Below are 72,089 nucleotides of genomic sequence, written 5' to 3'. Positions count from 1 at the left end.
CAACAAGCAGAGGCTGCTTTGGTTCTCCATACAATGCGTTGGGCATCCCAACAAGGTATCCAATGTCTCCTCTTGCAAATCGATTGCCTGGTTTTGGTGCAAAACTTCTGCATACCTCTAATCAACATAGTGATTGGCAACTTCACTCTCTATTGAGTGATATTTTGTTATGCTCTAAAAAATTTGTACATGTTGTCCTAGAAAAAGTAGACAGAGCCGAGGTACACTCTGCTCATTCTCTTGCAACTTCTGTAAGAATTGCTTTTGATAATTAATGCAATCTCTAAGCTGCTTTAGTCCTAAAAAAAAAAAAAAAAAAAAAAAAAAAAAAAACTACATACATTATTTATATATATATATATATATTTTTGGCACTTCTTTTTGTAACGTGACTAATTAGTAATTAATGCATGCATCCATTCACAAACTAAATAGATTTTTTTTTCTTTTTTATTTTTTTTTTCACTTTTTCTGCAATACAACTAATTTAATTGAAAAATGCTATAGAACCTAAATAAATTATTAAATTTTCTATCAAATCTCTCACATGGATATGAAATCCACACAAATCACATATATGTAAATCACACACCTATATAAAAAATTTAATAATTTATTTAAAATTCCTAACAAAACTCAATTTAATTTGATCCCCAACTCAATTCCACTCAACAACTATCCCTAGCAATTAATGCATACAACCATTCGCAAATCACCCTCTTTTTTTTTTCTTTTTTTTTTTTCTGAGAACATTCACAAATTACTTAACCAACTAGAACATTCACAAATTATTTTTTTATGAAAAAATATTAACCAACTAGATTAGCCCGTTGGCCGAAGCTAGAGGGGCGCATCGACCAACTTGCCCAACCAATCCACGCAGCATAGCCTCACTTTTTTAGGATTTCACAATAGTATTTTATATTAAAATGAAAAAAAATTTGGAGGCAAATAGGGTACCATATGGCATGTTATATAGTATCTTCAATCAATCACAAACACTATGGCCTCTTATGCTGTCTTTCTATCACTTAACACATAAACGTAGTCCCCACTCTTTCAACCAATGAGAGTAAAGAAAGGTACCACATGGCACCTACCCTATCTGCACCTAAAAATTTCTCAAAAAAATGATATATACAAGTTCACCTTCTAAATTTATTTTTTAAAGTCAATTATGTATAAATAATATGATTGGTGGATGATTAGAAATGATATGAAAGAGTGTTGTTTTTAACGCTGTGTTTAGTTAGGAGATTTAAGAACAGATTTGAAAAAAAAAAAAAAAGATGTGTGAAATTAGATAAAATGTAAATATATTTTATTTACATTTCATCTATCTTTTTTATTTTTCTTTTTAAGTTCATCCTTAAATTTCTCAACCAAACACAATATTAATATATTAATTGATTGACACATCACTATACTTCAAAATTAGGTCCAATAATAGTAATGCTCTGTAATCTCACTACAAGAATTAACACTTTTGGCAACAAAAAAATTGGTCGCTAAAAGTCAATTTTTGGTCGCCAAAAGTTATCCGCGACCAATTTTTTTGGTCGCTACTTTGGTCGCCAATTGAGGGTCGGCAAAAGTAATTCGCAACCAAAATTTTAGTTGGTCGGCAAAAGTTGGATTTGCCGATTAAATTTTTGGTCGCTAAATATTTAATTACCGCGACTAATTTATTTTGTCGCTAAAACACTTTGGTCGCGAAAAGTGATATTTTTCCGACCAAATTTCTCAGTCGCCAATTGTCACATTTCGCGACTAAAAAGTTTGGTCGCCAATTATCACATTTCGCGACCAATTTTTTTAGTCGCCAATTATCACTTTTCGCGACCAAAAAATTTGGTCGCAATTTGTTACTTTTCGCGACCAAAACTTTTGGTCGGCAAAAGTGAGATTCCACGACCAAATTTGTTTTGGTCGGCAATAGATGTATTTTTTGCGACCAAAACTCTTGGTCGGCAATTGCCATTTTTTGCGAAAAAAAATTATTTATTTGTCGCGACTAATAAATTGGTCGCCAAAGCAGGAAAACAATACACCTGTAATTCCTAATAATTCATTCAATCCATAATAAACCTATAATTTTAAAACATCATTCAAATTAACTGAATCATTAACATTCGACACAATATTACTATTCTAAGTTTTCATTCACAAGTCACATCCATCTCGCATAACAATTTGAAACAATACATAATTCAGATTTACAGCATCAGGAAAATTGCTTAATCCACTAAGTTTCCTTGATAGCCAATCAAAAAGATCCTTGCGGCCTTCCGTGCCAAGCTTCGCATCCATCAAAGCAGTAGTGATGTAAGGCACCTAATAAAGAAACAGAATTGAAAAATTTATCAGAGAAGCATGATAAATATATAAAATTAATTAAAAAATAAACGAAATAGAGAAATTGGAACCCAATAGTCGAGGCAATGCTCTTTACGTATGTGAATGTATTATAAATTTCTCACCTTTATTGGTTTTTCAAAACAATAGTCGAGGCAAGTTTTCTGGTACAGTACAGAACTCTCTGTGTCCATTTGGACTACCAGATGAGGTTCTACTGGTTCTGATCGATTCCCCTCTCCACCTTGATCAACAAAAGAGAGATAATACCGGGAGTTGTTTGGTCTCACACAACCTTTTTTAACTTCTCTGCAGCAACTCTTAAAGACTTCCACGGGTGGACAATACCGCTGACCAGGAACCTGTTTAAAATGAATGTGAGGAAACTCCAATCAAATTACATAAACCAAAGTAGATAACCAAGCTTAAATTCAAAAATATTATGATTGACTCATGAACACTATTAAATGATCTCAGGTATCACACGACAATTCAAACTATCCCACTTGAAATTAATAAGAAAATGGCAAGAGCACAAAAGTTGTGCCACTTTTAGTATAATGCATTTTCCAAGTCAATTTTTACAATATAGAAAACCATCAATAAAGAGCTGAAAACCCAAGCCATGGTTAACTCTCAATAAAAAATTAGAAAATCTGGAGAATCAACACCCATCTGGTTCACATGGTTCTTTCTTATCCATATAAGCACCATAACATAATATAAGGGAAAGAACTGCTAGTGACAACCAATGCATTCATAGCAGAAGGCAAAAAAAAAGTGCAGTAGCAATTGCTTAATGCTATTTTCATATGTCAATAAATCAGTAACTGGCTAACAAAAAAGTTGGAAAAAGCAATTGCTTACTGCTATTTTATGTCGGTCCAATACAACCAAGTGCAACAGAACCACTAGTGAATCACGCATGCTTTTGTAAACACATATGGTTGCTAAAATCAGGATCCTATGTCAGATTGATAAGTTCAGGGTCTCGTGGATCAGATCAAATATTGTGTGTGTGTGTGTGTGTGTGTGTGTGTGTGTGTGAGAGAGAGAGAGAGAGAGAGAGAGAGAGAGAGAGAGAGAGAGACCGTTAAACATGATGTATATTAAAATAATAAAGGGAAAAAAAAAATCATTGGCTCAATGATTCTACAAGATTCTACACTATCCTACTTGCAATTTTGCTATAATACTGATTTTATGCTAATTTGGATGTTATTCAGATCATGATTTTAATAAAAATGGTGCCATCCCAGTTATTGACCATGCAAAATTTAGGAAGGCTGTATCAGAAAATCAAGCAGAAATTCCAATATTAACTACATCATTAATATAATAAATTGAAAAACAGAGGAATAATAAGAACGGGAAAAAATACATACCTAACATCCAATACACATCAAAAAATTTTTTAGCAATAACCAAAGCAATGGTTCTAGGTATGTTAAAAAAGAATATAGGCCACAAGATCAGTACTGGTGATGATAATGAAGAACTAAACAGTTCGATATCGTATTATGTAGCATCCAATAATTAAGAACTCATCCACTACCAAATAAAATACTCACTAACATGTAGAGCCAAAGATAAACTTTCATTGCAAGGGTGATTTTGTACTATGTCTACTGCTTCCTGATTGCTAAGGTGCTCCCATAATCCATCAGTAGCAAATATGAGAAATCGATCATCTGGTTGGAGTTCATGCACACAAATTGATGGTTCAGCGCTTAATATTGGCCTTCTAAAAGGTTCACGGAAGCGAAACTTAGCATACAAAGGCTCCTTGTTGAATTCAGCCTTTTTTGGATAAACATCACCAATTGATCTAGAAATCTGCAAGATGAAAACCCCCAAATAAGAAAAATCATGTCCAGCAATGCGGAAATGGAAATGCCAAATAAATTCATTGTTATGTCTGTTGTCCAACAAAATTTTCTTTTTTCACAAATCAGCTGTCACTCTATGGAACTGCTACCAAACTAATACTAACTGTGTTTCCAAGCATATCCTCTTACTTAAGCATACACTTAATACTGACTGGGAAAGTCGACATCATTCATGTTAACAATTCATTTTCATCAGTTTCTACCTACTCACCTGATCCCTTCTAGGTCTTTGTAACAAGTTTCTAGTTCAACCGATCAATATGGACAGAAACACAGCCAACATGTTTTAGTTTAAGAAAATGTTTGAGCCCTAAGATAATTAACCACTAAGGAAGAACATACAAGCCAAATAAGAGTATTATACCTTCAAAGATAGCCGAAGAGTAATTATTTCTTTTAGTTATTATGATAATATCATGTCTCTCTCTCTTCCTCTCTTGTCAATGCAACTTATCCAAGTAGTTCATGTGGGAATTTATTTCCTCTAACAACCCTCCATGCATGCTATAGTTGCTCCAGGCTCAATTTAAAGCTATTCTCTTCCAATCAGTTGTCACAATTATGGTTGGTGCCTAATTGATTTAAATGCGTAATGATAACATCTTAATAACATCTTACACCTAATCTGGTGGCTCACCTTCTCCAAGTAACTGGTAATAGATTATAGGCCCAAAACATGACACTAGTATGACTGTTGGGCTGTGGAATTTCAGGGTTTTGTAGCTCAAGGCAAATCTGACTTGCCTGTTCTGTTTTGGTGCTTGAAGGGATGCTCTGATATCTTATCTGTTTTGATCTGTTATGCTGCTGTGTTGGTTTTAACAAACTTGGGGATTGGTTTGGATGAAGGGCTGCTACAGGTCAAGGCATTGTGTTTGGTCTGACTGTTGGGCTGTTGTAATTCAGGGCAATGTAGCTCAAGGAAAATCTGATCTGTCTGTTCTGTTTGGTGCCAATAAGAGTGCTGTTTTGCCTGCTGTTTTTTGCCTTTTTTTTTTCTGCAAACCCATTAATTTTCCAAGTACATATTCACCAAACACTAAGCAAACTATTCGAGCTTCCATGTGCGTGAATGTGGATTCGGTTTATATCCAATTTAACCTTCCTAAGCTCCCAGCACCCTCGATTATTGAGAACCAACACTCGGGACAAGTAGAATTCAAATTATTTTGCAAAATATTTAAAGAATAAGTGCCTGTCATTTCAGTTTAGAACCTTTCCTCCTAATTTTTCCCCTAGGTTTGCTCATCTAACAAAACAGATTAAGAACAAACACAATAACTTCTAACTGCACATAGAATGAAGAATATACCTTTATAAAAAGTTGTCAAAATTTCATAAGTACCAAAGCGAGCGCCAGCACCTAAAATCCTTCCCAACATTAACCACCCAAAACCACTGTACAAACCTACAATGTTCATTGAAGAGAATATTCATTTAACTAGCAGTAATAAACCAGAATCATAAATAACTTAAGCTCACATGTAGCTGTTAACCTTATCTACATGACTCATTGCACTAATGGAAGCTCAAGCAAGACAATAAGTTAATCGAATTACCTGCATGTCCTGATAAAGTTTTAACTCTATCAAGAACCTGAGCTGTAGTCAGCTGTTTATTAGAAACTGACCCTACCTGTTATTTTCTCCACCACAACAAATAAGCATCAATATTAGAAACAGATAGTCATATGCTAACAAACAGTTCCAAAATCAACACCAACATGCATACGCACACACATATGAGCATACAAATACAGACAGAGGTTGGTTTCAAACTTCGAACCTGTATAAGGACTTTGATAGTATCAAGAGGGTAAGTAAGGGCAGTGCCCAATGTGACTGAACCTGCAGCAGTAACTGCATGTGTAGCAAACATCTGGTTCTTCATCAGTTCTTCCATCTGAAAGATTTGCACAAATGTCAAAAACAACTAGGCAGTCCACAACCTGAAACTGAAGTTCTGAAGAGTCTTTATATCAGATTCAAACAGTTTTTTGGAGATCCAATTTCTGCTATCTTCATATGGTTACAGAAAAGTACCCTCAAACCTCAATGCATACATTGAGCACTCACAATATGTAAAGACAGAAAAAAATATATTAATCATAATTCTCAATGTGTGTGCATCCAACATGCTTCTAACTACATATGCTTAAAATTTAGCTCTATATGAATTTGCAATTACATGGTAAATATGAAGAGATACCGGGTCTGACCAGATTTTATAAAAGACGGAATATAGGAAATTACAGCTGTGCAAGTGAACCACACTGAAAATAGATTTGGAGCTTAAATTCTATAGTTGGGATTTGGTGTAGTTTTCAACAGTTGGTAATTGCTAAAAACAAAGAGAATCAAACTACCAATCATGTCAAAATGATGTGGCAACATCATGAAAAGCCCGAAACAGATTATACCTGTGATATATCTCTAGTTTCAATATAGTCATGTAGCTTCAATTTTACCAATTTCATCCATTAATTTATTACATTGGGTCAATTTAGTCCAATTTATAACCTATATTAAGAAATTGGATAGATATCAAACAAAAAATGGCCCATTCAAAAGGGACTGGATCATTTCAAATTGGACATAAATCCCAGTTCACTTTGAAAGGGTGAATGAACTATTTTACTCCTTTGTTTCAGTCTAAAATTCAAGGGATTGTTATTAATTGCATTTTGAACTATAATTTCCTTTGAAGGCTCAATTTTCCATCAGAAGGGTAGAAGCACGAGGGTGCCCAAAAATGTTAGGAAAGATGATGTACTTAGTAACAAGGATTAAAAACCTTTGGTGAGACTACATACCAAGCACAAGTTTAAAAAAAAATAAAAAAAATATATCTCAACGTCATATACTCGAATACCACTTAAAAGCTTGTGTTTGGTATCTAAAGCAAACTACAATTCATATACTCGTCATATACTTGTATAGGGGACAATCAGACCAACATAATAATTTCTATTAATAATCTCCTCATGCAAAGCAATCTACATAGCCTACTTCAGTTAAAAGCACCATAAGGCCTTAGATCAAAAAACTATATGTAGATTGTTCAATGCATTAACTACCCAATTTAGATACCAAAAATTTTATGTCTATACAAAACCTATGAAGAGGGAGTTCAATACCTGTTCAATGATAGCAAAATAATGTGAATTAGCCTGCAAAAAGTTGTCTCAAATTTAGTAAGTCAAGCTTGTTCAATATACAATTGCCCAACAATCCTGAGAGAACAAATGAAAGATCAGTTCCTTTAGCCCTTAGCATAAGTCTAAGATTATGTAAATAACTTCATTCAATCTTAGTATTATGATTTTCAGATGTATAATTCCAGTCAGAGACAAAGACATTGAATAAAGTTTTCATAAATTGCAGTCAGAGCACTAGGAGTTAGTACATTAGAGAAAGAACATAGCACAATAGTGGAAATTTTTTAGTGCCCCACAAGCATGGCAATGCACATTCTCTGATTGATTTGAAGATGGTGATGAATTAGCTTGCACAAAACAATAGCCAATAGAACTGCATTTCATGAAATTGCATTCAAACCCACACCCTAAATAAATTTATAAGGAAGCCCAGAGGTGAAACACGCAAGTTCAAACTATCCACATGTTTGCGAATTTTACCTCATCATTCATCACCCACCCACCTCCAACAATTTCTAACTGTGCATTCTTCACTAGATTGATGAAAGATTCTTTTTTAGTTTCTGAGGCATCCTTCCACCATCTCTCCAAATAAGACATCTCCTCCCATATAAATTTGCAGCGAAGATCCTGCAAATCCAAGTTCAAAGAATGTTAATTAGTATAGCATTCAACATTAATAACTTTTTGCCATAGACTAGGCAAAGATAATATCAATAAACTAGCAATCCAACCCCAATTAAGTTCAAGGCAATTGACACACACCATAATTGAGAGAGAGAGAGAGAGAGAGAGAGAGAGAGAGAAAACCTGTTAGTGAGCGTTTCACTTCTTAGGTTCATTAGTAGTTTTCAAAGCCAACAAGTATGCATATTTTCTCATCTAATAAACTAAATGCTTGAGTCCCCAAAAAACCATTTGTTAAACTACTAGATTGAACATTCTTGAGAGAGAGAGCATTTGGTAACGGAAAGCTGCTAGTGAGCCTCTCACTTTTTAGTTCCATTAGTAGTTTTCAAAGCCAACAAGTTTGCATATATTTTCTCATCCAATAAACTAAATGCCTGAGTATCTAAAAAATCATTTGTGAAATTACTCTACTATATATTACAGACTTTTTTTTCATCACTTACATCCAATTCACTTGGTCCAATAATTGATGAAATATATAATTTGTCAAAATTCAACCAAAAATGTGAATTTGTGTGGAAGTATCTTATTTCGTAATGAAGATCATTAGATTCTTTTGCATGAAGTATAATTTTTTTCTCAGTAAGTTTACCGGCACTATAGTTAAGCTAGATCGAAAGCAGAATCATTGTTCATCAATAATCAAGATCAGTAAAACCCAACAAAATTAAGATCAAGCAACTACTGCTAACTAATTAAACTCTCAGTTCACAAACAGAACCCAACTGAATTCAGATCAATAAAGAACATTTCAAACCCAAAATTAAACCCAGATCACCTTTGAAATCAGTAAAACCCAACAAAATTAAGATCAAGCAACTAGTACTAACTAATTAAACTCAGTTTACAAACAGAACCCAACTGAATTCAGATCGAGGAACAACATTTCAAACCCCAAAATTAAACCCAGATCACCTTCGAAAGAGCCTCGACGATGGTATCAAGAATATGCCTCGACTGTCGATCATAATACTCCTCAACAGTGAGCTTCCAACCCGGATCATTATGCGAATGAGGGACCACAAAAACCTTCAAGGTCTCCGAATCCCACTCGTTCCCTTCGTATCTCACCCTCCAACCCTGCTTCCACGGCCCAGAAATGAGGAGTCCATTAGACAGAGGGCGATGTGCGACGGACGTGAGCAATGGTGGTAAGGGACTTCGGTGAGCTAGAGAAAGTGGGCACCGATTGAGAGAGAGAACACAGAAAGAGGGAGGGGCGGGCCAACATAGAGAGACACCGATTAGGGCTTTTTTTAGATAGAGACAAGGGAGATCAGGCTTTAATTTTTTTTCTGTCGAGCACCAAATGGGCAATGTCAGATGGGACGATTTCTTCTTCGGAGAGGCGGGTTTCGAGGGTGCCTTGCCATTGATTGTGGTGGTGGGTTTTGAGGATGTCACAGAGTTCGTTGACGAGTCGCTTGATGTGGGGTTTGAAGGAGAAGGAAGGGGAAGAACTGGGTTTGGGGTTGTGACGAGCTTTGATGTGGGAGAGAAGGGTTTTCGACATGAGAGAAAAAATGAGGTTTGGAGAGTCATCTGCTACTTCGAAAGTCTTGTTCCTTTCATTGTTCCACACTTGCAAGTTGCAACAGTAGTACATGGATACAACTAATGAGGAGTGGGGCGGTGGTTCAAATTTCATTTCCCCCCTTCATCTTTCAAATTTTCCCCCAAATTTTTGGCGACCAAAAGATCAAATTAGTCGCAAAAATAGGTTCTTTCGCCGACAAATTTTTTTGGTCGCCAAATCTCAATCAACGGCGACTAAAATATTAGTCGCTAAAAGTACTAATTTGGCGACTAATTTTTTTTGATTGCTGAAAATAAGTTTTTCGCGACCAAATTTTTGGTCGCCAAAAAATATGTGACCTTCCGCCACCAAATTTGTAATTGGTCGGCAAAAGTATACCACTTTCTGCGACCAACATATTTTTTGGTTGCCAAAATATAACCTTCTGCGACCAATAATATTTGGTTGCCAAAAATAATGATCATTCGCGACTAATTAATATTTGGTCGCCAAATGTCATTTTTTTGCGACTAAAATTTTTTTGGTCGGCAAAAGTGGTCGCAAAATGTGTAAATTCTTGTAGTGTCTATAGGGTTGTGCTAGACTAATTTTTTAGGACTCATCAATAAATGAGTTGGACTTGATATTCACATTTGTAGCCTAGCCCAACCCTGCCCAATCCATTAATAAGGCGTTGTTTGGGATGATCTAAATAAATATATTTTGTCTTTTTATAAAAAAATGTGTAAAAAAATAGAGAGGTGATGTGATGAAAAAAAGATAAAAAGATAAATTATTTTAGAATTGTCAAACTTGGCCTTCGTCATTAATATATTGGAAAATAACCAACAAAGACAATCTTTTTGGAAAGGCTGTGTCCATAAAAGAAAATAATCAACAAACGTTATCTTTTTGCTCCATCCTCCTTAATTTGAAAGGAAAAATAAATTATGAAAGGTAAAAAAATCTTAATTGAATGTTTCGGTAAAAAGCCTTGGATCAGGATCTCCCAAATTGTTGAAAGACATTTGAGCTTTATTTATTTTAATGTATGTTTAGATTATTATTATTATTATTATTTTTTGACACCCCATATCTATAGAGGCCAAATGGACAGACTTGGGAATCATATATACTTTAAGACTGAGATAGGGCTAGTCATAGAGCCAAATGTTTGGATTGGGTCCTTTACTAGGATTGTTAGTGCAATGTTAACCTAACCAACCGACGGACAATCCTAACTAGAATTTTTATATTTCACTAGAAGGTTAATAATTTGAATATCTCAATTTGTGTGCAAGTCTTATACCCTTTGATATTTTTCTCTCTTATTAGGAAAATTATTAATTAGTCTCGGAGTATTATATGACATTATTTACATAATATTCCTGAATAAATAAAGAATTAAAAACACGTGATAGTATTTTAACTGTGCGAACAAAACATAAAAATTAATTGATAAAAAATATCTTATGTTTTTTAATTTTAATTTTATTTTTGTCATGCTCATGACACACTTATAGGAAGATGTATCATTGTTAAATTTGAAAAAACTTAACATATATACAACAAAGAGAACGCACTTATTAACAAGATTCTTTAAAATACCCTTGTCAAAACTAAAGAATTTTTTTTAAAATTTTTTATTATAAGTAAAAATAAGACAATTTTATTGATATGCATCAGTCAAAATAACACAAAACAAAGTGAAGAGCGACTACATCAATAAACTAGAATCCGAGGGACAAAGTATAGCATATATTTACAATTTATTGCAGCTTTATATTTACAATTTATTGGTTGCGATGATATACACATGTCGATTTCATTGTCTTTGTGTTTAATGGTAACAATATAATTAAGAAATTTACTTATGTATAGTATTTTTTTGATACTTAATTTCTTCATTTTTCTTTCCTTTTTCCATCCAACAATTTCTTTGTTTCTTTTCTAAATGCCTAGCACGGGAACAAGAAAAGCTAGTTGATTCCCAAAAGAAGTGATCAAGACAAATACATAGTTGGGAAGACAAAATTGGCATATCATATAAATTTTTTTAAAAAGAGAAGAGGGAATTATGAGATTCTTGCATTATATTAATTGATCAAAAGAAAAAGAGAGAAGAGTCATTAAGGAAAATCAACTCTGAATTCTCAATTGTACTCCAAACAAATATAATAGTGTTTAAAATTTTAGATAAATTACATTGACACCCCTTAAAGTTTGTCTTTAATACTAGTTCATTCACGTTCTGAAAATTGCATTTTCTTCCCTTAAAGTTTAAACGTACATTATAATTTAATCATTTCATTAGTCAACCATTAAGTCAACTAACGGAAAAAACTAATATAATAAATTAATTTGTTAAAATGCCTATTTTACTCTTATTAAAAAAAGCCTTTTAAAAAAAAATACTAATGAAATGATTAAATTATGATGGAAGTTTATAATTTATTTAATAATAATACATATATTATTTAATAATAATATAAAAAAATTTATTATTATACTATCAAACATTTAAGTAATGCTATGGTACATAACTAAACATTTAAGTAAAGAAAATCTGTAAGGAATTACAAAATAATAATAATACATATATTATTATACTATTAAACATTTAAGTAATACTATGGTACATAAGCTTTTGTGGTGGTAATTATCACTAATATTATAATTAGATCATTTTCAATCACAACTAAAAAAAATAGTTACAATTAAACACCGCAGAAGGCATAACTAAATATCTTTTGAATCATGATCAAAATAATGTTATAAATAATAGTTATAACTAACACCATAATAGGTCATAACTAAAAACCACAACTGGGGCATATAAAATTTTCTTAAACGGTAAATTATTTGTCAATTTTATGTATGCAAATAAGGATAAAATAGGCATTTTAAAAATTAATTTCTTATATAAGTTTTTTCGGTTAGTTGACTTAACGGTTAAGTAACGGAAAGATTAAATTATAATAGAGGTTTAAATCTTAAAGAGGAAAATATAATTTCTACAATATGAATAAATACTTGTACTAAAGACAAATCTCAAATGGTGTCAATATAATTTACCCTCAAATTTTATATTATGCACCATCCATGTTCATCCTCTATCTCTCTCTCTCACACACGCGCACACACACACTTCTTATAACTCTAAAATAAACATAACTTGAGGCCTGTACAACAGAAACTTGCACATCAATAGAATTTTCTTTTGCCAAAAAAATAAAAAATGAAGAGCCTGTTTTGCTGTAGGAATGCCACGGCACTGGCTCTTGATGAAGTGATGATCTTCCGCTTGAATGTATTCCCTAATTCGACAAAAAATTAAAAAATAAAATAAAATAAAATAAAATAAAATAAGAAAAAAGAAAATATTAAGGGGTTTGTAACATATGTACCTTATAATTAAATAAGAAAATGACATAACCCTATACTTTATGAGTCATAACTAAAAAAAATGTCATAATTAATAAGAAAATTGATCATAACTAAAATAAAAAAAATATAGTATAATTAGGGGCGCATATGTTACACCCTTTTACGAGGTGTGTATATTAGAATTTTCCAAAAAGAAATTATAAGCCTTCAACTTTGTTAGTTGCTGTGAATCATGTTACAAATGAAATTACTGTATATACATACCATTTTGCTTGACTTCAAAAAAATGAAAATATTATAGTGATAACTTAAATTGCCCCACCGAGAGAGAGAGAGAGAGGGGTTAGTGTTAGGAAATTAAGGAGTTCACAGGCGTATAACAATATTGGCTCAATCTATTAGGGAGAAATTTTAGAATCCACAAATATCATATCAAGACAAAACATACATTATTTAAAACTCATATTTACTTAAAACCTTAAGCCCATCTTCTTTTACTCTTTATTTGACGTGGAACTCTATATTCACAAATGCTCCAACAATCTCCCCTCATGTGTGAACCAAACATCGGGCCTCTTCATGCTCTCTCTCAAATCATGATCTATCATTCGCAAGTTCATTGTAGATCATTACACGCTCCTCCTTAATCGTGATCTATAACTCTCTAACATCGAGTCTAATCTAGTCACCCGCACACACTCAATTGTGAGCCACCATACTCTATTGAAAGGGAGACACTTTGCTGCGGTCCAACCTCCACGTACACTAAGAATTTTTTTTTTGCTCCATCAAGAGTCACCATGGAATTTTCTTGCTTCATCAAGAGTTTTTGGTGCAAGCCCAAGCCCACCAACATCAATACTCCAGGAGAGTCTGTCCATAGATCGTCTGTCTTCGGCTCTCCATGCAAACCTAAGGCCAACAACATCAATGCCTATCTCCTTTTACTCTTTATCCAACGTGAAACTCTACCTTCACACATACTCTAATAATTAGCTCAACTGTAAAGAATATATGACTCATCAAATGGTATGTTTTTGATCTTTTTTCAATAATTCCTTACCAATAATTCTAGGGATCATGAAAAAAATATAATAAAATTTTTCATGAAAATTTTTCATCATTTGATTAGTTATAGTGTTTTATTGTATTTATAATCTAAGAGTAGAGAATTTTTCATAATCATTTTCATGATATTTTTTTCATGATCCCTATCATTATTCATTCCTTACTAGAATGATTTTATACCAGTATAATTATATGGCAACATATTAATTATTTTTTGTTAAATCTTTCCTTAATAATTATGTTCACTAAAAAAATCCAAAAATGTGATGATAAAACAGTGACATATAACGTTTTTGTATTAGCTAATGCATAAAGAGAAAATCTATTCTCTCACTCTATACATGTATTCTATATATATATATATATATATATGCATAGAATTAAATGATTAAAAACAGAAAAGCAAACTACACGCACCATGATAATAATAAGCAAACTACACGCACCATGATAATAATGAAAGGTATAAATAATCAAGAACTGGTATTTTTACCATTTTACCCATATAAAGAGGTCGCCTGAGTCTCACGTACACAATTTCTGTTAAAATAGTACGGAGGGTTTTTGATTGGATCATATAGAAACAATGTTAAACACTTATTAATGGACAAAATTAATACAGAAGGCAAACTACAAGAACAAGTATCTAATATACCAAATAATGATAAATATTCATACAGAATAATATGATATAATAAGGATCTTTCATTTTAAAAGAAAACACTCATACAGATGAATTTATTTATAAAATTTTTTTGTATAATTTTATTTATGAATAGAGTTTTTCTTAATATGCCCAATAAATCATATACACACCCAACCCATGCAGATTACATACACGTAAATACCCAACACTTCTACATGCATACAAAAAAAGAAAAAAGAAACTAAAAAAAAAAAAAAAAACAGAAAAGAAAAAGTTGGTTACACAACAATCACAAGACCAAGCCCGAAAATGTGTGGGTCTTACAAGAAAACTCACTTCTTATCGTGTTTTGTTCTGTGATTAATTTATGTATATATAAACAAAAATATATATACATAGAGAGAGAGCGAGAGAGAGAGAGAGAGAGAGAGAGAGAGAGTAGTTAGAAGGACATAGGAGCTCCCTTCACTCCAATCATAAAAGATCAAGGCAACCTCATCTCCAAGTTCATGCCCACCCTTAGCCTGCGCCAATATTCATCAAACCACATTTTCTCTTCTTTTATTTGCTATCCTGCGCAGCCATGGGTATTCATGAACTAGCAGTTGTGGAGTACCCTCATTTCCTTCTGATTTGGAGTATCAGAGAGCCCCATTAGCCTCTCACCTATACCCTAACAAAACCACACACACACTACATATACGTAGACATATATGTATCAGTGAACTCTCAGTGACAACGCTTGTGTGTGGGACAAGAGGGTTGATGAGGAGGGGCTTATATAGGCTCACAGATCCCACATGAAATCTGGACCATTGAAAGTGAAAGATGTGAAAATTAATACAGAATCCCATGGGATTTTCTTTCCATGTAGTATAATATATGCAAAATACTTTATTTGACAAGGCTGAATTTAAGTGCTAATAAGAATCTCACTAATCTCTCATTCCTTTTTAGGATTATTTTATTTATTGGTTAGTAGGATTATTCTATTTATTGGTCAGTAGGAATATTTACAATATAGATAATTATAATTGAACAAGTCATAATTCAACATATATATATATATATATAAATCCAACAAATAAAGCCTATAATGAGAAAAAAATCACTAGCTCAATTGTAACACCTTCAAAATAAACCCATGATTTCATACATTCAAGATACTGAAAGGAGATATTATATTACAAAAATCAGAATATTCATTATAAATTGTATTAAATGTTGACAACAAAAGTAAATGCTCTATAGGCTTACAACTTTCAAAGTCAACACTTGGTTACAAAAAGAGAGTATTAACTCTACACAAAAGAAGCCCTTGACTTGATATACATGTAATATAAAAATATAATCACAAAAAAAGATGTCCCAGCCACTAAGCCTCTCAAGTTACGCCCTTGGAGGTGGCATGCTACCTGTACTTGAAAATGATGTCCCATATAGGGTAAGCCAATGCCCAGTAGAGATATGCTAAACATAATATGAGCAATAACTAAAATATTAGCACTTGATAAATGTCTAACTCAACGAAACTCAACTTAAAAAGTATGGCTCAGAACCTGGCCAAATAACTAAAGGGAGACTACATCTAATGCCAAATAATACTACAAACAGCCATTTTACAGAAATTGCGTCCGCGAGATTCGGCACCCATGTACTTTCATTCTCTTATGGCCATTTTACGGATATTTCATCCGCGAGACTCGACATCCATGTATAGATATATTCTGATTGCCATTTTACGAAAATTGCGTCCGCGGGATTCGGCATCCATGTATAGATATTCAGATGGCCATTTTACGAAAATTTCATCCGCGGAATTCAGCACCCATGTATTCAAATACACAACTTGATTAGTTTCAATTTACCTAATCATCATGCAGTGTCTACAACAATCAAGACTATCATCCACCGATAGCTCAAAGCAGTTATTTCTAAACCAGATAATAAATGCCTCAACAGATATATAATTGACATTTTCAAAAGTGAGCGATTTATAAATTCAACTGCACTATTCTATTTCATAATGAGCAAATTTCATTATATTCGACTCAATTTCATAAACACATAACTTTCTTAAATTAATTATACTAATTAATTTATACACAAATTAGGGCTTTCTCCCCCATCTCTCAATATTAGCCCAATGGTTCAAATATCAACAACCAACAACAATAACATCATTTTGAGTCCCAAAAATACATCTTTACAAATCAAAATAACAAAACCCCTTTTTATACCTTTTGAAACCCTAAGTCCCAAAATCAAACCATTTAAACAACATGCTAAAAATCTAGGTCAAAGCCCATAAAAGTGAGTAAGAATCCTTACCTCAAAAGATGAAACCCAACGAAGGAGATGAAGAAAACAAAGATGTTCCAAATCCCAAAATTCTCGAATCAAAATGTAGCTCTCGACGATCAACACACTTTTTACAAAGGCCAAAGGTTGAGAGATTACTCTAACTAGATCAAACCTTAGAGAGAAGTGGAGGTTTTAGTAAGAGAAGCTCTCCAATGGCTGTTTTGAAAAGGAAGAGAGAGAAATGGAATTGAAAAAGTGATCCAACAAGCTAAATCTCGGAGTGATATACACGACTCTCCGCTCGAGCGTGGAACTCCCCGCTCGAGTGTCAGGCACGCTCGAGCGTCAGACACAGACTCTCGCTCGAGCGTCCAAACCCCCACTCGAACGCTGGATACACGCTTCCAGAACTTTTGCAGAACCAGGTTCCCGCTCGAGCGTCACACACAAACTCACGCTTGAGCGTCGAAACTCCCGCTCGAGCGTCGACACTGCAGACGAAAATACTGGGAGATGGAAAATTATGCTCAAACGTCAAAACTCCTGCTCGAGTGGTGAAGCAACAATAAAAGGGCCCGCTCGAGCGTTAAAGTCCCTGCTCGAGCGTGAATGCCAAAATCTAGACAACTACTTTTGGTTTCAAAGTACAACCAACATGTTTCAAACCTGCCCAACACAACCCAAGACTCAAAAACGAAGAGTAAAGAATGGAAATGAGAATGAGACAACAACACATCCACGGAACCGAGTCCGGAATACAATAAATAAAGAGAGGCAAAACCAGGATCACTATAACCTCCCCCCTTAAAGAATTTCGTCCCCGAAATTAAGTACAGGTTTTTCAAAAACATGTTTTCTCAATTACCAACATTATTACAATGTAAAATTCAACAACTTGACCCATTACCGGTCATTCCATCTCTATTCAAGAGGCAAACTTCCAACATAATCTCCAACATGCATTATCAACATGCATTACATAACAAATTCAATGCCAAAATTATATTTGCATTTCTACAACAGAGTTAACATATGCAGTGTTAAAATAAACTTCCGTTATAAGGCAAGTTCCACAATATTCCCTTGAACCAAAACATTCACAATGTTTTACAACTTAAGACATATTTAATGTTCTTAAAGTTCATCAATATTACAAAGTCCCAATACATGGTTAAACATTTACAAACAAGTCCGGATATTTTTCACAGACATCCGCCTCACGTTCCCAAGTAGCTTCCTCCACTCCGTGATATTTCCACAAAACCTTTACCAAGGGAATAGTCTTGCCTCGCAAGACTTGATCCCGCCTATCCAAGACCCGCACCAGCCTCTCCTCATACGAGACATCCTCATCTACCTCTAAGTCAGTCCAATCCAACACGTGCGATGGATCCGGCTCGTGCTTCCGAAGCATACTAACATGAAACACGTCATGCACTCCGGACAACTGCGGCGGCAAAGCTAAACGGTAAGCAACCTCCCCAATCCTCTCAAGGATCTCAAAGGGGCTGATAAATCGAGGGGACAACTTCCTACTCTTCCCAAACCTCATCAAACCCCGCCTAGGTGATATTTTCAAGAAAACATGATCACCCGCCTCAAATGCCAAAGGCCTCCTCCAACGGTTGGCATAACTCTTTTGGCGACTCTGGGCTGTGACAAGCCTCTTACGGATAAGCTCAATTTTTTCCGTCGTCTCCCTCACCAACTTCGGGCCCAACAAGGGTGCATCACCTGCTTTGACCCAACAAACCGGAGACCTACACGGTCGGCCGTACAAGGTCTCAAACGGCGCCATACCGATACTAGACTGAAAGCTGTTGTTATAGGCAAACTCCACCAAGGGCAAGTGCCTCTCCCATGACCCACTAAAGTCAAGGACGCAACCTCGAAGCATATCTTCAAGGATCTGAATAGTACGCTCGGATTGCCCGTCTGTCTGAGGATGGTAAGCTGTGCTAAAGGTCAGTTTAGTCCCCAAGGCACTCTGCAAACTCTGCCACAACTTAGCAGTAAAACAAGGATTTTTATCAGAGACGATTGACACTGGGACCCCGTGCAACCTCACTATGTCCCGAATATACAAGTCGGCAAGATGATCCACCGAATCTCTCACGCGCATAGGAATAAAGTGCGCTGACTTAGTCAACCAGTCTACAACCACCCAAATAGCATCACTACCCCGTTGAGTCCTTGGAAGACTTACAACGAAGTCCATGGTGACATGCTCCGAACTCCACTCGGCAATAGGCAAGGGTTACAACAAACCCGCTGGCCTCTGATGTTCAGCCTTCACTTGTTGACAAGTAAGGCACTTCGATACGAAAACTGCCACATCTCTCTTCATACCCCTCCACCAAAACTGACGACCTAGATCACGATACATCTTGGTACCTCCCGGATGTACCGCAAGGCGCGAATGGTGAAACTTTCGGAGTACATCCTCTCGGCAAGACTCCGGCACAAACAGACGGTCTCGGTATCTCACACTCTGGTCGGAAAACACAGTCAAACCCTTCTCAGCCTTCCCACTGGAGATCCTATCTCAAAGGGATTCTACCTCAAGGTCACCTCTCTGTGCCTCTAGCACTCGATCCACAAGTGTAGGCTGTGTAACAACAGAAAACAAGGCTGCAGCCTCAATGGATCCGCCCAGAAGCAAATCGAACTCGCCCAGCGCACCTAACATCTCCTACTCCCGGATGGCTATACAGGCAACATCACTAATGGATTTCCTACTAAGGGCATCGGCCACAACATTGGCCTTTCCCGGGTCGTAGTCCTCAATGAACTCAATCCACCTTCTCCGCCTCAAATTTAAGTCCCTCTATGTAAACAGATACTTCAAACCCTTATGGTCGGAGAACACCTCGAACCTCTCACCATAAAGGTAGTGCCTCCAAATCTTCAAGGCAAAAATCACAGCTACTAATTCCAGGTCATGTGTAGGGTAATTCCTCTCGTGTATTTTCAACTGACGTGAGCCATAAGCTACCACTTTCTCCTCTTGCATTAGCACACAACCCAAACCCTCTCGCGAGGCATCGCAATAAATCGCATAACCCAAACCTCTCTCCGGAATAATCAAAACTGGAGAGGTGGTCAATCTAACTTTAGTTCTTGGAACGACTTTTCACAAGTCTCACTCCACACGAACTTGACCCATTTCCGCGTCAATCTAGTCAATGGTAAAGCTAGCCTGGAGAAATCCTTCACAAACCGGCGATAATACCCAGCTACTCCCAGAAAATTACGGATCTCAAAACGTTCTTAGGCTGTGCCCAATCTTGCACTACTTCAATTTTGGACGTATCAACAGACATCCCTTCCCCGGAAACCACATGGCCTAAGAACTTGACTTCCCCTAGCCAGAACTCACACTTCCCAAACTTGGCATACAGTCTATGGGCTCTAAACAACTCAAGCACCACTCTCAAGTGTTCCTTGTGCTCCTCCTCTGAAGGTGAGTAGATGAGAATGTCGTCCACGAAAACGACCACAAAGCGATCTAAGAATTCCCGGAATATCCAGTTCATCAAGTCCATAAAGACTGCCGGTGCATTGGTAAGCCCAAATGGCATCACCAGAAACTCATAGTGGCCATACTGCGTACGGAATGCCGTCTTAGGAATATCCTCCTCCCTGACTCTCAATTGATGGTAACCTGATCTCAAGTCTATCTTAGAGAAACAACGGGAACCCTTCAACTGGTCAAATAGATCATCTATACGGGGCATAGGGTACTTATTCTTAACTGTAGCCCGATTCAACTTCCGATAATCGATACAAAGTCTCAAGGCACCATATTTCTTTTTAGTAAAGAGGGTCGGTGCTCCCCACGGTGAAACACTAGGGCGAACAAAACCCTTATCTAGCAACTCCTAGAGTTGAATCTTCAACTCATTCAACTCGGCTGGGGCAAAACGGTAAGGTGCCATAGAAATCGGCGCTGTGCCCGGCACTAAATCAATAGAGAACTCTATCTTTCGGTGAGGTGGCAAACTAACGAGATCCTCGAAAAAAACATCCGAATACTCACAAACCACTCTCGGTAATACAATCTGGGTCTTATCACACTCACTACTCATAAAGCTAGCAAGTAGACCACTAAGCTCACTCCGCCCTCGCGAATCATACACCGATGGCAACACACTACCAACCCGATCCCCCAAGAAATGGAAACACTCCCCGCCCAAGGTACATACTGTGACCCTCCGGCAGTAGCAATCGATAACTGCCCGGTATGATGATAACCAGTCCATACCCAAAATAACATCAAAACCCAACATAGGCATAACTACAAAAGAAAATGGAAGTCGGCGGTCGGCGACCTCTATGTCACAACCTCTACATCCGTGTTTCAAAATCAATTCGCCCCCAACAGGCGATATAACACAAATAGGAGATGCTAACTGTGCTAACTCCAATCCCAAAATGGATGCGAATGCAGCAGATAAAAAGGAATGAGATGCACTAGTATTAATCAACACATTGGCAATCGAGTTGCAAAACAAAAAAGTACCTCTCACAACAGATGAAGCCGGTACAAGATCCTGCGTGGTAATAGCATACACGCGCCCTGTAGGGCCCTGATCTACCTGCTCACCTCTCAGAGCAAAGGACTGATGCACAGACTGAGACAATGAAGCCCCCTGATTGGCCCTCGAGGCCTGAACAAACTGTGCTGCCTGCAAACTCTGCGTCTGTCTCAAACCAGACGCACTGGGTGTACCACCCAACTGTGGACAGAATCTCTTCAGGTGTCCTGTTTGACCACACTGATAACAAGAGGACGATCGGCCTCTGCCCTGACTCTGGCTCTGAGGTCAAGCTGAAGATGAAGCTGCTCCCTGACCTCCTCCCCACTGTGGGCAAGCTGGAGACTTGTGTCCCAACTGACCACACTTGAAGCAGGTAAAGTCTTCCTGGCTGCCTCTTCCAGAACCCGAACCCGGTACTAGAAAGGTAGATCTCGCTAAAGCACTCTAGGACTGCTGAGGGTTAGGACCCCTCTGCCTCCTACCATCCCCTTGGCCATCCTGACTCCTCTTGGAGCCCCTCATCCTCTCCTCCTCCTCCATCATAGACTCCATATGGGTCGCGGTATCCACAAGACGTCCATACTCCCGGATCATGGATCCCCCAACCCTCATCTTGAGGCCATGCCTCAACTTCTTTTCTAACTCAATACAACAACGTTCCTCCGATGCCACGAGCTCAGGTGCGAACTTGGACAAACTGGTAAAGGCGGCCTTAAACTCGGCCACTGACAAGCCTAGCTGCTTAAGCTGGCAAAATTGATCCCTCAGCTTTTCCCTGATAGCTAGGGCTAGGTACTTCTCCTGGAAAGCATCGACAAAAGCCTCTCAGGTGCCACCAATACGGCCCCTCGTAAACTTCTACCATTGACCCGCATCCCCCTTCAGCTGTAAAGATGCCAAGGTCACCTTTAATAAACCGTCTTCGATGCCAACCATCTCAAATGTCTTGGTCATCTGCTCTAACCACTTATCAGCCTTGAGTGGCTCCTTTGGATCCCCAACAAACTCATCCGGATTAGACCGGAAGAACTTCCTCTTTTGAAAAGAAGGCCCTGCATCAACAACCAGGGCCTGAACCTGGGCCTGAATTGGAACCTCAGCTCTGAAAATGCCCATAGATTCTCTCAAAGTATCGGCTATCCCACGGGCTAAGGCGCCCATAGCCTGCTGACCAGCTGGCTCGGCCACATTGGCCTGGCCAACCCCCTCTTGCATCACCGGAATCTCATCCGATATAGGCACTTCCCGCCTCCTAGGCCTGCCTCGCCTACCACCACGTCCTCGTCCTGACATTCTAATAAAGGTAACGAAGAACATTAGCACATTTACAAATGTGCCGAAGCTAAAACACTTGCGTCCTAATGCAATGGACAACTGTAATTCACCCCACGTAAGCACGTAATCACATAAGCATCTACGAATTTCATTTCCGGATAATGATAGTCCCGAGGCGTTACTAGAGTTTCGGTTAGAAACAACATTGATCAAGTGTTTTTCCAACAAGACTCATAGAAACCCAAGGATCCAATTAATCATCCTAGAAACTAAATCCCATACCCAAATAGTCATACAAACATGTTATCACATAAGCATGTAACACTACATCTAAGTCTCTATCAAGCGAGACGAACCCATTGTGGTACTAACCACTTCCCGTGTATCCAAAGTATTCGAATCCGGTACGCTCTGATACGAAGTTGTAATGCCCTCAAAATAAACCCATGATTTCATACATTCGAGATACTGAAAGGAGATATTATATTACAGAAATCAGAGTATTCATTACAAATTGTATTACATGTTGACAACAAAAGTAAATGCCTTATAGGCTTACAACTTTCCAAGTCAACACTTGGTTACAAAAGGAGAGTACTAACTCTACACAAAAGAAACCCTTGGCTTGGTATACATGTAATATAAAAATATAATCACAAAAAAAGATGTCCCGGCCACTAAGCCTCTCAAGCTATGCCCTTGGAGGTGGCATTCTACCTGTACCTGAAAATGATGTCCCATATAGGGTGAGCCAATGTCCAGTAGAGATATGCTAAACATAATATGAGCAATAACTAAAACAACACTTGATAAATGTCTAACTCAACGAAACTCAACTTAAAAAGCATGGCTCAGAACCTGGCCAAATAACTAAAGGGAGACTACATCTTATGCCAAATAATACTACAAACAGCCATTTTACGGAAATTGCGTCCGCGGGATTCGGCACCCATGTATTTTCATTCTCTTATGGCCATTTTACGGATATTTCATCCGCGGGACTCGACACCCATGTATAGATATATTCTGATTGTCATTTTACGGAAATTGCGTCCGCGGGATTCGGCACCCATGTATAGATATTCAGATGGCCATTTTACGGAAATTTCATCCGCGGGATTCAGAACCCATGTATTCAAATACACAACTTGATTAGTTTCAATTTACCTAATCATCATGCAGTGTCTACAACAATCAAGACTATCCTCCACTGATAGCCCAAAGCAGTTATTTCTAAACCAGATAATAAATGCCTCAACAGATATATAATTGACATTTTCAAAAGTGAGCGATTTATAAATCCAACTGCACTATTCTATTTCATAATAAGCAAATTTCATTATATTCGACTCAATTTCATAAACACATAACTTTCTTAAATTAATTATACTAGTTAATTTATACACAAATTAGGGCTTTCTCCCCCATCTCTCAATATTAACCCAATGGTTCAAATATCAACAACCAACAACAATAACATCATTTTGAGACCCAAAAATACATCTTTACGAATCAAAATAACAAAACCCCCTTTTATATATTTTGAAACCCTAAGTCCCAAAATCAAACCATTTAAACAACATGCTAAAAATCTAGGTCAAAGCCCATAAAAGTGAGTAGGAATCCCTACCTCAAAAGATGAAACCCAACGAAGGAGATGAAGAAAACGAAGATGCTCTAAATCCCAAAATTCTCGGATCAAAATGTAGCCCTCGACGATCAACACACTTTTTACAAAGGCCAAAGGTTGAGAGATTACTCTAACTAGATCAAACACTAGAGAGAAGTGGAGGTTTTAGCGAGAGAAGCTCTCCAATGGCTGTTTTGAAAAGTAAGAGAGAGAAATGGAATTGCAAAAGTGATCCAAAAAGCTAAATCTCGGAGTGATATACCCGACTCCCCGCTCGAGCGTGGAACTCCCCGCGCGAGCGTCAGACACAGACTCTCGCTCGAGCGTCCAAACCCCCGCTCGAGCGCCGGATACACGCTTCCAGAACTTTTGTCGAACCAGGTTCCCGCTCGAGCGTAAAACTCTCCGCTCGAGCGTCATACACAAACTCACGCTTGAGCGTCGAAACTCCCGCTCGAGCGTCGATACTGCAGACGAAAATACTGGGAGATGAAAAATTACGCTCGAGCGTCAAAACTCCCGCTCGAGCAGAGAAGCAACAATAAAGGGCCCGCTCGAGCGTGAAGGCCAAAATCTGGACAACTACTTTTGGTTTCAAAGCACAACCAACCTGTTTTAAACCTGCCCAACACAATCCAAGACTCAAAAACGAAGAGTAAAGGATGGAAATGAGAATGAGACAACAACACATTCGCGGAACCAAGTCCGGAATACAATAAATAAAGAGAGGCAAAACCAGGATCGTTATAACAATTAACATAAGAAGACTCCTACATAAATGAAGAAATAAACAATATAATAAAATCTCATAATAAGGAAGAAATTATCAATTTTTTTATAAGAATTAATCCATTGACCTTCCAAATAGAAGTGTACAAAAGTAGCCAATTGAGCTAACCCAATTGGTTAGCTTTAGGATCGTTTCTCATTAATCTCTCTATAATGATCGTTTCTCATTAATCTCTCTATAATGATTTTGTTGTGATATTTAATTCAATTAAAATTAAAATCAAAATTAAACGACTTCGTTTTTCGATTTGTGCTTTTAAAAAATATCCAGTATTTTGATGTCAGTTTACTTTAATTTTAAATTTGGATAGTTAGATTATGTGAGTTTAGTTTCTTTCAATTTATTTAAGTTATTTTTATTTAATAAGTAATAAATAAAAGTTGCACTAAATATTTTAACGCTAATTTCAAAATTAAAAAGCGGGTAAATTACACTAGCCTCCCTTGAGATTTTAAAAAAACACAGAAGGCCCACAGTTTTAGTATAATTACACCAACCTCCCTTTTAATAAAGTTAAAGAAACTGAAACTGAAACTAATGTAAATGTTGTAAAGACAGAAGAATAAACAATGAAAAATATATATTTCAGTGTAAAATAGATGAAATATCATTTTTTCATCTATATGACTAATGCATTATTGATGAAAAGAAAATTAAGTGTTAAAACCTTGAGAAACTCAATATAATTATGTAAAAATTATAAATCTTATGTATATTTTTAAAATTTCAAAACATTCAGTGTAATTTACCTATAATTTTATTTATTTATTTATAAACATGTCCAATAAATTACATCAAATGTGCCACAGTGATCATTCGTTTGTGTAATACCCACTTGATGAATGTGATTCATTGATTGTGAAGACTATAGGATAACACAAAGCATAATGATTTTTAGTGCCATCTTGATCACTTTACTTTATACATTTATGGTTTATTGGTTATAAAAATATATATATAATCAAATCATTATATAACCCAAGTGGGTGTGGATCTAATATAGATCATGATTGTTGAATTAGTGGCTTCCATATAGTGATTTCCTAGTAAGTGGTCTTATCACCATTTGATTGGGCAGATTTCATAGTGGCATCTAATCATCTCAACTTTTATCATGAACGAGATTCTAAAAGTTTTTCCTATATTGAGAACAAAAATGAGAAATTTTGACAAAAAAACAAAAAATACAAAATGTCATTTTCCATGTTTTCCCTTCAAGTTCGGAATGAAAATATTTCTCTTATATAAAATTTTCTTGATATAAATTATAAAGTGACCTATATTTCTAACATTTAAACAATATTTTTTGTGTTCAAATCTCATTTTTTGTTAGATAAATATAATATTTGCATGTACTTGACCCGTTTGTGAATGAGAGTTTGATTGCGCGTGAAGAGCTTGTTGAAGATGTAAATTAGAATAGAAAAGTAATTCTTGATAATCTATTCCAATAAACTCTGTAACAATCTGATTATTTCACTTCTTAAGGGAAATCTAGTGAGGAATGTTGGGCACTTAAGAGTAGAAAATACTAATTGAGTTTACTATATTTGAAATTTTATCCTTTTTTCATTGAGGATTCCTAAAGAAACCAAACGACTGTATAGCATTGACACAAGAATTTTATTACTAATAATGAGATTAACACTCTCCTTCAAAACTCATGTCATCTAAACATAATTTTAGATAAATTGATGATTAACAATTTAATAAATACAATAAACCATTATTTTTATGTTGTTTTGTTTTGTTTTTTCACATCATTGCACTTGTAGAGAAAAACTAAACAACAAATCGATAACACTCGCAGGTTTATTGAGCATTGATGATATTGCAATACTATAAATTTAGAAAAATATCTAAAAAAATATATATGAATCACAATTATTTTAAATAGAACTATATTATATAAAATTTAAATATATACTATACAACTTATTTCAGAATAAATTTTGAGATATCTTTTCATGATGTATAACATTATTTCTGTTGGTGACATAATTGACATATTTCGGCTTATGATGTTTGGTTATCCGTATAGTGGTCCACTCTGTCTAATTTGTGGCATTATGTACTTTATTTCTTTTTTTAACAGAAGACAACATTACTTTCTGATAGCTATATATGTGATTAATTACATTACTCTCTTCTCCAAAGTACTTTGTTTCAGTCAACAAAGTAAATTGATTACTCCATTTCATTTCATATATATATAAATAAATAAAAAAGTAGTACAACATATAGTTGAAAATAAATATTTAAAAAAAAAACAACAAATAAAGAAGACTCATTTCTGAGTAGTGCTTTTGACTAAGCATACACTGCTAATAATTTTACTGAAACTAATGTGACATGCATGCGCGGGGCATTCTTAACCAGTGAGGTCATGAAAAAATGATAGACAGGGCAGATTTTGTCTCTCACCCAATCAATTAGATGGATTAAGCCTCCGTTTGGGAAGTGGGTTAGCTTTTTAGATTTTTAACTTTTTTGGCTATTTTAGCCTGGGCTTAAAAGCTTGGTTTGGGAAGGACTTTTTGGCTTTTTGACTTTTTTGAGTTTTTTTGTGAGAGAAGAATGTAATGATTATGGGTTGGATGTGATGTTTTGTTTGTTATGACTAAAATAACCTATTTTATTTTTTGTGGCTAAAATAGTCAAAAAAACCTACAAACCCACTTGTCAAACACAGGAAGTTAGTTTCAGACATTTTGTGATTGTTATTGGATTGTGTGGACCTTGACAATTGAACACTAGGGCTTGTCCCTAACTCAAAGGTAGGAGTTTTAGAGTAATGATATTTTAATATTTCACACTTCTATCATATTATTTTAAGGATTAAGTTTTTTTTATGTTTACATTTTAACATGAGATAACTTTGGAGACTCATGGAACTTACTATAAGTTCCGTTTCGATCATCTGATTCGTTATATTTTAAAACTTATTAAGTAGAATATTCATGTAAAAAATTAAGATGATCGGATATGAATAGCTTTATGTTTGAATCAAATTTCTATTACAAAAACTGGATGGTTATTTTTAAAATTATATTTATTATCTGTAAAAATTTATGTATTATTGATTGATGTTTATTGATCTGTTACAATGATTCCTATATATAGAAGAGTAGGTGGTAGTAGGTGGTAGGTGGAGTAGGTGAAGTGGAGGTGGTAGTGGTGTAGTGGGTTAGGTTTAGTGGAGTAGGTGAAGTGGAGGTGATAGTGGTGTAGTGGGTTAGGTTTAGTGGAGTAGGTGAGGTGGTAGTGGTGTAGTGGGTGGATTTTAACAGTCCCCCGCAAACTCAAGGGGGATAGGAACTAACCAACTTGAGTTTGGAGAGAGTAACAAAACAAGAAAATACATAAAAATAAAAGAGGATAGGAGACACTGTATGGTCGTGTCAGACCATTGGTGAAGACACTGGATGGTGGTGTCATAACGTTGTAGAGGACACTGTATGGGGGTGTCATAACGTTGTAGAGGACACTGTATGGTGGTGTCATAGCGGTGTAGAGGACACTGGATGGCGGTGTCAGACCGATGAGAAGACAGTTTATGGGGTCATGTCGGACCGTTGTAGCATACAATGTTGTGACAGTTTACGGAGTCTTGCTGGACCCTTGTGGAAACTAACCGGAATCAATGTCGGGATAGTTTACAGAGTCTTGTCGGACCCTAACCGGAATTAATATCGGGACAGTTTACTGAGTCTTGTCGGACCCATGAAGGAGCTAACCGGAATCAATGTCGGGACAGTTTACAGAGTCTTGTCGGACCCTTGAAGGAGCTAACCGGAATCAATGTCGGGACAGTTTACAGAGTCTTGTCGGACCCTTAAAAAGTCGCACCCTCAAAAGGTGTGCCCAATCTTTCAAAAGGCGTGCCATCAAAAGGCGTGCCCAATCCATAAAAAGACGTGCCATCAAAATGCGTGCCCAATCCATAAAAAGGCGTGCCATCAAAAGTTGCGCCCTCAAAAGGCGCACCCACTTCATCAAAAGTCGTGCCCGACAGAAAGCGTCGAGCCATCAAAAGGTGAGCCGGAGATGCGGCGAGGCACGTGAGCGACAGAGCGGCGTGTCGACCGCGTCGTCTGTGTCAATATAAACCAATGCGGAGGCGGAGGAAACCAAACCAGACTGAAACCTCTGAACTTGTTATTCTGAAACAATCTGTAAATACTCTGTATCCAACCCTTCTCGGAAACACTCAGCAACCCAAAAAACATGGCCTCTTCTTCCCGTTCAGCTACCCAGAATATGGCCTCTTCATCCCGTGGTCTACTCACTCTCTTTCCCGACCTCAATGAGTCAACAAGAGAGAGAACTGGTGCGGTGGCCAGTGAACCTCAACCAAACACCTCTGTGTTTGCTCCGTTGAACTTTCCGATGCGGTCGGTGGAGCAAAAAATGGCGGTGCAAACTGATATTGAGGCCAATCAGTATACTCTGAAGTCATGTGTGGAAACCATGACTGCGGTCACAAACTTGTCGCACCGGCTGCAGAGCAGGACAAATGAGGTGCAACAGTTAAACTCCCAGCTGGCTCTGCTCCAACGCATGTATAAGGATGCACGAGCAGAGATAAGTGTGCTAAAGACAGAAAACAAGGAGCTGAAGCGGAAGGCCACCGTGATGTTCCGATTTGGAGGTCCACCATATGCTGTAGTGGAGGAGCAGGGAGGAGGCAACTTGCTTGGTGGTCTAGGAAGCACGGAGGCAACACCGGCAAGGACCACCCAGGACGGAGGCAAGAAGAAAAGACCGGCGGCTGAGTAGAGAAGAAAAATCTCATTGTGGGTGTGGTAGTTTTGTTTTTGTTTGTGTGGGTTTTTTTTTTTTTTTTTTTGGATGTAAAAGTGTGATCGGGGTTGATCCCCTGATATGAATAAAATGACAAGGTTGTGGAATGTTGTTGGTGTTATTTTGTGATGTTGTTTTGTTTAATAAGAAAAATAAAATAAAAGAAAATAATGGATGAAGAAAATAGAGAAAAATATTTGTGGATGAGTGATAAGAAAAACAGCAGTGTGATTTTTTTTTTTTTTTTTTTTGGTGGAATATAAAATAAATAAGAATAAGAGAATGGAAAACGGGTGTAGACACCCCATTTTCGACCGACCTTAAGACTCAGATGTCACCAGTTGAGCGCTTGGTGATGTTGCATGATGTGCTCGTTCAGAAGTTTCAGAATCGCGGCCGCGAGCCCCGCCTCCAGACTTCCGAACCCTTTTCTGTGCCTTGTCTCGGTTTGCGAGCCAGACTCGGTTTTCTCTGTTTCTTTTCCCGAGGGAAGGGAGAGGTCCCGTAGGCCGTCTCTCAATGTCCAAAGGCTACATTTGGTGGCCGTAGGCCATTTTGCCCATTTCGGAGTCCGGTTCCCGGTTTTCGGAGCCGTCAGGCCGTGTGCCTCGGTTCGGGACCGCCTAACCATCTCCGTATGCTCTAATTTTTGGCATACATCTTATTTCATCCCTTTTGAGGGACACTGGGGGTTGAGAAACCCACTTCGAGGTCGAATACCATTTTCGGTGCTTAACATCCCATTTTCGGGACCCCGAACTGCGTGTTTTGGCCCCGGAACATTCGTTTTGCAACGGTTTTCGTTCATTTTTGGCAGGTACCTCTGTTTTATCACAGGGAAGGTCACTGAAGGGTGGGAGGCCAGCAATTGTTGCAACAACCAGTTATCTCTCTTCCGGAGCCTCCCGGCGCCCGTTTTTCGCACTTCCGAGCTAATGTTGAATACCTTGGAGCTAGTGTTGCCAACTTTCAACCACATATCTGTGATCTACACATCTGAGAGGCCCCTAAAAGTTCATGGCCGGCCATTAAGGTCACATGACCCTTTTGACCCCTTTCTTCCGGGCTAATGTTGAACCCCTTGGACCCTTTTTCTTGAACTTTGAACCACATATCTGTGATCTACACATCTGAGAGGCCCCTAAAAGTTCATGGCCGGCCATTAAGGTCACTTGACCCTTTTGACCCCCTCTTTCCGAGCCATTGTTGAACCCCTTGGGCCCACTTTCTTGGAATTTCAACTACATGGTTGTGTTGTACACACATAGGGGTACCTCCCCAGTAGCTGGCCGGCCAGAAAATCACATTGACCCTTTTGACCCCTAGCCGGCCGGCTAGGGGGTGTGGCCGGCCGGCCACCTCCAGCAAAAGTATGAGGCCGGCCTGCTTCCTTGCACTGTGCCCTTTCCAGCTGTGGGGCAATATCCCCCAGATATTTTCTGTATCCGGGGGATATTTTGTGGGGGAGTTTTGCCCTCCTTCTCCCCCACCTTTACACTCCATTTTGAACCTTTATAACCAGCTGTTGGCCTTCTTGGTAAGGGTTAGAAAAACTCTCCTTCAAAGCTCTATAGCCAACACTATCTTCTTCCTTCTCAATTCTTCAAAAAACCCTAAGTCCCTAACCTTCATTCCTTCTACACCACCAAGCTCTACCACCACCACCTCACCTCCAGCAGAAAGGAAGGTTTCTAGAAGGCAAAAGAAGCTGCAAATCCATCCAAGAAGCAACAAAAGCTTGAATCTTCAAGGGTAAGTTACACTTTTAACCTTTTGACCCTTTTCCTTGATCTATTTCTAAGCCCCACTTCTTTTTGGTTTCAAGCTCCGGCCCTAACTGAAAAGGGCCATATTTTTGAGCTCATCTTCACTTCTCATTAAGGGCTCAACCTTGTTTGAGCCCTCCATAATATACTTGCTTCATTGATCATCTTGTATGTCATGTTTTTGCATGCTATCTTTGGCCCATGAGCAATCTGTTTTTGAGCATGTTATAAACTGATATAAGGCTTATTTTGAGTCCCTCTTCAACATTGGAGAAGGGCTCAACATTGTTTGGTGTTTCCATGTGTCACTTGTAGTTATATCCCCTATTTGGCCCCATTTTTGCATAAATTGATAGCCCTCTTTGCTTCTGTTTTTGGCTCTTGGTCCGAACTAAAAGTGGCATTATTTTGGCCTATACTTCATGTTTCATTCACACTTTTTTTCTGTTTGGTGATTATTTTATATACTTCATGTTATAGCACCTTTTGAGCCTTGTTTTGCATCACATTTTTAGCATGTTTGTATACTGATTTGAGGTCTGCCATATACTGTAAATGTTCATATTTTTGGTCCATCTTCAGTGTTGTAGAAGGAAATTTTTCAGTTTGAGTTTTGCTTATACCACTTGCCTCATTACCCCTCTTTTGGCCCCTATTCTTGCATGCTATTTTTCCCTTACTTATACTTGCTGTTTGGCCATGTTTATAACGTGAAAGTACATCTTTTGGGACTTTCTAGCTTCTGTCTTTGCATTGCATGTTCATATTGTACATGTTTGGCATAGCTATAGGCCATTTCGGGTGCCTAATGTCACATTTCGGGACATTTCCTTGCATTTCATGTCATTTCGCTTCATTTCGGGACTATTTTCCCCCATATTTTAGTGCTGAAATTCCATTAGTATGCTTGCATATCACTTTTGCCATATTTCATCACATTTTAGCATCACCTCGGTTTGCGTGCCAGTGTGCACGCATTTCGAGGCACTTCATTTTCTGCCATCGGCATCCGATGTGAGTGTGGCTGAGGCTCTCTCATGTTGGTATAAGCCCATTTTTCATTTTCATGTCATTTTCATATCATTCTGTCATCGCCTTGGTTTGCGTGCCCGTGTGCACGCATTTCGAGGCACTTCATTTTCTGCCATCGGCATCCGATGTGAGTGTGGCTGAGGCTCTCTCATGTTGGTATAAGCCCATTTGTCATTTTCATATCATTCTGTCATCGCCTCGGTTTGCGTGCCCGTGTGCACGCATTTCGAGGCACTTCATTTTCTGCCATCGGCATCCGATGTGAGTATGGTTGAGGCTCTCTCATGTTGGTATAAGCCCATTTGTCATTTTCATGTCATTGCCTCGGTTTGCGTGCCCGCGTACACGTACTTCGAGACACATGTCATTGCCTCGGTTTGCATGCCCGCGTGCACGTACTTCGAGACACATATCATCGCCTCGGTTTGCGTGCCCGCGTGCACGTACTTCGAGACACATATCATTGTCTCGGTTTGTGTGCCCGCATGCACGCACTTCGAGACACACATCATTTTCTCAATTTGCGTGCCCGTGTTCACGTACTCCGAGGCATTTCATTTTCATAGCATTCTATATTTTTTCGGTTTGCGTGCCAGCGTGCACGCATTTCAAGGCATCTCATTTCATAGCATTGTGTACGTTAGGATTGTATCTTAGTTGAATTTCATGCATATCATGCATATTGCATCGTGTCCGGAATAGGAGTTAGCCCGGGCACGGGAAACGAGGTACATTTCGTACTCCGAGTGACGGAATGTGTCTCAATTCCCCAGTCACCGACACTCCGGATTATCCATGATGGAGTTAGGTTTTAGCTGTAGTTTCATGTGCATTCATCCTATATTAAGTTGTGCATTTCGACTCCTCGGCCATCATGCCTCGGTATGCGTGATTGGTGGCACGAGAATCGAGACATGCATATATTTGTGCAAATACATTGCTATGCCCCTTTCCTGCTCTCTGTTGCAGCAAAACCAGGAATCAATAACTTTCCGGGACTTGGCACGCTTTTCAAGAACAACAGGTGTAAACAGAGGCTAATTGGGGCATTCCGGTGGATTTCCGCGCAAGACAGTCCGAACATGCATCATCCACCAGAAGCAAGGCAGTCCCTGGCTTGCACGCCAGTTTATTTGCTTTCTAGTTAATTCATTAATTAATTAGAATTCTGTAATATTTTGGACTGTAATATTCTTTTATTTGGGACTGTAATATTTGGACTGTATTATTTATTTGGACCCTCCGAGTGAGGGCACAACTGTAATAAGTGTGGGTGAGTGTGATGTATGTCTTCCAACCCCACGTCTTTCTCCCTTTTATTTATCCGCTTTTGATGGTTAGATTAGGGCATATTTCAATTAGCATACAGTATGACAGCATGTTTGCATCATTCATCTGTATTGCATGCATCGGGCTCGGCGCATCATACTAACTGCATTGTACTTTCAATTCCAAGTTGAATACATGTTAGTTGTAGCATTTCATATGCCACATTAGAATAGCCGAGCCTACTATAGTTGCATTTTGCATGTGTTGCATTAAGCATTTTTGTATATTCAGGATCATGCATGATTTCTAATGTAGTTTCTGTTTTTGGCTTGGAGTACTCGGTAAGCTTTATGCTTTAACATCCTTGCATGCGTGTGAATGAATGCCATGATAGCATGCTTACCATGAGGCTATGTGCTTATCTGATATATCTGCCTGAATGCCTGTGGGTGAAGGTTGGGTTATCTGAATTGGAATGAATCATCAAAATGTTTCAAGCCTACCTGCGGGTAGCAAACCATTTTCAAAAACAAACATGAAATGTTTTGTTCCAATTCGGGCGACCCGGTCTATACTTATATGCTGTGAGCATCACATAGTAACCTAGGCTAATAACCGGAATAAGAACTCACAATGTTTTCAAAAATTGATATCATGGTTAGTAGAGGCCGGTCTATGACCGGGCGAGCGGGGGTGCTCACGAAGTGACCTTCCCCAATCGTACCCAAGTTCCCTAACCGAGACAACTTTGGTGATGACGGACACGTGGCTTTTTGGCACCGAGTCAGGGTTTCCTAAATTTCCCAAAATAAAATATTTAGGTGGCGACTCTGTATCTGGCAAAGCAGTCCATATTTGGCACTTCTTTCAAAAATCAGTTTTCCTAAAAACGATTTGCCGGATTTGGACTCTTTGGTTCAGATTTAGAACCGTGACTGCGAAAGTCGAGTCCGAGCTGTAGCGAGGTCCCCCGCGGGCTTGTTACAACGGGTGATGCTTACTAACAAGGGATAGGGAAAATATATTATAATAAAATATATATATATATATATATATATTAAAATAAAAGAAAAGGGTGAAAGAACGTGGATGAAATAAATTAAGAGAAAGGAGAGATATGATTAAAGTGGGTTTGAAAGTGGGAAAAGATGAGAGAGAGGGAGATAGAGTGGGTGCATGATGATGATGTTGGGTCCATGGAGAGAGAGAGAGAGGGATGTCCAAGAAGCTTGTGCTTTTGACAGTTACACATTACCCAAGCTGTATGTGAAGATGCATGTTACTGTCTTACACTTCTGCAGGCTTGGTATTCTTTGTGGGGCACTTGCAACACGTGACATTGAAAATTGTATTCGAAAATGATGACATCTCCAACATGAAACGTCTTGGAAGCAGCCCAGGCCTTGTAATCAATATTCCCAATGATGGTTTAACCAGCGGAGTCCCCAACCTTGTACACTGCTGCCATTGAAACCTTCAAGCCAGCAAACATGGCTACCAACAACAGAGCCACAGCTCTACACCCCACACCCAAATCCATGGCTAAGAGAGAGAGAGCAAATCGGGAAAAAAACAGCAGTGACGAGCAGAAAAGCAGCGCCAGAAACGCCAACGACGACGACGAGTAAGAGTACAACCACGGATATGTGAGAGGCGAGGTGAACGGCGATAGAGGCTAGACGATGATGCGGGTGCCGCCGCCGACATAGCGGAGGAGGGGTGTAAGAAAATGTTGAAGAAGTCAAGGTATGTGTAGAAAATAAGCGGAATAGGTTGAGGTCCGGCGGGCGGCCAAGGCGAGGTTGCCGCCCGCCGGTGAAGCGAGAAATACTAAGGTCTTAACCTTGCTCGATACCATGTAAAAATTTATGTATTATTGATTGATGTTTATTGATCTGTTACAATGATTCCTATATATAGAAGAGTAGGTGGTAGTAGGTAGTAGGTGGAGTAGGTGAAGTGGAGGTGGTAGTGGTGTAGTGGGTTAGGTTTAGTGGAGTAGGTGAAGTGGAGGTGATAGTGGTGTAGTGGGTTAGATTTAGTGGAGTAGGTGAGGTGGTAGTGGTGTAGTGGGTGGATTTTAACATTATCCATTTTTTAAAAACTAATATGATTCAAACATATAATTACCGATATTCAATCATCTTATTTTTTATATGGTTATTCTACTTAATGAATTCAAAAAAAATAAACAATTCAAATTACTGAAATCGGTTTTAAAATGGTCTGCTAAGCTCAAACACTCTCTCATATTGAGATGATAACTTGAGAGAAACTAAACCCTTATCTTAATACTATATATTTATAAATAAAGTATTTACATCTCTATATTGTATTATATCTTTCACGAGAGGGTGTATACCATATCTAAATTATATCATTTGAGAATTTGATTATTACAAATACCATAACTCAATACTATGGGAGTCCTAACTAAAAAAAAAAAAAAAATTGAGTAATAACTAAATATTACATGAGGTATAACCAAACAATTCTTGGATCATAATTAAAATTTTGTCATAACTAATATCACAATGTTTCATAACTAATAATATAGTGTCAGTAAGTAATAACTATTGACTCAAAAGCCATAACCAAAATATATACCATAGAATTTCTTCTCTTTCAACAGTACAATTATAAGGCCCTGTTTGTTTTGGGATGTAGATGATGGGATGGAATTAGGACGGAGGTGAGGCCCACTTAGTATTATGTTTGTTTGTAGAGTTGGGAAAATGATTAGGATGGAAGAGGGGATTAAGATGAGGTTGGAAGGGGGATTGGGATGGAGGAGGAGGAGGTAGAGGTAAATGTGGTATTAGAAAAATAGTAAGGGGACTAGAAATTTTTTTATTTTTTACATGTTGGGCATTTTTTTTTTAACATTAATGTTTAATTTTTTGAATTTTTTTATTTGTTTTATTAGTTTATATAAAAATAATTTAACAATTCCTACATTAATAACTATCATCAAAATAAAGACAATTTTACTTAATCCTCTCATTAACAATCCCCTCATTATTAATCTCCTTACTATGAATCCCCTCTATTTTACCTCTGAAAACAAACAGGGCCTAATAGATAAAAACTTAAGCCTCGTTTGGGATACACATGTTTTAGCCTAAAAGTTAAAAAGTTACTAAAAAATTAAAAAGCTTATAACTTATATCAAAAAGTTAAAGATTTCATTTTCTCTTTACTTTTTGTACATCTTTTCGTAAAAAAATTAAAAGTCATTCCAAATATATTATTTTTTTTATCTCATATTTTAATCAAAAAATTAAAAAATTACTAAAATAGTCTGTTTCCAACGAGACCTTATGTTAGAATGAATCACATAAAATCTTTCTATTATTGTATACTTACTTTAAAATTTTATTTTGTTTCGATTTATATTTTGTTTCCCACCAATAGCTACATTAATGACTAATAACTATAACCTATTAGCTTAATAAATGGAGAAAACAATCAAATGGCTTACTCCCTAAGAGGTGGTAAATTCAAAACTTAATGGTGAAAACAATCAAATGGTTTACTATCTAAGAGGTTGTAAATTCAAAACTTACCAAGGTCAAATATTCTAATCCTTAGAATTATTAAAAGTTTACTCGATTATTAATATTAAGATCTCAAAATTTAATCGAGTTATGCGTAAGCTGAGTTTAGAAAGTAGCCATACAGGGTTCTATGTCGGTGCTTTGGTAAAAACAGAGGGTGCCAATAGGGAAGGCACATTGGCTTTTGTTTTTTTTTGCAGTCTATGACTAAGACTTTGTCTGGAAAGTAGGTTATTTTAGTTTTTAATTGTTTTAGTAGGTTAAAATTTTTGTATTTAAGAAGATGGTTAGATTTTTTTTAATTGGATGTGATGTTTATAGCATAAAAGTGAAATGATTATAGGTTTAATGTGACATTTTGTTTTATTGATTATTTTAATTTATTTTATATTTTTGTGAATTTTAACGTAAAAAGCCAAATTGTAACTTTTGCCAAACAAGGCCTACAAATTATTTACTGCATCAAGTGGACATTGCAATTGGAAATTGGATTGCTCTATGCTTGTGGGTTTTATAGGTTAAAGAATGCATCATTTGAACTCGGAAAAGTATTAAAAAACAAAAAAATTAAAAAATTAAAACCTAAAGTTATAGTGTGAATTTGAAAAAACAAAAATAAAAAACTTATTTAATGTATATAAATATTTTAAAGTTATAGTGTGAAATTGAACATTAAGGGTCTGTTTGGTAATCATTCTGTTTTCAATTTTCAATTTATATTTATAAAAATTTTAAAAATTGTCATAAAAACTTATTTGATAATTTTTTTGATTTATAAATAGTTGTCTCAGTTTATAAATTTGAAAAAAAAACGTAAACTCAAAAAGTGAGTTTACATTGATTTTTAAACATAAATTTAAAATTTTAATTAACAATTTTTTTTTTCAACTAATTTCTTTTTCAAATAATTTATTTTCAATTATTTTTTTTCAAATGATTTTTTTTTTCAATTAATTTTTTTTCAAATATTTTTTTTCCAATTAAATTTTTTTTCAATTATTTTTTAATTAATTTTTTTCATTTTTTTTTCAAATAATTTTTTTCCAATTAGATTTTTTACAATTATTTTTTTAATTTATTTTTTTTCATTTTTTTCCAATTAAATTTTTTTTAATTAATTTTTTTTTCAATTATAATGTGTATGATTTCATTGTCATAAATAATAAATATAAATATTTTAGACCTAAACAAACATATATTTTTAGTTTATGTTTTTAAATTTTTTTTAAACATTTTATTCAAATCAAACGCGTTTATAATTTATATTTTTAAAAAAATAAACAAAAATTAATTTATAAAATTTTTATAAACATAAACTAAAAATATAAACCTTACCGACTGCTACCAAAAAAGTATTTGATTTAGGGATCGTTTGGAATGTTCTAAATAAGTGTATTTTTTGACTTTTTATGAAAAAAATGTAAAAAAATAAAAAAAAAAGATGTTAAGGTGGTGTTTGGCAAGTGGGTTGGGGCTAAAATAGCCACAAAAGACAAAACAGGCTATTTTAGCCACAACAAACAAAATATCACATCCAACCCATAATCATTACACTCTTCTCTCACAAAAAAAAGCCAAAAAGTCAAAAAGCCAAAAAGTCCTTCCCAAACCAAGCTTTTTAGCCCAGGCTAAAATAGCCAAAAAAGCCAAAAAGCCAAAAAGCCAACCCACCTCCCAAACGGAGGCTAATTAATGTGATTTAAAAAAAATAAAAAAATAAACTAAATTAGGGTTGGTTTGGGATGTCCTAAAAAAGAGCACTTTTTGACTTATTGGTGGGTTTGAATTGGGTTTGGGTTGGGTTTGATGTGATGTGTTAGAGAGATGATGTGATTTAAATAAGATGATGTGACTTAAATAAGATAGTGACTTTTTGACTTTTTAGCTTATTTAGTACATGCCAAACTAGCCCTTAGGCCAAGTTTGAGAAGACTAAATAAGTGCACTTTTTGTCTTTTTAGACTAAAAAGTTGAAGTTGAAAATATGAATGTTTGGGTTAACTTTTTGACTTTTTATGGAAAAATGTGTAATAAAAAATTGTAAAAATTAGTTTGTAGGGGAAAATTAGAATTGGAAATTGTGCAGCCGTAATTGTTGACTTTTGGTGAATAGTAATGACTTTTTAACTTTTTGAATAATTTTTTGACTTTTTGACTTTTTTTAAACTATCCAAACTTGACCTTAGTATATGCCAAACCACCCCTTAGTTATTGAAAGTGGTTGTTAGAGGTGTAGATGGTGATTGGTGGTGACTATTGGAGGGTCACTAAGGTTATGGGCAGTGACTGTCCTATCAGTGGAGCCAGTCAGAGAGTCGTTGAAGCTCACTGGAGTGTTGCAGAAGCTTGTCGTTGCTGGCCGGTGAGGAGAGAGAAGAGAGTGAATTCATTTTGAAAACATCTTTGCGTTTTCTTTAAAAATATAATTAAAAAAAAAAATCATTTTCACTTTTTTTTAAACAAAAATGAATTCACATGGAAAGCAGAAATCAGATTCTAAGAGTGTGTTTGATAACGTTTATGTTTTCAGTTTATATTTATAAAAATTATATAAATTGGTTTTTGTTTATTTTTAGAAAAACATAAACTATAAACGCGTTTGGTAATTGACAAAATTTAAAAAAAAAATTTAAAATATAAAAAAGAGTGAGAAATAACAAGTGGTGGCAAGTGGCGGCAGAAGACGGTGGTGGAAAGTGGTAACGATGGGTGGTGTGTAGCTAGTGGTGGCGGGTGGGTGGTGGTGGGTGGGTGGGTGAGTGACGGTAGCAGGCAGTGGGTGATAGCGAGTGGGTGGTGGTGGCGGTGGCGGGTGGTGGTGGGTGGGTGGTGGTGGCGAGTAGATGGCGGGTGGTGGTGGTGGTGTGTGGGTGGGTGGGTGACGGTGGCGGCGGGTAGTGAGTGGGTGGTGGTGGTAGGTAGGTGAGTGGGTGGTGGTGGTAGGTAGGTGAGTGGGTGGTAGTAGTAGGTGGGTGACGGATGGCGGGTGGGTGGGTGGGTGACGGTAGTGGGTGGTGGGTGGTAGCGAGTGGGTGGTGGTGGCAGGTGGGTGGCGGATGGCGAGTGGTGGTGGGTGGTAGCGAGCGGTGGTGGTGGTGGGTGACGGTGGCGGGTGGAAGCGAGTGGGTGGCGGCGGTGGTGGTAGTGGGTGGTGGTGGTGATGGTGGTAGCGGGTGGGTGGTGGTGGTGGGTGCCTAGTGGTAGTAGGTGGCTGGTGAGTGGTGGTGACAAGTAGGTGGTGGGCGGAGAATGATAGTGGCAGATGATGGGTGGTGGCGGGTGGATGACAGGTAGGTGGTGGTGGTGGTGGCGAGTGGGTGGTGGTGGATGAAGATGATGGTGGAAAATGGTGGCGGGTAATATTGGGTGTTAAAAAAAAAAAACTGAAAAATCAAAATGGAAACACATTTTTTGTATTTTCATTTTTTTACCAAATTTATAAATTGAGACCACTAATTTATAAATTAAAAATTTTACCAAACAAGTTTTTATTTGAGTTTTTTAAATTTTTGTAAATATAAACAGAAAACTGAAAACATAAGTGTTATCAAACGGCACCTAAGTAATGAGATTACTAATAATAAAATTTATGTGTCGATGTTATTCAAGGGATTAGTTTCGTTAAGATCATTCAATGGGAAAATAATAAAATTAAAAATACTATAAGTCCAATTAGGTTTTTTTATTCATAAATGGTTAACATTCCTTCACAAATGTAAAATTCCCATTGAAGAGTATGGGAATCGAATTCATATGATTTCTAGTAATATAAATAACAAGGAATCACTTTTCCATTATGATCCGTTCCAGACACTGGAATCATGGAACTCGGAATCACATTCTCATTCCCCTCAAGATTACTATTATTTAAATATAACCAAAAGAAAGTTAAAAAATCTAAAGATAATGCTAGTTTGAATCCCTCAAAAAGGGGCAAATTATGCATTACACAAAATATATGTATCATTGGATGATCATCTATGACTATGACACCATCTTATGTTCACTAATTACAAATCTGCCGATGTAATTGAACATTCCTTTCTCCAGTTGCCTGCAAATTTTCTGAAGGTCTGGCATGTCTGTCCTGGTGGTTGATCTGTCTAAACAAAAGACTGTCCATTATTAAACATAATCGAGCAGCGCGGATTTCCTGTTTCTTCGAACAACAACAGGAGGTTTGATCATCTGATTCTTCCCGGAAAGCAGTTGCTTCACTTGGTTGCTGTGGAGGAACAAGCTCGCTTTTTGACACTTCTCAGGCAGGCTCGTAAAGACCCACCATGTGCCCGTCAACACAACGCATGGCTGCAACCTGCCCAAGGCACCATTTATCAAAGCAAAAATAAGAAAAATTCTAAGCACACAGAATCCAATCATAGAACCGGAGACAACTGGTTCTGTGCACTTGCAGGAACTGTAAAAAACAAAGAGATGGAGTGAGAACTTGACGTGTAGAATCATTATAATTACTGAAGTGGTTACCACTAGCCAGCCATAGCATGCATTCAATGTAATTGGGAATGTGATGGAGAGTGCTTGGCCATATAATTCTTGAAACATATAGATAGACACATGGGGCAAGTGGCATTAGCAAGGACCAAATGGCACGTGCTTAGAATTGTATGAAATTTGGTGCCATGATGGAAAACAGAGTAGATATTAGCACCCTCGTGGATTTTGGGCGAATTCCATTATTTAGGGATTAAATTTTGCAATTTTTTGAAAGTTCTATCATCAATTACTTGGTTCATACGAATCCTATTATTTATTTTATTTTATTTTTTGGGGGGTCCAAATATTTAAATCTGAGTTCAACTCAAAAATTATCATTTTTGATAATTTTCTTATTTTTTTATTTTTTATTATTGTCATGGTAGTTAGGGAATTGTCATAATTGGTTGTTTCTTAGTTGTGGATTAGGGTTCTATTTTTATTATGAATAATAGTTGTAAGCCTTTGGGCCTTCAATAATTTCCTTGTGAGTTTCTCTTCCATTTCCTATCATTATGGTAATCTTATGATTCAATAGACTCGTAGAAGAGTTGTGATGTTCTTGTTGCTATAGATTCTGCTCTTACATGTTTCCCCTACATCAGAATGTTTGCTTGTTCTATTAAGACCTAAACACCCCACCCCAAAAATCAAATATTATAAAGAAGATGAGAAGGCAATAGGCAAATTGGAATGTCGTGATTGGCAAGTGGTAGAGCTGCTCAAGAAGGAAGAAGCATGATAGTTTTACAAATTATGCAACTCAAAGAGTGAGTTGGGTATTTACCTTTCCATGAACCTCATATTTGATGGGACCATCGAGCTCTGCACCCAAAGCCATTAGTTTCGTCACTGTATTGTTAATGTCTGTCACCGTAAAGGATAAGATTGATGAGTATCCCTTCTGAATGCCATGTTCACTGCAAAGCTTACAGTTAGCAGCTAATTCAAATTAATTATATTCCAGAACAGCCATATGCAAAGAAATAAAATTTAGTACAATTTTTGTTTTTCCAAGTAAATGTAAGAGGTCTGTATGAGAAAGTAAATAGGAAGTAGAAATTTTAGGCATCAGTTGAGCACCCAATTCTGTCTGCAAGATTACGTGAAATTTACTGTCAATTTTCCATTTGTAACATTTTGCTCCTTCCATCTTGATAGAAAATAAATTAGTGTAAGGCTATGTTTAGTTCATGGATTTGGATAGAGAATTGGAAAGGGAAAGGAAAAAAGTGAGTGAAATGTGAATGAAATATAGCTACATTTCACCTACATTGCACACACTTTTTTCCTTTTCCTTTTCAAACCCCTACCCAAATCCATTAACCAAATATAGCCTAATGGGACTATAATATATATAGTGGTAATGCAGTACATATAACTAATCATGAAGCCAATGTTTATGTATGGTAATTAATGTAAGCGTCATATTAGAATTATAGATTTTTTTTTATTATTATTTTTTTTAATGGTTCTTCCATTCGCAAGTTTTATTGCATAGAAAAACTATAGAATCCCTCAAATGTTGTTGCCGTTGAGGCCATGAATTCAAATTTCTTTTCTTTTTTCCTTTTTTTTTTTGATAATTGGGAACAGTGTCCTAGGCAAGGTCCTTTGAGCCTACCCTAGGAGTGTAAACTTGAGGATCAAACGACACCCCCTAATCACATAATCTAGGCGAATGGGCGGGTATGACAAAAGTCGAACATGAGTTGGGCATGTGGGGAGCAAATCCACTACCAACTAGACAACACCCTGTATAAAATATACATACATAGTGTCTGCCCAATTTCCATAACCTTCAGTAGGTTTCTTTAATTTGACAAAAGAGTAGGTTTCTTCAGATGCAGTGATTAGTTTCAAATATGGGCTAAGGCATTACCATTATGCATGCCATATTAGAGAGTCTACTCTTTTATATGTACATTTGTAGTACCCGCTCTATTCAAAAAATAATGATAGTGGTTGGTCAGCTCCCCTGGGTCATCAAGTCAGGACGGCTAGTCAAGTTCTTCAGGTCATCCTGATCAGACTAGGGGATCTAGTCATACACAACTTGAGGGCAGCCCGGGCTTTTAGCCCTGCCTCACCTAGTCAGTTGATCTGGACTTGGTCTAGATTAAACTAACTTGACGTCAGTCTAGGTGCGCTACATATATACCCATCAATTATATTCCATCATCTCAGGTAATCTTCCTATTTCTTTTTGTAGGGAGAAATTCGTTGGTGGAGGTAAAACCTAAACGGAGCGACACCCGAACAGCCAAGAATGGTCAAGACTTGAGAGTAGATTCAACTCGGCCTGAAGGCCCAATTTGGCATTGCTCCTATCTTCTGTCATAACAATAGAATCAACCTCATCAAAAATTAGGTTGCTTTCCTTCCAATGAATAAATTTGTTAACTTCAGCAATACAACTATATAAAGTGAACATGTTGGCTTGGTTTGAACACCAAATTGAGGCTGTAAGATAAATTGATAGAGAGAGAGAAAATAAATTGTGTATATATTGATTGATATTGAATGTTGTTGATTGATATATTTGTTATGTTTACAATGATCATATATATAGAAGAGAAGAAGGTAGTAGGTGAAGTGGTAGGGGGTGAAGTGGAGGTGGTAGTGGTAGGTTAGGTGAGGAGTAGGTGAGGAGGTGAGTGTGTGTGGTAGGTGGTAGTGGTAGGTTAATACAATTTACAGTGGTAGGTTAATACAATTTACATTAACAGCCCCCCTCAAACTCAAGGAGGATAGGTACTAGCCAACTTGAGTTTGGAGAGAGTAATAAAACAGAAAAATAAGCTGACAAATAAAATTAAAAATGGGATAGGAGACACTGTATGGTCGTGTCAGACCGTTGTAGCAGACAGTTTACGGGGTCATGTCGGACCGTTGTAGCAGACACTGTGTGGTCGTGTCAGACCGATGTAGCAGACAGTTTATGGGGTCATGTCGGACCGGTGTAGCAGGACAGTTTACGGGGTCATGTCGGACCGTTGTAGAAGACAGTTTACGGGGTCATGTCGGACCGATGTAGCAGCTGACCGGAATCAATGTCGGGGCAGTTTATGGGGTCATGTCGGACCGATGTAGCAGCTGACCGGAATCAATGTCGGGACAGTTTATGGGGTCATGTCGGACCGTTGTAGAAGACAATTTACGGGGTCATGTCGGACAGATGTAGCAGGACAGTTTACGGGGTCATGTCGGACCGTTGTAGCAGGACAGTTTACGGGGTCATGTCGGACCGTTGTAGCAAGTTGTGGTGGTGTACCAAGGGGGCGACTTAGGGAGTGCGCCATGAGGTGGCTTGAACAGGATACTGTGTATAACCCCCCCTCAAACTCAAATAGGTGTAAAGATAGAAACCTATTTGAGGTTGAAACAAAGGGATTGATAAAGCTGACCGGTGTAGAAGACACTGTATGAGTGTGTAGATAGGCTGCCCAAAAAATATACATGGATGTAGATATCGAGCCCTCAAAAGTCGTGCCCTCAAAAGGTGTGCCCAATCTGTCAAAAGGCGTGCCATCAAAAGGCGTGCCCGATGCATCAAAAGACGTGCCAGATATGATGGCGAGGCACGTGAGTGCCTTGGCTGGCGTGCCCGTTTGTCGGGCGTCAAGAGGCGCGCGATGCGCGTGGCTGCCGCTGTGTCATGGTCTTTATAAACCGAAGCGGAGGAGGCAGAAACTGAGACAGAAAAACTGAGAGAAACCTCTGAAAAATTCTTCGTTTTGCTGAGAAAGAGAGGTCGTTTTGCTGAGAGAGATAGGTTGTAACACTCTGTGGCGAGAGATATTCTGTAACACTCTGTTGCCCAGAAAATGGCCTCGTCTTCCCGTGGGCTGCTCACTCTCTTTCCCGATCTCAACGAGTCCACAGGAGAGAGAACTGGTGCGGTGTCCCGTGAACCTCAACCAAACACCACTGGGTTTGCTCCGTTGAACTTTCCGATGCAGTCGGTGGAACAAAAAATGGCAGTGCAAACGGATGTGGAGGCTAATCAGTATACTTTGAAGGCATGTGTGGAGTCCATGACGGCGGTCACAAACTTGTCGCACCGGCTGCAGAGTAGGACAAATGAGGTGCAGCAATTAAACTCCCAGCTGGCTCTGCTCCAACGCATGTATAAGGATGCGCGAGCAGAGATAAGCGTGCTAAGGGCAGAAAACAAGGAGCTGAAGCGGAAGGCCACCGTGATGTTCCGATTTGGAGGTCCGCCATATGCGGCAGTGGAGGAGCAGGGAGTAGTGATCGTGCCCAGTGGAGTGGGCAGCGGAGTGAAGGTATGTGTAGAGGTCCGGCGGGCGGCCAAGGCGAGGCTGCCGCCCGCCGGTGAAGCAGAATGACTAGGTTGTTAACCTAGCTCTGATACCATGTAAGATAAATTGATAGAGAGAGAGAAAATAAATTGTGTATATATTGATTGATATTGAATGTTGTTGATTGATATATTTGTTATGTTTACAATGATCATATATATAGAAGAGAAGAAGGTAGTAGGTGAAGTGGTAGGGGGTGAAGTGGAGGTGGTAGTGGTAGGTTAGGTGAGGAGTAGGTGAGGAGGTGAGTGTGTGTGGTAGGTGGTAGTGGTAGGTTAATACAATTTACAGTGGTAGGTTAATACAATTTACATTAACAGAGGCTACATAAAGTTTTTATTACAATTCCAAAATTAGCTAACAAAAATCAGTCTTTGATAGTGTTGAACAAATATTGTTTGTCTTTTAACTGTTAAGGTAAAATTATAAATTCCACCATTCAAAATCTTCAAACTTAGGCTGTATTTGGATCACGATTTCGAAAGGAAAAAGGAAAGGCAAATGGAGAACACAAATCGAACTTATATTTTATTGACATTTTACTCATCGTTTCTCTTTTCACTTTTCCAATCGTCATCCAAATCTATGATCCAAACACAGCCTTACTATAATCTAAATATGCAAAAGCTAATTATATAATCAGCCTCAAACATTTGGTGATAAAACCAGAATATCCACCTCACAAAAATTTTGCACCAAAAATAAATAAATAAAATTGAGTAGTATTCAATGTTTCATGGAATAAAAAGTGGGACAATCATGAATCATGACGATAAACCTACCTTGATTTTTCTTTATCCAATGAGGGTAAATTGGAAATCAAGCTTATATAGATGATCATGAAATACCAGAAATTGGGTACAATTAGCTTGTGCAGAACAAATAAATAGCAGAGAAACAAGTCCTACTTCCCCTAAATTGGAAAATAGGCAAAGGGTTTGGAGTAACAAAGCAAAGGATCAAAACCCAATTGAGAGAGAGAAAGAGAGAGACCTGGGGGAATGAAAGAGGGCGAGTTTGAGAGGACCAGATTGAAGTTCGGCCCAGCGAAGAGTGCAGACATTGATGGTGAAACCCAAGCCCTCTGAGTACAACTTTGCTGCTTTTGGAACGTCCCTGTGTGCTTGCAGTATCCACCTCAACGATGCCGCCGCCATCGCTGAACCCTCTCCCTCCCTCTGCCTCCAATGGCTTCTCACAGTTCACGGAAACACCAAGTCTTATGGGCCATGGCCCAATTAGCTTGTTTGCCAAGACCCTTTTCAAAATTCTTCTCTACATATTTTGTTGGGGTAAATTACAGATTTTTCTTTGAGGTTTTAAAAATTATATCTCACTCCATCATAATTAATACTGTTAACGGATATTATAAATTGGCTAAAATATTCTTTTGACAAATAAAGGCCAATTATTTAAACTTCTTAAAATTTAGTTAAATTACAGATTCTTCTGAGGTTTAGCTAGATTATTATTTTTAAATAAGTTATGAAATACAAAATTAAAATAAAAAAACATTTATCACACTATAAAAAATTAAGATTTTAGAGATCAAAATTTAGGGACAAAATTATTTTTAGGGGACCAAATATTTTTGTTGCGAAAAGTGTCGTCATTATATTTTTAGTAATGAAAATTGAACATTAGTGATTAATTATTATCTTTTTGGTATCAAATTTTTTGTCTCAAAAAATAAACCATTTTAAGACCAAATTATCTCAGAAGTCTATTTATTATTGACATTTTCGAAATTTTATCGCTAAAAGCCTTATTTTTGACTTTTCAAAGCGACCCATCTAATCTCAAAACAAAACACTTTTACTGATTAGTCTTGCATATTTTTAATTATTATCAATTTTTTTTAAAATTTAAAAACGCTATTACATCCTACCACTGTCGGACTTTCGTCAAATGATCACTAGAGATTCGTCGAAATGTTCAATATCACGGGAAAGTCGTCGGAGTGTTCTGAACATCACTAGAAATAACCGGAATTTCTCGCTAGACGTCAAGAATATCGCTGGAGACTCACTAGAATGTCTAAAATATTGCCAAAAAAAAAAGATAATAAATTGAGAAATTAAAACAAAAAACATGGCAAATATGCTAAATATTGATAAATTGAAAGAAGAAAAAAAATGTAATAACAACAAACAACAATAATGGGGAAAAAAACATATATTATTTTTAATTTTTTTAAGGTTTATGTAAATAATCTCCAATATTGATCAAACTGAAAAGCAAACATTGAAACTGTAAAATGTTACAGTTTCAAAGAATAATTCTATTAAGCATTTATCTTTATTATGTAAACATAAATTTCAGAACATAAACCTTACACTTTGGATCATTTACCATGTGTATTATCAAGAAATCAAGACAAAATGACATACCTGAATCCATTGATGAACGGTTAAACGGAAGCGTCTGATTGTCAATAAAACCTTAATATTGATTTTGTTAGAGCCTTCTAATCCTTTCCCTTTGGTGCCTTATGTTTCTCCTTGAGAGGATTTAGAAAAACAAAACAGTATTCTTATTTTTCACCTTGGGAAGGAATAGGGACCATAACTTTTTAAAGGTTGTAATTGGTTTTCATAACTGAAAGGTAATGAAAACCAATAAATTAACTATTATTGGTTTTAAAACTGAAAGGTAATGAAAACCAACTTTAACCAATATGTTTTAATTTCTATTTCTTCCCCTCATAGAAATAGAAATTATACAACTAGTATCTACACATTAGGTCCATAACACATATACCCTTAAGCCTATTAACTAAATTGAATCACTTAAATTGTAGGCTTCTTATAAATGATAACACCACATTTAATTATGTGGTCCCATTGAGACATTATCTAACATATTAATCAAACTTAAAAACATATTATGAAACTATAAAATTTTACAATTCTAAAAAAAGTTATAAAATTATAAAATTTTACAGTTCTAAATAATGATTCATTTCAGCACACAAAAAAAAAAAAAAAAAAAAAAAAAAAAAAAAAACTGTAACTAAAATTGTTTGCAGTTTTCACCACCTATAACTAAAACTCGAAAACATCTTGTTCATAATTTGACAATTTTCTAAATTAAAATAGGAAAACAGAAGTGTATAGTATTTAAAAAAAAAAAACAACAACAATAACTACTGAGAGATCAAAGGAAAGAGATACATATAGAGAGATGTTTATACTTTGGCAATTATTTTTAGTTTAGATCTAGCCGGATTTGACGTAGATTTACAACTTTTTCATCGGAAAATCATCTCCTTCACCATCGGTAAGTGTGAAATAAGGAGTCGGTACTTAGTGGTTGCTAGTGAACCCCAATTATTATTCCATATAGGCAACCCAAGAGGAGGTGAATTAGATTTCTACATAAATTACCAAATTAAAAATTAACCTAAATAATAAATAAATAAATATGCTCAACAATATAAAATAAAGTAATGAAATAAAATGAGCAAAGGGAAGAGAAATCAAACATACCGATTTATAGTGGTTTGATACGTTGGCCTACATCCACTCCCCAAGTTTCCTCCTCAGAAATTTTTTCACTATTTTTCAAATAGTAATTACACCACTAGCTTCATAGGTGCTAGTGAACCTTTACAAGTGACCAATCTTGTCACTCCGACTAGTTTACAATCCGGTGCCTAGTCACACTTAACCCAAGTGATTTTATTCCAAAAAAATCACTCACAAAAACTCTATTTTTACAAAAATAATATGAATAAAGGATAGAAAACCTTTTTACAATTTTGCTCAAACTCTCAATAAATTTTCTCATAGAAAATATAACTCAATAAAGTACTATATAATATTTGAGAATATTTCAATATTACATATTGTTCTCTTATCAAAACACTTCTATATATACATAAAATTATATCCATTGAGGCACACGCTCCTTGTCTTGACTTTATAGCATGTAGAGCACCGTCCCGTTTGAAAATATTTGCCAAGTCGCCTTCGATGAACAGTGATCTGCCAATTTTCTTCCAAATTTTACAATTTTCAAATGTTACACAGTAACTAGCATAGTAACTCTTCTATTAAAATATTTGATTGCACAATAAAACCTCTTTAAATAATATTTATACGCATAATAAAATCTTTTTAAATAATATTTACAATACATCTGAAAATATATATCTCTTTTATAATTTTTGTAGAGATTTTAAATACACTCTAAAAAAATAACCCACCGCTCTATGTAGGTATATCAAATTTGTCAAAAGAAGTGAGCAGTGATAAACGGATTTTTTCAAAATGTGAATAGTGAATAGTGACAAACAGATTTTATGCACAGTAACTTTCATGAATTTCAAACATGCACAGTAAATATTTTGTATCAAATATTGTAAAATATGTATATTGAAAAATCACAATTTTTCTCATAATATTTTAGACATTATCAAACTTAAACCACATGATTAACATCAATCAATGATGGTCGCTGGTGACTGTAGATCAGAAAAAGAAATAAAAGAAGAAACCTGTGGTTGTTATTGTCACCGGAAACCAGAGAAAGAGAGATAAAGAGAAAAAACATGGTGTAGAGAAAGAGGAGAAGAAAAATGGGTACAAAGTTTTTTGGTCTACCAAAAGGTTTTAGGATAAAATAGAATACACACTTTCAAAAAGGACATAGCAATTTGTCCTATTTTTTTCATGATAAAATATCAATATAACTATGAGTTTTGTTTAAAATACAAATGATATTATTTGTTTGATTTCAATTTTTTGATAATTAAGTTTTCCATTTTTTTGTTTTTACTAATTTTTTAAAAAATATTTTAAGTATATATTTTATTAGTTTCAAAAAATTAAAAATTACAAATACCTTATTATCATAATTTTTTATTTAATAGAATTAATTAAAAAAATAAAATTGCTGACTACTTACCTATTCAATAATAAAATCACCTGAATTGTTAATTGAAATATATTTCTGACATCATTAAAAATTGTTAATTGACTTAATAATTTGTTAATAAAAAAACTCATTTATTATGCAATTAGAAGGTTGAAAGGGCGGCATGTAATTTTTAGAGTCACAGGACAATTTATATTTTAAGCAAATATCAAGCAATGTATTTGTAATTTACCCTGGGTTGCTATTAGCACCTCTCTAAATTCTTTGGACCTCTCATTTTTTTGAGCCCATACCGTAAATCCTAAATTTCAATAAGATTTCTTTTAATACTCCACTTAATACCAAATTTATCGTTATTCATAATATTATCACACCCAAGGGTACACCCACCTAATTTTGCACACCCTCTCTCCTTCTCCTTTTGATGATCGTCCTTCTCTTGTTGAAAAGAATGTCGACGGTCATTGCATTAATAAACACCATTGCCTTAGTGAAAAACATTGCATCGATGGTCCATCATTGAAATTCCTGTCAACTCTCGACGAAATGAGAATTGACTTGACAGTGTCCAAAGAATACCGTCGCAAAACTCGTCAAAAATTCCTGTCTACCACTCCAGAAAACTCGTCGAAAATTCGTCAGGTAAAATCCTAATGAAACATATAATCTGGTGTTGAAGATACAAAAATCGAACCGTTCGGCACACCAGTATCGACTATCTGCATTATTGTTCGGAGCCCATATATTGAACTAAATGTTTGTGTTCAGTACTATGTTACCAAATATAATCTTAAAAGTTGGCAAACCAGCACCGAACAGTTCAAATAAAACAACAACGATCGAAAACGACCAAGAATATTAATGTAATACAGATAAACTTACCAATGGAATGCCAGCAACATCAGAATTGTTGTCATCGTCCTCCATTGCTCTACAAGGTGAAATAACTGATGTAGCGTAATAATTGGACTTGAAAAGAGCTTTATAGTTCAAGATTTTTGGTTCTGGAGGGTTTATGATGATGATGAAAAGAATACATTCAGGTTTTAAGATAGTTATGAAGAGTAATGTTTTTAGGGTTTATATTGGTTGGTTATGAAAAGTAATAAGTTTAGTTTTTAGAAAGGTGCAATACATATAGTTGGAGGTGGAGATGGAGGTGGAGGTAGGAGTGGGGGTGTGGGTGGGTGTACAATATTGTAAAGTGTTAATTCTTATTTGGTAGGTCGATATTCCATTAAATGATGTCTTTTGGTGTAATTTTATTTCAGGATATAATTGTGATAAAAAAATTTAAAAATTAGAGGGTCTAAAGAATTTAAGTAGATGCTAATAGCAGTACTCTATTTTTAATGATAAATGTAATAAATAAATTTATTTTATTATAATTGTAGAATTTAAAAAAAAAAATGAAGGGAGAGATAATCTGCATAATGGGTTTAAAAAATCAATGTATTGAATTATCAAAATAGAATTTATAGTGAGCTCATGAACTTCTACTAAACTCATAAAGTATGAACTAGAGATAAATCTACCTCTTTTAATCATGTACATCTTGCACTAAGTGGTGTTTTGGAATTATAGTAAAAAGTTAGTTTTTTGACTTTTCTTTTTTTTTTTTTATTATAAATTTTTGATTTTTTTAATGTAAAAAGATAGAAAGGTGATGTGATTTAAAAAAGTCAAAAAATCAATTGATTTTTTGCCAACTTGCCAAAATGCCCCTAAAAGTTTGAGTTTTATACTTATTTGTTAAAAAATAAGAGGTTATTTCTCACTTCCCAAATTTATTTCATCATTTTATTTATTTTTATTTATAAAAAAATTATGCATCATATTAAAAAAACTTGAAGGGTAAAGATTGCAGTGATAGTTTTTTTTTTTTTTTTTTTTTTTTTTTTTTTTTTTTTTTTTTTTTTGCAATGATAGTTGAGAGAATGATGGTTTGACTTGGGGGAAAAGGGGGCCAACAAATGATACTGAAAACCAAATGAACCATTATGAGAAAACAAATCATGGGCCCATATTCCAAGGGCTTGTGTCTAGTTTATAAATATAGGGAAAATTTCACCCCCTGGATGTTTAAAAAAGTATCGTCAAATCAATGATAAATTTTACGTATACTAAAAAAAGTAAATTTATATACTTTTTTTATGCTTTTGTAATTTAAAAAAATTCTCTGGACAATAATTTCCCCATAAATATATGAATCTTTAGTTACATTTGAAAAAAACAATTTTAAGGACCTTGAGGATATGCCAAATCTAACACCACCCACCCCCCCCCCCAAAAAAAAAAAAAAAAAAAAAAATTCTGGCATTACATTTCTCATTCAAGGTCATCCCTAAATCATAAGCAATTCAATTTGCAAAATGATCTTAAGTTCATAAACCATTCATGTTTCTACAAACCTTTGCAAGTGCTAAGAACATTGGGTCAAAACTATTCTCAAATGCATCATTTTTTTTTTTTAAGTCACAAAAAAGCACAACAATAGAGATAATGGGATAGACAAGGTTTGAACTCAAAATCTCCTGAAATGAGAGTTTTGATACTATGTTAAATCACTAATTGTTCCAAAAAATTAAGCTACTAGAAAATAGGGACAACAATGTACATATCAAGATAACATCACAAAATTCTCAAAATAACAACAAAGCAATTCTTGCAAGTTAGAGGGTAGATAGCTGAACAAGCACACATAAATTCACGCCAATTCAAGCAGCCAATCATTATTAGAAAAACAAAATAGTGAATTAAGAAATGAACCTGTGATAGTAAGGTAATAGTGTCGGAAAATTCCATAGACACTGAACTTTGAAAATGCACAATAGAGCTCTGATAATCAAGGGTACCAAACTAGTGAAGGTGCTTGAATTCTAGTTGATCTCAGTAACTGTGTGGCTAACAATACATTCTCATTTACAGATGCAATTCGAAAATTACCAACAACAAAAAAAAAAACCGTACATGAGGCTCCCGCTAAACCAACAAAAAAAAAAAAATTGGCACCTATTTTGAAATTACTAGACTACAACATCCAATTGAGGCAGAAGGATACCGGCCAAAGGCCCAATACCCACAAAATCCGCGATTCCTTGTCAGAAATCTTGTTACTGCAGCCAGATAACAGTTCAATTGGCCTACGAAGAGCCCTTGGACACTTTTGAGTGCGAACGCTGGCCCTCTAACCTTGCTTCGAGTAGCTTTGCCTTCAATGTGTTCTCTTTCAACCGATGAGACCATCTAGAAGAAGTTTCAGATGCTTCAATATCTGGGGTTGTGAATCTGGAGATCCATGGTTGTACCGGACTAGCATGACCTGGAAGTGCTAACTGACCGCGAGAATCTTCCATGGAATTATTATCCAAGTGAATTTTCCCTCCTTCCAATGACAAGGAATGGTTTCTAATCAAGTTATTGAGCATATGATTTGGGTTCCCGACACGTTTATTCTTTTTTTCGCGCAAACCTTCTTTTGCAGTCTCAATTATTTCAACTGGGTCCTCTGCTTCAATATCTTCCCCCACGTCCTTTGCCACAACCTTTGTCCTGTTTCCATTACACGACCCAGCCCCGGCCATATGTTGTTCAAAATGCATTTGCAAGCCAGGTTGAGCCCTGACTCGTGACCGGACCTTTTTCCTTGTTGGAATTGATTTGGGTTTTTCTTTAAGATGATCATCCCCGTGTTGTTTAGAGCTACCGTTGTTGTTTTGCTTTCCACTCGAATTCCTGTTTAATTCGAAGCAATTCGATTCGCTACTAGTAGAATGAGAATCCTCCTCATCACCGACATCATGAGGAGCACTCACAGCCTCATTCAAGTGAAAGGACTCCAATGAATGCCTACGTAAGCCGCTTTCCTTTGGCTTTTTAGAGGACATGTTCCTATTAATAGAACTGACAGAATGTCTGGCTCGTAGAAAGGTTTCTATTTCGAGGCTTAACTTGTCCACGATTGTGTTCTTTTCTCCAAGATCATACTGAGGTTGAACGAGCTTCATCTGCATCCGCTCATCAAGCCACGCTTCGGAAAGATGGAGAATCAACCGATCGGGGCTTTCCCTATGAATACGATCCTTATCAGGCTTGTGTTTTAGGGCCCACACCTCTTGTTCATAATCTCTTATCCCCTTAGCAAACTCATCACACAAATCTTCAAGCAAAATTCGCGCTTTTTTCACACTTTCAAGTTCTTTTAAAGCATTGGAGAACGAAGTTTTCACATCAGAAAGTTCTCGAGCTAGCTTCCTGTGAAGGCTCTCCGAGTGCTTCCTTAATTTCCTCTCATCTTCTAGCTCCTCTCTCACCGACTGAACTGCAGCTTTTATTCGATCTTGCTCTTTGTTCTTCCTTGCAATTTTGTCCGCAGCAACTTGCTTCATCAAGTCATCCATTTCTTGACAATTCATTTGCTTCTCTCGTAGTAACTCTTTGATTCGTGCTTGACAATGATCCAAATCCCTTTTCAATGCATTCACTAATGACATATTGGATGAGTGCTGTTCTTCGAGACTCCAGATTCGATTGAGTACTTTGAGTAGCTCTGTTGATGTTTTAAGGTTGAAGCTTGACTCTCCGTTCCGACCCTTGAAATCCAGAGAACTAGTTGGGGTGGCTGCAGGATTATAAGGTGCTACCTATGAGGACCAAATGTGTATTTTAGTATAAATAGGGTGCAATTGCTTTAAAAGTGTTCAGAGGAAGCATTTCAAATGGGACAAATGAATTAGTAAAGGAAATGAATCAACCATATATGGTGCTTAAAATGAACATGTGAAAGAAGAAATAATTGAAATGATTACATTATTATAACGTGAGACATTTTATCACATGAGTTTTGAAACTTCAACAATTTTTTCATTGGCATACAAAACAAAATGTTATTGACCACAAGTGATTAAAATATCCAAATCAAGTGAAGCCTAATCAAATCATACTCTAGATTACTTAATAAAGTTCCTTGTTATGGGAAAAATCTTGAAAACTTCGAAAACTGCAAATTTAAAATTGAAACCAAATGGTAAACACATTGCGAAAAACATATGATATAGTTATTAAGCACAGGAAACATATTTCTGTTGTTATGCTTAGAGATGCATATTGGTCCCCACCCCCAAATCCCGGGGTTCTTTTCTTTTCCTTTTCTTTCTTTTGTCTAGATGTTGGACAATTGAAATTAAAAACTTTTGGATTTTGATATGTTGCCCAATAATTGGAACTTTCACTTTGTAGTAAAGTTTTTTAATCTTTGATGTCAAAAGTATAAACTTATTTGATCTTGGGATATAATAATGGAACGGAATGTCATATCTTTTGCTATATTTATATTTTTACCTTTCTGACCATAGTTTTGTCCTGATCTACGTTACACAGACTCTTTGGAATTTTGGAGATACCTGTGTCGACACGACACGACACGACACGAGTGCGGGTGTAGGTGCGGGATATGGCTCTTTACAAACGGATACCCGCACCCGAGTCCGTGTAAGGTCCTAATATTGTTTATCATGATTTGAGAACTATGAACCCAATACAAGATCCTCAAGGCAATTGTGAACCTCCATTTCATTTATCAATTGTTGAGCTAATAAGATTTACATAAAATACAAATCCTTCAGCTTTATTTGAATTTTTTGTTTATTACAAAAAAAAGTGATTATCTACAGAAATATGTGATTACCTCCATCGAGCTACCATAACTTGCAGGAGAAACAGGCTGCAGGGCATGACCATTTCTTTCAACTGATCGATGGTGTTGAATCAGTGACGCCGCAATATTTCTTCTCAAATTACTACCACTGGCTGGCTGGAACAAACAAAAGGGTAAAAACATGAATGGCAATTGAAAAGAAGGTCCATCCTTGAGGGTTAAGAGTGTCAGAGGACTAAAAGAAATTGCAAATAAGATGTGGAAATTCTTCCCAGTAATTCACTAGATGGACCAATCTAGAACCAAATGATTGTAAAAAGTAAAATTTCTGGATGATGGTGTGATTTGATTGCAATACAACTACAAAGAGCATTTACTAGCTAGGCTAGATGGCATCTTGGTGAAGCTTCACTCAAATTTATCCTAACCCATTTGAAAAATGCAAGTGCTTCTGTTTTTTAGTGAGTTTTAAGAAGAACTAGAGAATAACTTTCATAATCCAATTCATGAGTAAGATTACATTAATGGGAAATTCTACTATACACACTCCTTACCATATGCACCTCCAAGTCATGTCATTTTCTTTTTTAGTTATGACCAATTTTCATCTTTAGCTATGACTTCATTTTAATTATGACTTATGAGATCTTTGGTTATGTCTCATATTTTGTTTGGTTATCACTTTTTTTTTTTATTTTTTAGTTATGACTCAGAAAGTATGAAATTAGGCCATTTTCTTCTTTAGTTATAAGGTGCATACGGTACACACCCTTTAGTTATAAGGTGCATAAGGGGTGTGTACCATAGGCTTTCCCTACATTAATGCTCACTTATCAAGAAAAGGGATAAGGATTTCAATGCTGAAGTTTCTTAAAAAGGACTTGGATGCTGAAGTTTGTGTGGGTTTGTCAATGTGGACAGCCTTTAAGTAGTGTTTAGAGACTAATCCGCATTGATTGAATGGTCTAATTTGGAGTTTTTTTGTTGGTTTTTGTGTATGGTTGCAATTGGGTATATGAGTTTGCTTCCAAGCCAGTATTCTTTGTTGGATGCAGCGAGGATTGAGCGAGTTGATAGGTTCAAGTTCTTTGCTTTCGAAGTGTTCACTGTTGTGTTGGTTTGTTTGAAGAACAACCAAATGGTTTCTTGTCTTACAATGTTAAGATACCCTCTGTCACATTTTGTTGTTCAATTTGATGTGTCCCTTTGTCAAAATGCTTATTTATAGTTGTTTTATGGAAGCTTGAAGGCTGATCTCTAATTGTGGCTGTTCAGAACGAGAAGCTTAAGGTAAGGATAAGATATTCTTCTACAACCAAACCTAGCCATGGCTTTATCTCCTTTTAATATTTGTTGATTAACATATTATTGGTCTTTTTTTCTTTTTTAATAAGCAACATATTATAGATCATGTTCTGGTGATAATTCCTTGAAAATGGCTTTTGAAGGTGTTGAGACAACAAGATTTCTTCCAAATCCATAGTCGAGTCTGCCTAATTAATTCCTTTGCACTCAAGATTCACAAAAAAAAGGGTCAAACGCATTGATTCAATCGTTCAAAACTTGCACAGAGTTACTTTTTGGTTCCACTTTCCTTGCAATTATATTTTAAATTAAAATTTATAAGAAAAATGATCGCGGTGGATGACAATGCTAACGGGACATAATTGTTAGTTGGAAGTTATTTGGCACTAAGTAATTTCAAGTTACTCCTCCTCATAAAGTCCTCCCCACAAAGCCTTTGATAGAAAACCTTCAACTAAAAGTTATGCCAAACAGGCTCTATATAATTACAAATGCAATAAAAAAGAATCAAAAAAGAAACAAAAGAAAAGAAACAAAAACAAAACAGACAAAAGGAAAAGAAGCATCAAACAAATATTTTTCTCTTGATATATGAAAAAATAATGAAAAACAAAGAACATAAGACCAAAACTTTAATTGATGATTGGTTCCTAAGCGAACACACCATCAAAAACAACTAACAAATCAAGAATACTAAATAAATAAAATGAAAAATAACACAACCCCAAAAGAAATATATCACAGTAGAAAAGCTAGGTCAAGACCAAACCACAAACAAGTACTTATCAGGGGGAAAATTTTTTGTTAGATATACATTGCAATTAAAAAATGAAGTCAAAAAAGAAAGAAAGCAAAATAAAGAAAAGCAAAACAGACAAAAGGAAAACGACACCAAACAAATGCATTTCTCTAGATATAAGACAAGCATGTAATCACCTAAATCAAAATAATAATAACAAATAAATAAACTTGTATAAAAAAACAGCTAACAAATCATGAATAATAAATAAATGAAAAACAACACAAACCCCTAATCAGATAACAAATAAAGAAACAAAATGTTGGATACATTTGCACTAGTTGAAGTAAAACCCACAAAATTCAACATTACAAAAAGGAAAAAGAAAAACCCAGAAAAACCCATCATCCAAATTTTAGAAAAAAATAAATAAATAGTGAAAAAAGTACCTCCTCAAGGGGGCTATCGGGAGGATCATCAATTTGGGTAGGAAGTTCAAAACCCCTGTCCTTGTGATTGTTGTGGCGGCGATTGGGGAGTTTAGCACCTCCTTTGCTCATCTTGACAGCCTTCAATTGGGGCAGAACTTCCCAGAGATTGGCACCGAGCTTCCTAGCAGAGAGTGTGGCGGCGGCGGCGGTGGTGGTGGTGGTGGGGAAGATGAGATCTTCTTCTTCAAACCCAAATCTCCATGTGGGTGAAGGAGTACAAGTACCTCCTCTTTTCCCCACCAATATACCGCGTTTCAACTTTAATCCCATGAATTCCTGCTTTTTCCTCTCTCTCTCTCTAACTTTTTCTTTTCTCTGATCCATCTCTCTCCTCTCTCTAGATTTGGAATTTCAAATTGCTGTCTGTCTTTCTCATTCACTCATTTCTTTGCTTTGCTGGGACTTCTCTGTTTCAGCCATTTCTGTGTTTTTCTTTTCTCTGTCTTCTTCTGCGTACCACTTCAATTCATGGTCGATGAATTTTTGGCCTCCGTACACTCTCTCACTTGCTTACACACCCTCACTCACACTCTCTCTCTCTCTCGCTCAAGAATGTTTCATTTTCTGTTATGCAGTCAATGATTCCTTAAAGAAAGTAGTATTAGCTTTAATAAAATTAAATTAAGATAAATCACTCTTTGATGTTTTTATGTTCCTTTGCCTCTACGTGGGAAGCGAAGTGAGTTGGCTTTTTGACTTTTAGATTTTTTGATTATTTTAATTTGGGTTAAAAAGTTTAATTTAGGATATTTTTTTGGTTTTTTAGTTTTTTTGATATTTTTTTGTGAGAGAAGAGTGTAATGATTATGAGTTGGATGTGGTGTTTTGTTTATTGTGATTAAAATAATCTATTTTATCTTTTGTGGCTAAAATAAAAAATAAAAAAAAAAACTCTTGCCGAACGGAGACTTTTTATGTTTGATAAATTTTTTTTTTTGTTTTGTTTCATAAAATTTATATTAAGGTTTTTTAAATTTACTTTTAAAGTCAACTTTCATTTAAAATTGAACAGAAAATATCATAATAATTTTAACATAATATAAAAAATATTATTATATTAAAATTTGAATTTATATTATATAGGGCAAATTACATATACACCCCTCGAGGTTTGGCTAAATTACAGATGCCCCCTGAGGTTTGAGAAATTACGAATTCCCCCCTGAATGCTATATTTGCATAAGAAATTAGGGGGTAATTTGTTATGAAATATAAACCTCAGGGGGCAAATTGTTATAAAAATACAAACCTCAGGGGGCGGGATGTAATTTCTGAAACCTCAGGGAGGTATCTGTAATTTAGCCAAACCTCGAGGGGTGTATATGTAATTTGCCCTATTATATATAGGTTTCATTTAGTATGTGGATTGACTTTTTGACTATTTTAGTCTAAAGCCTTGTTTGTCATCTACTATATAATCCATCTTTTTATCTTTTCATCTTTTTTTCATCACATCACCTCTCCACTTTTTTGCACATCTTTTTGTAAAAAGACAAAAAGTGCAATTTTTTAGTACATTCCAAACCAACCCTAAGATTAAAAAGTTTGTTTGATTTGACTTTTTTGATTTTGTAAGAGAAAAAATAAGATAATTATAATTTGGATATAACATTTTATTTTATTAATTTTTTAGTATATTTTATCTTCTTATAACTAATTTAACCAAAAAATCAACTCAATTACCAAACAATACCATCGATAATGCTACGTAGCTCAAATTTTGTGACTCAAAAGTGGCTCAAATGACCAAAACGACGTCGTTTTGAGTACAGAATAACATAAAAATGGCCAAAACGACGTCGTTTTGGCCATTTAAGCCACTTTTGAGCCACAAAATTTGAGCTACGAGACATTTTCCCAATACGATAATCAAATATTTTTATATTCTCTGATAGTCAACTAATTACTTTTATCTAATGTTGTACAAAAGTTTGTTTTAATAATAAATTAAAAAAATTAAAATATGAAAGATGAAAATAAAAATACCAAAATTTTAAAAGACAAAATAAGAAAGTGGTCAGATGACAGCTTGTTTTGGAAAATTTAGTTAAAAATTAATTTTTTAACTTTTTTTTAACTTTTTTTTTTTTAAGAAAGTATAAAAAATTTAAGAAATAATTTGACTAAAAATAAATTAAAGATTAAAAAATAAATTTTATCCAATTTTCAAAACAGCCCTGCAAGTTATCCATTTGTTTGGGAATAAACTTTTTTAGTAATATTTTGACTTTTTAGCTAAATTATGATGTAAAAAAATTAGTATATTTGAGATAATTTTTTGATTTTTTATAAAAAGATGTACAAAAAGTAAAGAGAAAAAGAAAATTTTAATTTTTTAATATAAATTATTGATTTTTTAATTTTTTTAATAATTTTTTAATTTTAATTTTAATTTTTTTTTGGGACTAAAACCACCCCTTGCAAAACGGGGTCAAATTAAAATGTTGAGAGAGAGAGAGAGAGAGAGAGAGAGAGAGATCGTGATTATGAACGGTGGATATTTGGGGAAGACTAAAAGGGGATTTGGTGAGGGTATTAAGCTTTTAATCATGCGATTTGTCGAAGGGCGTGCCACGTAATCCACCGACGCTACTCACTACCAAAATCCAACTTCAATGAGCTCGTTATGTCACGTGTCTAACAACAAATAATAATAATAATAATAATAATAATAATAAAAACAACAATAATAATAATTTATTTGATTTCAATTTTGTGAATTTAATTTTTTTTATTTGATTTCAATTTTGTGAATTTAATTTTTTTTATAATTAATTAATTAATTATTTCTATTTTTTGTTTTTAATGAATACATTTAAAATTTTAAGATTTTTTTTAGATGTATCTTATTTAGGTGTATCTAAATAATAAAATATTTGTAAAAAAATATTTTAAAAAATTAATAAATACACAAAAATATAAAAAAATATATTTATTTTTTGTATTTTTTATATTTTTGATATTTTATGAATTTTTTAAAGATTTTTTTATACAAATATTATAATTTTTAAGTGTATTTATGTTAGGTGTATCTAAAAATTAAAAAAAATACTTAAAATATTTTAAAAAATTCAGTGAAAATAAAAAAAAATATGGAAAACGAAAAAGCAAAATTTTTTGCAAAAAAAATTCTAAAAACTAAAATCAAACAAAGTGATATAATAATAAATATAAAAAAATAGAGACACAAATTAAATAATTTCTGATTTTTTTATTTTGTTAATTTAAATTATAAATTTTTAATCAATTTTTAATCTAAACCATTTATCTCTTTCTGTTAAATAAAATCAATGAATTTATTTTTTAATTTTTTTATATATATTTACATTGAGTTTAATAATTAAAATAATTTTTTTTTATCGGTTTTACTTAATAAAAATATACAAATAATTTAGATTGAAAATAAATTAAAATATTAAAATTAAAATTAATAAAATTAAAAATTCAGTGTTTATTTTGTTAAAAGACTCAAATCTTAATTTTTTTTATATAATTATCTCTTAATTGTTTTATTAATTATTTATATATGTGAGTGGTTGGTAATATCTGTCATTGTAGCATAGCTTGTTAAAAAAATATCTCAAGCCATCATAAAGTTATGTTCCAATTAAATTTTTTTATAAGTAATGGACCGGTAATTCTATTTGTACCTATATAATAATTCATTATGTTCAATTAAAATTTTGAAATTTTAATTTCTATTTTATTTTAATGTAAATTTATCAACAAAGACAATACACATTAAATTTTGAAATAAAATATTATTTTTTTCTCATGGTACATCCAATTCACTGATACGTATTTTTCATATTCAACTCGGTTTATCTTCTCCTCCAAGTTTTATTTTCTCTTTATCTTCTTCCTCAATTCAAAACTCTAATCTATCCTACCAAAACTCACTATTATCATCAATAGGATTATTTTTGATTTATTACATGCAAATAGAAGAAATTTGAATAAAATCAAACTTATTGAAAAAAATACAGTCAGTGTATTTGGTTTCAGTTTTCTGAATTTAGTTTTTTAAAAACTGAGTTTTTTTGTTTTTCATTTTTTTTTTGTTTTTAATGAATATTTTTAAAATTTTAAGCATTTTATTTTTACTTTTTAGATGCATCTTACTTAGATATATCTAAAAAGTAAAATATTTGTAAAAAATATTTTAAAAACTTAAGAAATACATAAAAATATACTGAATTTTTATATATATATTTTTTATATTTTTGGTATTTAGTGAATTTTTTAAAGATTATTTTCACAAAAATTATACTTTTTAAGCGTATTTATATTAGGTGTGTGTCAAAATTAAAAAAATTACTGAAAATACTAAAAAAATTTAATAAAAACAAAAAAAAATATGAAAATTAAATTTTGTAAAAAATATTTTTAAAAAACTGAAAATTGTGTTGTGTATATAAATACTATTAGTGACAGATTTATTTTTCTATCATTGATTGCTTGGTGACAGCTTATTGGAAAAAACTACAACAGTGTATATTTTAATAATATTGTAAAGGCTGTTTGTTGCAAACGTAGCTGCCATTGCCAAGCTTGAGATCATAGAGCCATGTTGCAGTGTCGTCCTCGAAATAATTCGTGTGTTTGATTTTAATTTTTTAAATTTAATTTTTTTAAAATTAAGTTTTATATTTTTTTGTTTTAAGTTAATAATTTTAAAATTTTAAGTAATTTTTTTACTTTTTTAGATACACTTTACTTAGATGTATTTAAATAATAAAATATTTGTGAAAAAATATTTTAAAAAATTAATAAATAAATAAAAATAAGAAAAATGTATTGATTTTTTTTTTTTTTTTTTTTTTTTGTATTTTTGGCACTTAGTGAAGTTTTTAAAGTTTTTTTTACAAATATTATACTTTTTAAGTGTATTTATGTTAGGTATGTCTAAATATTAAAAAATTCAGTGAAAATAAAAAAATATGAAAAACAAAAAAGTATAGAATTTTTTGAAAAGTGAATTCTGGAAAGCAAAGAGAGTTATTGGTTGCTTCGTCCTCCTCCTTCGTTATTCTTCCGGTGTTGTCATTCTTTCGGTGTCGTCATTCCCGTATATGAATAAAAAGAATAGAGAGTTATTGGTTGCTTCGTCCTCCTCCTTCGTTATTCTTCCGGTGTTGTCATTCTTTCGGTGTCGTCATTCCCGTATATGAATAAAAAGAATAGTTATAATGAAAAATTTGCTTGAGTTTTTGAGAGGATTTTTAAAAGTGGTGTGTAATTAAAAAATTTTAATTTTTTTATTATTTGGATATACTTTGAAGGGTAATTTGTGAAAAAAATATAGAATGTATTGAAAGTGAATTGTAATCCCAAATAATTTAATAGAGAGTACTGAAACATTTGACATACTAAACGATTATTGGTTGCAAATAGAATCTCCCGTAATGGCTTTTAAAATTGATAAAAGTTCGTCCTTAATTCATAATGGACTGCACTAGATGTTATAGTTTTCCTTTTGAAGGTCTAAAGTAAGTTGATTTTGATAATTTAAATTGTTCATTTTATAAAATTTGTAAAGAATATATTATTTATATAAAAAATTAAGATAATCGAATATTAATATCAACATGATTGAATCACAAAATCAATAAAGGATTTATTTTCCAAATAGTACTCAAAGTCTTTTTTTATCATGATTTTGTGATTCAATCGTGTACTTATCAATGTCCGATCAATTTGATTGTTTTACATAAATAATATGTTCAACAAACTTTACAAAAGAAAAGGATGCTGCTTTAAAATATTATCCCTAAACTAAACTAACATTGATGTGGTATAAGATTGAATTTTAATTAGTTAATTTCGAACTAAAGCTACAATTCAAATTATTAGGGATAAATTTAAGAGTTTTAAACAATTTTATTCAAATTAATTTGTGTAATTTGAAGGGATACGCAGATTGGATTGAGTTTGATTTTTACAATTATTTCTCCAAAACCCTCAACTTCCACGACATTAAATGACACAAATTAATTCTGATCTTACATATTAGACAACAAAGCATGACATTACTTAAATACTTTTATTTTTATTTTTGAATTAGTTATGTGTATTAAATTTATTAAATTTTTTAATTTTTATATAAAAACACTCAATTATATCTCAAATTTTTTACAATAATGTAAGAACAATATGTGTGTTGAGAGAGAAGACAAAAGAATCATTGGGGTGTTTGTGTTGGACTTTTTTTAGCCAATTTATACCTTCTAATTTTGAAAAAATTATTTTGGAGGTTAAACTTATGGGAGAGTTACGGGCCGGTCCTTTGGATAGAACTGAATACCCATGAGATCCTATTCCAAAATAATTTAGCCTATCTTTCCATTTTACCCCTGATAACCCACACGTTTGATTTCTCAAGAAAAATGGTGAAGAGAATGAAGGAGAGAGACGAGAAGCCATTATTAGAAAATAGTTTTCATTATTTTTTACATTCATAGGCCAAGACAAAACATAAAAAATCAGATTTAGTGATAAATTTATCACTGTTTGTTTGTAAAAAAATTACAAAAGGAAAATCAAGCAATCACCATTACAAACTAACACAAGAATCAGAGATACATTCACTGATAAATTTATCACTGGCTGTTTACAAAAAAAAATTGCAGAAGGAAAATTTAATCATCACCATTACAAAAGATAAATTTATGGAGGAAAATGGTGGCAATGATGATGTCAGATTCAATGATAAATTTATCACTTACTATTTGTAAAAAAAATTACAAAAGGAAAATTACCATTACAAATGATAAATTTATCACTGTTTAGGTTATCAAGTTTTATACAAAAAAACATATTCAACAAATTTACTGATAAATTTATCACTGGTTTAAACAAGATAGGAGCTCTGATCAGCATTGAAAATACTTAGATGAACCCATCATCGTTCTGATCTAACACCCTGAACGCCTCTCTTATGTCTTCTTTTTCATCTCGTTTATCCATTATTAACTAGGACAGAGCTCCGAACTCGTCAATGTTGATACATCCATCTCCGTTCATGTCAATTTTCTTGATCTCTTTCAGATCTAACACCATCTCTCTCAAATCTAAGGGCAATAGAGCCAGCTCTCATGTTCACCAACACCAACGAACAACTGTTCGATTGCCGAGTCTTCGTCACAAACTTACTCACTGCCGTTGACGCCGTGACCCCTTCATCTTCGCCCAACATCACAGTGGTGTAATCAATGGCTCTTGCAACACAATAGTGCATGAAATACTTTTCAAAATCCAAATCCTTCAGGGGAGAGAGAGAGAGAGAAATAGAACCACATAGTTCATAATAGCAGAGGTAAAATCGTGAAAAAAAAAAAATACAACAGGACTTCTTAGTGCATGAGATGGAAACTTAGGACTTAATGAATAATAGATTCAAGTATTGAAATTGGCTAGTAAAAAACCCAAAAATCATCTGGTTCATTGGTCTGGGCCATTTTAGCTTCATTTCTCTGTCTAGTCTTGTACTTCTTGTTCAGTGGTGGTTTGTTTTATTTAACAAGACACCAATTAAAAAGCCCAAAATTGCATTGGATGGTCCAACTTTCGTTGGATAGATGGTCCAAGAATGCAACAAAGGAGTTGTGTCAGAAGAGGACCAGTTTTGTGTGTGTGTGCGTGTGTGTGTGTGGTCCATAGACTATAGCAAGATAGGGGGGGATATATTTATACCACCTGATCTTCAATCTTGATTTTGCTAAGCTAGGTGTTATGTGATTAACATCATTTGTGTCCCCCTCTTACCACAATTCTCCATAACACTCCTAAGACTAATAAAATAACGAAAAAGTTTTAATTTTGAACTTCTTTTGTTTCTAAAAGTTCTTCTTTTTTTTTTTAATATTTGAAAATAGTGTTAATTTTGAAGCTTGACTCTTATATAATGCAATTTCTCTATTCGTTATCAACTTTTTATTGATTATAAGAAAAAAAAAATGCAATTTAAAGTAGTTTTGTTCACATTCATCAGTCTAATTTCATTGATTTCATTTAGCTTTCTATGCCAAATAGTATTTGAAAAATATAATTTATTGCGACATCTTGAACTTATTAGGTTTGTAAATAAATCTAGTAGTAAATTATGCAAGTTATTCAAATTTGACTTGGAAACTTAACGAATTTTATATTATTTTCAAACTTGGCTCGTTTACTTTATGAGTTGATCTCAAATGAATTTTAATTTTGTCAAGTTGAAGTAGCTTGATTTTTCATAAAGTACATAACCAAGTTCAGCCGGGTAGTAGGTTGTAAAGTTTGGTTTGAAAAACTAATGAGTTTGAAAATATGTTTAAGCATAACTTGCATTTATATAAAAATAATAAACTAATTTCAAACAAATTTTTAACAAATCGAATTTGAATAATTTGATTTATTTTACAATTTTAAACCTTTTAGCAATGACTTAGGACAGTTTGAATCCCATTTATTAAAGCTACTTCACCTTCCCATAAGGACATTCTCACTTCTTTTAAGTCACTATAATTTAGGTGTGTTTACTATAACCTATACACAATATGAAACAAAAGCAAGCATGATCATGTTTGTGACAAGAGGAATACAATAAATAAGTACTTTGTTGAAGGACTACTTATGGTTGGATCTTCATGGACCACTGCATAATAATATTTATAACATTCTCAACCCACATGGTCTTCTCATCTCAGCATGCCATTCTCTCTAGTCCCATCCCATCTTTATTTTTGTGGGTAGAAGTTAATAATGTTACGTCACAATCTATAAAAATAAAAATAATAAAAAAAATGAATCACATAATAAATTACAGAATAATCCTATATTTGCACATGAATTTATTGTGGGATTCATTTGCATGTATGATATTGTAAGATTCTTTTTGTGTTCTTAGCAAACCTTAAATTAAAAAATCTTATTTGTACCGTTTTATACGTGTTAATTTGATGAATGTGTATCAAATTCATTTTGGTTACAAGATGAATATGATTCATACATTTACTATATAAAAAAAATTGTGTAAGTAATTCCAGGATTATATAGTTAATTTGGATTTTAAGTTATAACTAAAAAAGCATTCTCAATGCACAAAATTTCTATCACTATGAGATCTAAGAAAATCCGATGTACATATTTGTTATTGAACTCGTAATTATTGAACTCGTAATTTTTAAATAGCAATGAAAATTAAAAATTAAAATACATGGACTTGTATGTTGTCTAATCATTATGCAAGATGGGCAAGAATTTATGGCCTATTCAATGACCACAAACCTAGACACCATTGACCAAGCCTTTCTCTATAGAATGTGCATACAAACATCATCTCCCCATGAATTGCCCCAAGCATTCATTTACAGATTATTTAAGATAGACAACTACACAATCATGACATCAATGCACACCCTCATCATAAAATCATCTTTTTATTCACAGCTAGAAAGCATGGTCCATGATTGAGGACCTTCATTGTTGCCCTGTGAAACATGCAACATGGGAAATTGGCCAAGCCTTTATCTATAGTATGTGCATACAATTATCATCTCCCCATGAATTGCCACAAGCATTCATTTATGCTGTGTTTAGTTGGGGTTTTTGGGGTGAGATTTGGAAAAGGAATGAGAAATGTAATCCTATTTATGTTTGGTTATAATAAAAAATATATGGAAAAAGAAAGGGAGTGAGAAATAAATAAAGAAATAGGAGACATTTTAAGACATCAATTCTAATTTATAACCAACACAACCAAACATAGTTGGGATTTGGAATTCTATTAATTCTTTCTCCTTTTCCTTTCATTTCCATTTCCCTTTCCATTTCCCTTCCCAAATCCCCCAACCAAACACAGCGTTACAGATTATTTAAGATAGACAACTACACAAGCATGACATTAATGCACACCCTCATCATAAAATCATCTTTTTATTCACATCTAGAAAGCACGGTTCCATGATTGGAGAAAGTTTTGGGTGCAGATAAGATATGTGCCATGTGGTACCTTTCTCTTCTCTCATTGGTTGAGAGAGTGTGGGCTACATTTATGTGTTAGGTGATGGGAAGACAACATGGGAGGTCATTGTGTTTGTGATTGATTGAAGGCACCATGTGGCAAGCCACAGGGTACCCTATCTGCATCCAAGAATTTTTCCCATGATTGAGGCCCTTCATGGTTGCCCTGTGAAACATGCAACATGGGAAATTGGCCAAGCCTTTCTCTATAGTATTATGTGCATACAAACATCATCTCCCCATGAATTGCCACAAACATTCATTTACAGATTATTTAACATAGACAACTACACAAGCGTGACATTAATGCACACCCTCATCATAAAATCATCTTTTTATTCACATTTAGAAAGCATGGTCCATGATTGAAGCCCTTCATGGTTGCCCTGTGAAACATGCAACATGGAAAATTGAACAAATCAGATAATACCTTCTTGTGGGCTTCAAAGATCTCCGTCTTTGCCTTTACGTAATATCTTATATAATAGATATACTATGGTAATGCACTTCTTTATTTTATATGTGAAAAAAAAAAAAAATACATTACAACGGATACAACACACTACTATTGACTAGTCTAGGTTCTAATCTAGATAAATCACCAAATCTGTTTTGGATTAAATTGATTCATTTTTATAAAACCAACAAGTAATCGACTACCTGTTCAAACCAGTAGTTGGTTGATTCTTTCTTTTACGTACATATCATGCTTCTTATATGTATGCTTATTCGAAAAAGAGAATAGTACACTCATAATTCCCATTAGAACAACTCCAACAGACTCTCTTTATATTGTGCTTATTAAACATTTTACTTAACCAAATCATAATTTCAATGCTCCAATAAGCTAGGCGATACACTAGGCACTATGATTCATCTGCAAGGGTGCTAAGCTCTATGACTCATTCTCTCTCTAAGTGCCTACGTGGCTAACTGTAAAGAGCCTTGTTAAAATATACATTGATCAAAATAATTAAGTAAAATAAATAATGTATCTTATGTATTTTTTGTAGATAAAATGTCTGATCGTGTTGAAGTTTTTGTATGAGCAAGTAAGAGTTGAGGCATAAGTTGTATGACAAGTTTAGTAGGCATAGTGGGCTGCACAAATTTCAAAGGAGACCCAAATGGCCCATTAGCAATGGGTTTCAATTGGACAACTAGGCATTTGAAAGTACACTATATATATATATATATAAAGTTCTTTGCATTTGTTAATTATGAGAGTGATAGAAAGTATTAAAAAAAAAGTTAAATTTCTTGTATTACTCATATCAGTATAATAATTCAACTTCAACTTTTATAAAAAATAAAATACAAGAAAATTCTTACTCTCCAATTTTCTCACAAAAACTTCTTCTCATCCAAAATACATACAAGAAGATAAATTTTCAAAACTAAAAAACAAGTAATAAGCAGTCTTATAAACTGCATTGGGGGATTTTCAATTTGTTTAGCCATGTCCTTGTGCCTGTTTCATCCTAATATATATATATATATATATATATATTTTACGGTTGTTTTTTTTTTTTTCCTCTTATTTTGAATAATTTATTAATAGTAGCCTATATGTTGAGTGAAGTTTTTTTTCGTAATTACACAAACATTCTTGCCTTCGTTTGGCAAGTCAGGCTTTTTGACTTTTTGACTATTTTAGCCACAAAAAGACAAAATAAGTTTTTTAGTTCAATAAGACAAAATATCACATCTAACTCATAATCATTTCATTTTTTTTTCTCACAAAAGTCAAAAAGTCTATCCCAAACGAGACTTTTTAGCCACAAGTTAAAATAGTCAAAAAGCCAACACATATCCCAAATGAACCCTGAAACATAAATCTTTTTTTATTTATTTATCAAATTATAAATACACTCATAAGGTTTGTTTAAAATATAAATTGGTTCTATAATACTACAAATTACAACTATTGTTTATTATAAATTTTAATTTAACACAATAATCAAGAAAAATAATTCTTTTATGCAATAATGAATTATCAAAATTGTTTATTGAAAAATATTTCTTATATCATTAAAAACTATTAATTGACTTGATATTTTATTTATTAACAAAATACTTAACTGAAAAATATTTTTTATATCATTAAAAATTGTTAATTTACCTAATGATTTACTTATTAATAAAATTGGTCATTTATTATGCGAGTATGATTTATTTATTAATAAAATTGGTTATTTGTATATATATATATTCTTCAGCTTCTTTATTAGTTCAGTGAACTATCTTAGTAGTTTTTTTCAGATGGAAAAATTATCTTAGTATTTGTTTTATATTTATCTGTTGAGAAAAATTACACACCATAATTTTTTAATTTTTTTTAATAAATTCGGAAGAAATGTTAAAAACTCATAAATTCATCCAAAATGATATAGTAATAGAATTGGAGTCTACATCATTGGGTGTATAACAAATCAAAAAATGATACATATTATACCACATAATTGGAAATCGAATTGTGTGAGTTTTTGGAGGTATCAAACATTTTCCAACAATGTGATGGCGGAGT

General features: G+C 34.7%; 3 protein-coding genes across 8 annotated transcripts; all 3 read right to left on the bottom strand.

The window, feature by feature from the left end:
- Positions 1 to 2,094: 2,094 nt before the first annotated feature.
- LOC145820665 (uncharacterized) lies at positions 2,095 to 8,044 on the bottom strand. Of its 3 annotated transcripts, none has more exons than XM_082917096.1 (6): positions 7,882 to 8,044; positions 7,381 to 7,413; positions 6,030 to 6,146; positions 3,931 to 4,191; positions 2,481 to 2,717; positions 2,095 to 2,334 (listed from the first exon to the last, which is right to left on the bottom strand). In XM_082917096.1, the coding sequence occupies exons 1-6, from the start codon at positions 7,999 to 8,001 to the stop codon at positions 2,164 to 2,166; spliced, it is 939 nt and encodes a 312-aa protein (XP_082773222.1). In that variant the 5' UTR covers positions 8,002 to 8,044; the 3' UTR covers positions 2,095 to 2,163. The 3 variants fall into 3 exon arrangements, with proteins under 3 accessions (XP_082773222.1, XP_082773223.1, XP_082773224.1); XM_082917097.1 differs by having other exon boundaries at positions 7,381 to 7,476; positions 7,882 to 8,017; XM_082917098.1 differs by having other exon boundaries at positions 6,030 to 7,476; positions 7,905 to 8,020.
- Positions 8,045 to 41,520: 33,476 nt separating this feature from the next.
- Positions 41,521 to 47,807, bottom strand: LOC114260749 (uncharacterized). Of its 3 annotated transcripts, none has more exons than XM_028200927.2 (3): positions 47,488 to 47,807; positions 42,957 to 43,089; positions 41,521 to 41,990 (listed from the first exon to the last, which is right to left on the bottom strand). In XM_028200927.2, exons 1-3 carry the CDS (start codon positions 47,649 to 47,651, stop codon positions 41,934 to 41,936), a joined length of 354 nt encoding a protein of 117 aa, XP_028056728.1. In that variant the 5' UTR covers positions 47,652 to 47,807; the 3' UTR covers positions 41,521 to 41,933. The 3 variants fall into 3 exon arrangements, with proteins under 3 accessions (XP_028056728.1, XP_028056727.1, XP_028056729.1); XM_028200926.2 differs by having other exon boundaries at positions 41,521 to 41,983; positions 47,488 to 47,785; XM_028200928.2 differs by having other exon boundaries at positions 41,521 to 41,983; positions 42,957 to 43,036; positions 47,488 to 47,753.
- Positions 47,808 to 54,188: 6,381 nt separating this feature from the next.
- Positions 54,189 to 60,181, bottom strand: LOC114260748 (uncharacterized protein At5g41620). 2 transcript variants are annotated; one of them, XM_028200925.2, is made up of 3 exons: positions 59,522 to 60,181; positions 57,059 to 57,184; positions 54,189 to 56,015 (listed from the first exon to the last, which is right to left on the bottom strand). In XM_028200925.2, the coding sequence occupies exons 1-3, from the start codon at positions 59,885 to 59,887 to the stop codon at positions 54,516 to 54,518; spliced, it is 1,992 nt and encodes a 663-aa protein (XP_028056726.2). In that variant the 5' UTR covers positions 59,888 to 60,181; the 3' UTR covers positions 54,189 to 54,515. The 2 variants fall into 2 exon arrangements, with proteins under 2 accessions (XP_028056726.2, XP_082773221.1); XM_082917095.1 differs by lacking the exon at positions 57,059 to 57,184 and having other exon boundaries at positions 59,522 to 60,143.
- Between the last annotated feature and the right edge of the window lie 11,908 nt (positions 60,182 to 72,089).

This window comes from Camellia sinensis, chromosome 2 (assembly GCF_055761805.1).
Source record: "Camellia sinensis isolate YWXY chromosome 2, ASM5576180v1, whole genome shotgun sequence".
Taxonomy (NCBI): Eukaryota; Viridiplantae; Streptophyta; class Magnoliopsida; order Ericales; family Theaceae; genus Camellia; species Camellia sinensis.
The sequence above is the reverse complement of the archived record's forward strand: the minus strand, read 5'-3'. Positions and strand labels throughout refer to the sequence as shown.

Excerpts from the sequence above, each read along its gene's own strand:
- LOC114260748 (XM_028200925.2), bottom strand. The coding sequence starts at position 59,887 with ATGGATCAGAGAAAAGAAAAAGTTAGAGAGAGAGAGAGGAAAAAGCAG. Across the intron at positions 57,185-59,521 it reads CCGATAGCCCCCTTGAGGAG|CCAGCCAGTGGTAGTAATTT; the intron begins GTACTTTTTTCA and ends TGTTTGTTCCAG. Across the intron at positions 56,016-57,058 it reads GTTATGGTAGCTCGATGGAG|GTAGCACCTTATAATCCTGC; the intron begins GTAATCACATAT and ends TGGTCCTCATAG.
- LOC145820665 (XM_082917096.1), bottom strand. The coding sequence starts at position 8,001 with ATGTCTTATTTGGAGAGATGGTGGAAGGATGCCTCAGAAACTAAAAAA. Across the intron at positions 2,718-3,930 it reads GTTTATCTTTGGCTCTACAT|GTTCCTGGTCAGCGGTATTG; the intron begins GTTAGTGAGTAT and ends CATTTTAAACAG. Across the intron at positions 2,335-2,480 it reads GTTTTGAAAAACCAATAAAG|GTGCCTTACATCACTACTGC; the intron begins GTGAGAAATTTA and ends TTTCTTTATTAG.
- LOC114260749 (XM_028200926.2), bottom strand. The coding sequence starts at position 47,651 with ATGGCGGCGGCATCGTTGAGGTGGATACTGCAAGCACACAGGGACGTT. Across the intron at positions 43,090-47,487 it reads GCCCTCTTTCATTCCCCCAG|TGAACATGGCATTCAGAAGG; the intron begins GTCTCTCTCTTT and ends TAAGCTTTGCAG. Across the intron at positions 41,984-42,956 it reads AATATGAGGTTCATGGAAAG|CCATGCGTTGTGTTGACGGG; the intron begins GTAAATACCCAA and ends GGCAGGTTGCAG.